At 36.7% G+C, this 72089-nt stretch overlaps 1 protein-coding gene across 1 annotated transcript; it reads left to right on the plus strand.

Annotated features, from left to right (window-relative positions):
* The first annotated feature begins 20634 nt into the window (after positions 1 to 20634).
* On the plus strand, positions 20635 to 37869 carry VCAM1 (vascular cell adhesion molecule 1). Its single transcript, XM_007169523.2, has 9 exons — positions 20635 to 20803; positions 21346 to 21621; positions 23870 to 24190; positions 25764 to 26030; positions 28016 to 28291; positions 30147 to 30467; positions 31347 to 31613; positions 33017 to 33283; positions 36956 to 37869. The coding sequence occupies exons 1-9, from the start codon at positions 20740 to 20742 to the stop codon at positions 37114 to 37116; spliced, it is 2220 nt and encodes a 739-aa protein (XP_007169585.2). The 5' UTR covers positions 20635 to 20739; the 3' UTR covers positions 37117 to 37869.
* The last annotated feature ends 34220 nt before the right edge of the window (positions 37870 to 72089 follow it).

The raw sequence follows: 72089 nt of genomic DNA on the forward strand, positions 1-72089 counted from the left end.
GTAATCAAATGCAAGGTTAGTGAAGGGGGATATTCAAGTTCCCTGTTGGCTGAAGGCAACTCTAGCTGATCTCATTTAACTGTTTCCTGGTGTACTAGAAATAGAACCTCTGTATTAAAATCAGGCAAAATCAAATGCATACAACTTGCTAATGAAGGTCTTAAAGTGAATTTCTAGGAAAATGATTGACTCCTGAAGATCTGTCAAGAAAAGGATAAGAATGCTTTTAATTGGTACCCCTCATATGTGAAACATATGGAAAGCCTGACGCTTGTGAGGAGGGAGACCAGGTTTAAGTCTGCTGGGGAAAGAAAATAGAGTAAAACCATCTTATGATAGAGTCCTCGAAAATATTTTATAAATACTTAATGATAATAATCTGAGTGTTAGAACAATTATATTTTGTAACTGACTTAGTCATTTTGTATGTATTGTTTTAATGTTATTCCACACAAAGCTACTACATTCTTCTGATACTGTCACATGGCAACCCCAGTGACCACACTGCAATACCTCTCTTATCAATGCAAGGTTCTCAGTCCCCAAGAGAGCCTGATACAGCCATTCCAGACATTCTTACACGGACATTTCTATCTTTTACAGGGGCTTTGAACTTCATGCTAAATCAAAGAATCCTCTTGGGAGGAAGAATGCATCCTGGAATTCACCATAGAGACTTACTTCAGGAGCAATGATTGAATCTCAACTTGGGGAGAGGGAGGAGGAGGTTTCTCTTAGAGTTTCCTGGGATGCAGGAGTGTGTGTGTTTGGGGAGTGGAAGAGGTTTTAAAAACTGTAATTCTTTACCTGAGATTTTGATCCCCTACCCAATGGTTTTTATCCAACCATCCACCATCTAACCCTATGATTTTTAGGAAAATTTCCTCTATGACTTTTTGGACAATAGCAATGTCACCAGTCACTTGAGCAGATGTCTTTTACAGAACCTGTAAAAGCATTAGGAAACTGGGTTTAGGGATAGGCCAGATTAGAATTTCTGAAAAAAATTCTCTTAAGTTCCCTCAATTTCCATGGCATTTTTATCTTTCAAAAAGTAGCACAGTGTATTAGTCCACTGGAAAAGCAGTGAGCTAATTTTAGGCCAAAGGCCTGGGTTGTAATTATGCTTTCTGCTGTAAACAACCTCATGTACTTGGGCACATGATGGCTCTTCTGGGCTTTAGTTGGATTAGACAAGTGCCAAGATCTTGTCCAGTTCAAAAGTTGTCAAGCTATTAAACCTAGGGGAAAAAGCAAACTACAATAGGAAGTTAGAATATTATGCCTCAGATTTCCCTCATTTTTAAATTTTTTGGATCAAGTACATAAAATAATGTTAATTTCATCTTGACACTTCTTTCCGTGATTTAATATTCTCCAGAACAAAACTATTGATACATATGGAGGCTCTGTACTAAGAAGTAGGTTAGGCCATAGGAATATGTCTCTGGTCGCTTTTGTTCAATAGCCTAGGAAGAAAAGGGGATTTCCTTGGGGAGGAGTCTTTGGAGAACAGTGGTTTTTATACTTTAGCAGCATCACAATCACACAGATTGCTGGGCCCCACCCCCAGTGTTGCTGATTCAGTATCTGGGGCAAGTTCTGAAATTTTTATTTCTAATAAGTTTTCAGGTGATGCTGTTGCTGCTGGTCTGGAGACCACACTTGGGACCACACTGTTATGGAACATCATTTGCCCAGTGTTGAGGCAGTGTTCTGAATCTCTCCATGTCAATCTCATCCCCGGGTTACACTATGTGATGGGCAGACTTCAAGATGATACTGTGACCTTCTGGTTCACATTCCAGAAGACTGTTTTCCAGTAATAATCACCACACACACACACACACACACACACATACACACACCAGCAACACGGAAAATGGAGAACAGGGCAAATTCACATACGGTCACTCAATTTCCCCATTCTTCCTCTCTTCATAATCCAAAACTGTAGACAGTCTGGTTTACATAATTGGCCAAAAATTATTTTAAAAGATTGGTGTATTTTGGATGGTGTCTCATCAGTTTACCAAAGAATCCAATAGAAGTAGATCACAAATCACAGTTCACATATGCTCTCCCTTTCTCTCTGGAGTAGCTGATATTTATTGAGTATTTTGTTTACCATGAAATGTGTTGTTAACTCTATTTGCATGATCTTATGTAACCCTTGAGACAATCCTATTAGATGGGTGTTATTTTCAATCCTATTTTATAGATGGGGAAACCTTTGCCTAGAGAGGCAAAGTAACTTCCCTTGGGTTGTTCAGAAAGAAAAAGTGGTGGAACCAGGATTTGCAGTTCCATCCTGCCTCCAAATATATAATCCTGGAAAACCACGAAACACTCTCTTTACTGTTTACATTCTGTAAAGTGGGCCTTCCTCCCAGGGATAATGTCAAAATGAATAAGATAACAGACTTGTTAAGGGCCACAGAGGAAGAATATATTATGCCTACAAGATATTATTTTTGAAATATTTTAGATGTTACTCTTTTTTTCTACAATAAATCAAATGCTACATTCTGTAAATTTATTATCATCTCTTTTACTTTCTTCATATGTCTGATCTTTAAAGAATGATTTTTATGTCCTTTTCCTCAAAATAGTCATGCATTCCTTTTCCTTGCTGATATTCAATGAAACTACTCAAAATTATTTTATTTGTAATGTATAACCAACCCTAAAGGCAGATGTTCTGATGTCACCAGAGATTAGTGGAAAGAGCTCACTCAGGATTTGAGTTCCAGCCCCAGCCAAGCTGCTGCTCCCTATGATTCCGGTGGTCACTGTTTGCTGCATTTACATCGGATGGTGTTGGGCTTCATCAGAGGGACTCAAATTTTTCTCCACCACAGTATAGGATGGATGATTTTCGTTTTCACAAACCCAGATTTGGGTGAAACCCATGAATATTTTGCAAGGATGCAAGACAAATAAGATTGCAGCCTTGGGACCTCCCTGGTGGTGCAATGGTTAAGAATCCGCCTGTTAATGCAGGGGACACGGGTTCGATCCCTGGTCCGGGAAGATCCCACATGCCGCGGAGCAACTAGGCCCATGTGCCGCAACTACTGAGCCCGTGCGCTGCAACTACTGAAGCCCGAGTGCCTAGAGCCCGTGCTCTGCAACAAGAGAAGCCACCTCAATGAGAAGCCCACACACCGCAACGAAGAGTAACCCCCGCTCGCTGCAACTAGAGAAAACCCGCATGCAGCAACTGAGACGGAGACCCAACGCAGCCAAAATAAATAAATAACTTAAAAAAAAAAAAAAGATTGCAGTCTTTTTTTTTCCTAATTGCAACAACTATAATAATTAACAGAATGTCTGTTTTCTTACTCACCATGTAGCAGATAAGATAGACTGTGGGTTATGAGCAATTCACAGGAAACTTGCTGTTTAACTCCACCTCTTTACTCCCAATCAGGAAAGCATTTCAGAATGCAAGTGAGTAAGCCTGATGACCGTCATAGGAATTATCTGCAATCTAATCTATTTTTTAAAAATAAATACTTTCCAAAGAGCAGCTCTTACACCTTATCACTGCTCTGTGGTTGAGAACCACAGGACTAGATGATTTTCAGATCTCTTCCAACACAAACATCTCATTTATGGTCTTGAAACTTTTGTCCAATAGACCTTCACAGTGGTCTTTCTGAATTGACTGCTTTGAAGATAAGTTACACAGCACAATTACTTCTAAGTTTTGTCCAGTTTGCTAATCTGAAAAGAAAGGGTGTTATAGCAATTCCCTGAAAAAATTTAAGAACATCCCTGAGAAGAGAATAAAATTGCCAAATCCATTGCTGCTCCTGCAGAATCCTGAGAGGCATGGAAAATGTCAGGTTTGCCAGTGTCATCTGGCTTAAGAAGATTATTGTCATCTGAGACAAACATGGCCTCCATCCCGCTTTGGAGGAAATAACAGAGCCCATAGATTCTTAAGTGCCTGAATCCTTCAAGTGGGAAATCTTTTAGGTCAAAGCTGTCTACTTTCATTTTTACATTCAGCATTTCTCCCTGTATATTTATTTCCCTCTGGGCTTCTTAAAAGCTTACCTAGAACATTTATAGAAAATATTTTTAATCTCCATAAGAACATTGAAATTTTTGCTATAATTTCATTTTTAAAGATTTTAATCACATAGTATTTACCTTATTTATCCTGGCACAAAGTCTTCAAAAACAGGATATTCTCCTTAAGTCCTATTTTAGCTAATGTGGCAAATCACAGGCAAGCTTTTCTAATTTTTTATATGGCAGTCTTGGAATTTCCACAGCTTATGTTCTGAGCCAACAAAAATATACAGAGGGAATTTTTGAATTCAGTTGATTTACTTCACAACATTACTTCTTACAAATATATTTGCTTATCAGGGCAGTGAATTTTAAGCGTGATTTGGAAATGGAAAGTTTGTTCTGTGACATCAGCAGCAAAAAGGATAAAAATAGTTTTCATCTGACAATAACACATCCTAGGAAAAGGTGATGCCTAAGTTATCCATAAGGATTCCCTGTACAGCCACTGCTACAGGAAGACCAAAAAAGGTCTGCAGTTGAGCTGAACTGAGGTTGTTTCAAAAGTAGGCACTGTGCTAGTGCAGAAAGGGCACTAAACATGGAATCAGAAAACTTCACTTCTAGTCCTAGTTTTCCTATTACCTAGCTGTGTGTTTTTGAGGAGATCAGTTAACCTCTCTGACCCTCAGTTTCTTCCTCATTTAATGGAGACAAAAATACTCAACCTGAATACTTAGAATTGTTAAGTGGCTCACTTGAGATAAAACATATTAAAGAATTAACAAAATTATAAAGCACTTTAGGAATGTGAGATATCTTTATAAAATCTTTCTATAATTCAATTAACCTGTGAACATATGATGTTTAAGTTGGATGAGATGGCAAGATTAATTGGGGTATTTCAGCTCATCAGGATATGGTGTTTCTTTCATTAGTACTTGTTTATACCCTCAGAAGTCTATCTATTTATTTGGAGCAGGGTTAGCAAATGTTAATGATTCTGCTACAGGATTTTGTTTGTTTCGATTTATTTATTTATTTATTTATTTTTATTGTGGTATACTTGACTTACAATATTAAATTAGTTTTAGGTGTACAACATAGTGATTCAAAATTTTTATAGATTATACACCTTGTAAAGTTACTATAAAATATTGGCTATATTCCCTGTGCTGTACAATATATCCTTGTAGCTTACATATTTTATTTATTTATTTATTTACTTATTACATTTTTATTTTATATTGGAGTATAGTTGATTAACAATGTTGTGTTAGTTTTAGGTGTACAGCAAAGCGCTTTGGTTATACATATACATGTATCTATTCTTTTTCAAATTCTTTTCCCATTTTAGTTATTACAGAGTACTGAGCACAGTTCCCTGTGCTATACAGTAGGTCCTTGTTGGTTACCTATTTTAAATATAGCAGTGTGTACATGTCAATCCCAAACTCCCAATCTATCCCTTTCCCCCACCCTCCCCCCTGGTAACCATAAGTTTGTTCTTTAAGTCTGCGAGTCTGTTTCTGTTTTGTAAATAAGTTCATTTGTATCATTTCTTTTTAGATTCTGCATATAAGTGATATCATATGATATTTGTCTTTCTCTGTCTGACTTACTTCACTGAGTATGATAATCTCCAGGTCCATCCATGTTGCTATAAATGGCATTATTTCATTCTTTTCAATGGTTGAGTAGTATTCCATTGTATATACGTACCACATCTTCTTTACTCATTCATCTGTTGATGGACATTTAAGTTGCTTCCATGTCCTGGCTATTGTAAACATCGCTGCAATGAACATTGGGGTGCATGTATCCTTTCAAACCATGTTTTTCTCCAGAAATATGCTCAGGAGTGGGATTGCTGGATTATATGGTAGTTCTATTTTTAGGTTTTTAAGGAACCTCCATACTGCTTTCCATAGTGGCTGTACCAATTTTTTGATTCTGCTATAGGATTTAAAGGAAGACTATTGAGTTATTCCTGTAAAGACCTCCTTCTTCCATTCTGCTCTTCTTCCAAAGTTCAGTGAGCTCTTAGAAGGACCAACCCTCCCCTGCTTATCTTAGTCTTACCACTACAAATTGCCTATGAAACCAAATCCAGAAGATGGTGATAATTAGGTCTGATCTCTGACCTTCCTCTAAGAGATCATCAGGATGAATCCCATCTCTCCTTATGTCCTTCTTAAAAAGTCTAAGCTTCTGAACTCATTATCAATAACTCTCTGTACATTCCTTATTCTGTACCAATTCGAGGTCTTCCAAGAGCTTCATTGTGCTCTCTAGAATTTAAGATTAGTTATCTGCAAAATCTCTGATAATCTCTGTCATCATTAAGCCTTTCCTTCATCTTTTTCTTCCAAGAGAAGACTGGCTTGGTTTGATAACACTCTTTCCACTGGAGTCCTAGCAGATGGTAACCCCCACATGCCACTGGGCCTGAGTTTAGATTAAGGATTTTTCTTCTTCTCATTGCCAATTCCCAAACATTACTCCTCTCCACTACTTCCCAAAGCCCATCTTCTTTAACCTCCTGATAACTTCTGGTGACCCTTCTTCATTCATTAATTATTTGGACACCTGGTTCAATCTCTTCCTCTCCACCACTCCTATCTTTATTTTTAATAAGTTGAATACCTTCATAGAACTGGCCTCTGAATTCTTTGACTTCTTTGCTTATAATAATCATTGCTTCTACAGAACCTAGTCATTCCATCTCATAGTCATTCTCTAAAACTTGTCATCACCCAAAATATTCCTAATCGTAATTTTGATATCAAGATTCCCATTTTCTGACCACTACCTCCTTATTTTTTTTTCAATTCACTTAATGTTCTACAGTCCGAATTTAACAGTTCTTTGATTCTTATTGTTACCATATACCATGTCCCAGATTCACCTTCACCTCCTATGCCCCTATTCTCCTCTACTGTCCTTACCTGGCAAACTCCCAACTTTGGTTAATCCAGTATTACACCATACAGAATCTGCACTGCTGAAGCTAAACCTGGCTGCATGGCAAAATCAGTGATTCTTTTAGGTATGTGATTTCTTAAGATATTCATTTCACACCATATTCTATATCGAAGGCCACTAACAACTTTTTTTTTTTAATAGACAAAAGGGGAAATGGGAGGAGAGATTTCTGAAAGAAACTGACCATTCTCTTATTCAAACACTTTGTACTTCCATCTGGGGTTTGCTTTGTTTCCCTGTCTTTTCTAATTTACCTTCCCTCTGCTAGTTTATTTCTCTTCATATTTCTTTGCTTGGTTCTACTAGAATGTAAACTCCATAAAAGCAAGCAGGGATATTATCTGCTTTGTCACCACTGTATTCCTGAGCACCCAGAACAGTGCTTAGCACATAGGAGGCACTCATAAATATTCATTTTGTCACCAGCCTTAGCTGTGGAGGAGAAATAGACATGTTCATGTCCAGGGGCCCAAATAGAAACATTGGGACATACAGAGTAGATACAAGAGCCCAGAGCCTCACCCAACAGCAGGGAGTCTGTTTAAGGCATAAAAAGGCAATAGCATGTTTTTTTAAAAAGACATGCAATTGGATTTCCATGAGGTTTCTGCAAAGAAATATCTGCCTTGCAAGAGGACCTGTGCTGGTTTGCTTAGAGTCATAACACCTGGACAAGCAGATATTTGGCCAATTTATCTATAGTTCTTTTGCTACTCATTTTTAACCCAGAAATCATAATGACAAAAGGGAAGAACTTTGAAAACCATCTATCCTGCCCCCTTCTGTTTTGCAGATGAAAAAACTTGGACCCTGGAAGTAAAGACTCAAGCCCTAGATTACACTTTTATTTATAGAAGCAAAACCCAGGTGTCCTTACTCCTGACTACTTCTTTTTTCTTCATGGTATCCTACAAATGTCAAAATGTCTTCCTAAACTGTTCAGTGCAATGCTGAGCTACAATTCTTAAAATGGGTCTAGGTTACAAAAAAAACTTATGTGTTGTTTATGAATATTGGAACTTTAATTTAGCACATTAATTTAAACAATTATCATGTTTGAAGGGAGATTTCCAAAGGTATTGTGCTTTGGGGGGAAAATGTCTATGATCTAGTCAAATGGCAGAAAAAATTTTTTTATTCTTTTCTATACAAAACTCTGGTCATTGTAAATCATAAGATCATTCCCAAATTAAATAAGCAATTTATTAATAGAGCTAACACATTTTGGTTTAGAGTGATTTTCTCTCATGGCATTTGCTTTTTTTTTCTTTCTCATGTATTTATTTGTCTTTATCTACCACAAGCTCATGAAATGTCCTCTCCAAGTAGGCCCTCACAATGTAAACAGATGTTTCGTAATCATTTTGGAACAGAAGAGGACCTGAATATTTTCATCTCCTCAGTTCCTTAGTGTTGCTCATGTTGCAAATGAAAAATGGAGTGGGAATCATTTGGGGCCGGGAAGTTGGTGGGACTGTCTTATGGGGCTGGTTTCCAAGGAAATCCCACTTAAGGCTGACTGGAGGCAACTCCAAGAATGGATAGGAAGTGTGTTTTGGTGCTCAGGGGCTCTACTAATTTTTCTTCTAAGCTCCAACAAGAGGCAAAGAGAATTCCTCTTTTGGCATTAGAGTCTTAGGTCCCTAAGAGTGAATCTGAGGGGGTAAAGTGTGGGTGAAATGGGTGAAGGGGAATCAAAAGGTACAAACTTCCAATTATGAGTCAAGGGTGAAAACTCTAAAACTCTAATTTTAAACCCTAATTTAAAAAGATACATGCACCCCAGCATTCACAGCAGCACTATTTACAATAGCTAAGACATGGAAGCAAACTAAACGTCCATTGACAGATGAATGGATAAAGAAGATGTGGTACATATATACAATGGAATTCTACTCAGCCGTAAAAAAAGACCAAAATAATGCCATTTGCAGAAACATGGATGGACCTAGAGATTACCATACTAAGTGAAGTCAGTCAGACAGAGAAAGACAAATATCATATATCACTTAACATGCGGAATCTAAAATAATGATACAAATGAACTTATTTACAAAACAGAAATAAACTCACAGACATAGAAAACAAACTTATGGTTACCAAACAGGAAGCTGGGGGAGGGATAAATTAGGAATTTGGAATTAACATATACACACTACTATACATAAAACAGATAAACAACAGGACCCAATATATAGCACAGGGAACTATATTCAGTATCTTGTAATAACCTACAATGAAAAAGAATCTGAAAATAATTATATATATATATATATATATATATATATATACACACATATATTAGGAAACTGTGACTGCCATTGCTAATTGCCTAATTATCATCCATTCTCTTTTCTTATACACAGAATCCTGGTTTATTTGGGGCAACAATGTATTCAGTTAAAGTAGTCAATCTCCCTTGGGAGTGACACATATACACTACTGATACTATGTATAAAGTAGATAACTAATGAGAACCTACTGTATAGCACAGAGAACTCTACTTAATGAACTGTGGTGACCTAAATGGGAAGGAAATCCAAAAACGAGGGCATATATGTATATGTATAGCCGATTCATTTTGCTGTACATTAGAAACTAACACAACATTGTAAAACAACGGTACTCCAATAAAAAATAATTTTTAAAAAATAAAGGGGTTGGTTTTACACTTGCAAATAAGCTAATTTACTTACTTTTGGGGTTAAGTATTATATTTTTGAATCATCATTTCTTGTTTCTGGCTTTGAATTTCTTTCATTTATTTAAAATATATGTATTAAATCTCAAAGTAGCAGCAAAAAAAAAAAAAGTAAAAAAGAAAAAGATGAAAAAAAAATTCACTCTTCCACCTTTTCTATGAAATATAAGTGGAAGTCATTCCTTGGGACTTCTTGGAAAACTCTTTAAAACAGGATAATCTCCAATGGCTTTGTTTGTTTGCCCTTTGTTTTCTCTGGTTTTCTTGCCTGAAATACAGATGTAATGTTTGGAGAAGAAGCAGCCGTTCTATGATCATGAGGGTTAGTGACACGCTATAAATGACAAACCCAGAAACTAGACTCAATCTTGTTTCTCAATGTTTTTCTCAAGTAGCTGAAACAGCCTTGAACTGCATACCCTTAGATCTCACATTTGTTAAGTCACTGTGAAAGATTTCTATTACACAGGGCCTAATGCAGTTACAGACAAGATTTTTTTAATCTATCCAGAGCAATTCTCAAAGTGGGGAGGAATTGACATTGTAGAATCTACAAGTGGTCTTTCACATTCCCTTCTCCATTCTGATATGCCCTCCATAAAAGGAATTGCTCCTCCTCTCACCTTGGTGAGAATGGCTGCCATTAAAAGCCACTGTTACTACCAGGAATGTCACTTGCCTCAGATGTGTTAGAAAAAGATAGGAACTTTAGCTCCAGGGAAGCCCATAACAAATTCACTACTTGGAAGTCTTAAAGAGTTGGAGTTGCTACCAATGTGGTTGGTATTAAACCGGCTGAAAGAAGTATGCCTGAAACTTCTGAGAGTCCATCCAGAGGAGCATCAGAAGATGCTTAGAATTTTGAAATGGACAATGAGGGGATTGGTGAAGTTAGGCTAGAAAGGATGGATAACACTGCCCACAATAAAAAAATCTTAACTTTGAAGGACACCTTAATGGTCATCCAGTTGGATATCTCATATAAAGCAAAACTTGACGTCTATCACATTTTTAGGAGGTGTCACCCAACCTTGCTTGACAACTTGCAGTGAGTAGGAGTTGGTGAATTCCTAAGGGAACCCATTCCATCGTTTAAAAGATTTAATAACTAGAATGTCTTTCTTCACAGTGAACTTAATAGTGTTGTATCTTAATATTAATACATGCCATTTACACAGCACTTTGCTATTTTTTTATTTTACATTTCTTAACCCATATCCTGAATATGATCATTTCAACATGTAATCGGTATTTTAAAAACTATCCATAAGGTAAATAATATTTGCATTTCTCTTCTTTTTTTTCTTTTTTTGTTAGTTTCTGGTGTACAGAAAGATGATTAAGTTATGTGTGTATATATATATATATATATATATATATATATATATATACACATAACTGAATCACTTTTCTATTTCTTTTTCAGATTGTTTTCCATTATAGTTTATTATAAGATATTGAATATAGTTCCCTGTGCTATACAGTAGGACCTTGTTGTTTATCTATTATATATATAGTAGTATGTGTATGTTAATCTCCAGCTTCTAATTTATCCCTCCCTCCCTTTCCCCTTTGGTAACCATAAGTTTGTTTTCCTGTTTTTTGTTTTGTTTAATTAATTAATTTATTTTTTATATAGCAGGTTCTTATTAGTTATCTATTTTATACATATTAGTGTATACATGTCAATCCCAATCGCCCAATTCATCCCCCCCCCCACTTTCCCCCCTTTGTGTCCATACGTTTGTTCTCTACATCTGTGTCTCTATTTCTGCCTTGCAAACCAGTTCATCTATACCATTTTTCTAGATTCCACATATATGCGTTAATATACAATATGTGTTTTCCTCTTTCTGACTAACTTCACTCTGTATGACAGTCTCTAGGTCCATCCACGTCTCTACATATGACCTAATTTCATTCCTTTTTATGGCTGAGTAATATTCCATTATATATATGTACCACATCTTCTTTATCCATTCGTCTGTTGATGGGCATTTAGGTTGCTTCCATGACCTGGCTATTGTAAATAGTGCTGCAATGAATATTGGGGGCATGTGTCTTTTTGAATTATGGTTTTCTCTGGGTATATGCCCAGTAGCGGGATTGCTGGGTCATATGGTAATTCTATTTTTAGTTTTTTAAGGAACCTCCATACTGTTCTCCATAATGGCTGTATCAATTTACATTCCCACCAACAGTGCAAGAGGGTTCCCTTTTCTCCACACCCTCTCCAGCATTTGTTGTTTGTAGATTTTCTGATGATGCCCATTCTAACTAGTGTGAGGTGATACCTCATTGTAGTTTTCATTTGCATTTCTCTAATAATTAGTGATGTTAAGCAGCTTTTCATGTGCCTCTTGGCCATCTGTATGTATGTCTTCTTTGGAGAGATGTCTATTTAGGTCTTCTGCCCATTTTTTGATTGGGCTGTTTGTTTTTTTAATATTGAGCTACATGACCTGTTTATATATTTTGGAGATTAATCCTTTGTCTGCTGATTCATTTGCAAATATTTTCTCCCATTCTGAGGGTTGTCTTTTCTTGTTGTTTGTAGTTTCCTTTGCTTTACAAAAGCTTTCAAGTTTCATTAGGTCCCATTTGTTTATTTTTGTTTTTATTTCCATTACTCTAGGAGGTGGGTCAAAAAAGGTCTTGCTGTGGTTTATGTCAAAGAGTGTTCTTCCTATGTTTTCCTTGAAGAGTTTTTTATTGTCGGGTATTACATTTAAGTCTTTAATGCATTTTGAGTTTATTTTTGTGTATGGTGTTAGGGAGTGTTCTAATTTCATTCTTTTACATGTAGCTGTCCAGTTTTCCCAGCACCACTTATTGAAGAGGCTGTCTTTCCCCCATTATATATCCTTGCCTCCTTTGTCATGATTAGTTGACCATAGGTGCATGGGTTTATCTCTGGGGTTTCTATCCTGTTCCATTGATCTATATTCTGTTTCTGTACCAGTACCATATTGTCTTGATTACTGTAGCTTTGTAGTATAATCTGAAGTCAAGGAGTCTGATTCCTCCAGCTCCATTTTTCCCCTCAAGACTTCTTTGGCTATTTGGGGTCTTTTGTGTCTCCATACAAATTTTAAGATTTTTTTGTTCTAGTTCTGTAAAAAATGCCACTGGTAATTTGATAGGGATTGCATTGGATCTGTAGATTGCTTTGGGTAGTATAGTCATTTTCACAATATTGTTTCTTCCAAGCCAAGAACATGGTATATCTCTCCAACTGTTTGGGTCATCTTTGGTTTCTTGTATCAGCATCTTACAGTTTTCTGAGTACAGGTCTTTCACCTCCTTAGGTAGGTTTATTCCTAGGTATTTTATTCTTTTTGTTGCAATGGTGAATGAGATTGTTTCCTTAATTTCTCTTTCTGATCTTTCATTGTTAGTGTATGGGAATGCAAGAGATTTCTGTGCATTAATTTTGTATCCTGCAACTTTACCAAATTTATTGGTTAGCTCTGGTAGTTTTTTGGTGGCATCTTTAGGATTTTCGATGTATAGTATCATGTCATCTGCAAACAGTGACAGTTTTACTTCTTCTTTTCCAGTTTGTATTCCTGTTATTTTTTTTTTTTTTCTTCTCTGATTGCCATGGCTAGGACTTCCAAAACTATGTTGAATAATAGTGGCAAGAGTGGACATCCTTGTCTTGTTCCTGATCTTAGAGGAAATGCTTTCTGTTTTTCACCATTGAGAAAGTTATTTGCTGTGGCTTTGTCATATATGGCGTTAATTTTGTTGAGGTAGTTTCCCTCTATGCCCACTTTCTGAGAGTTTTTATCCTAAATGGGTGTTGAATTTTGTCAAAACATTTTACTGTGTCTATTGAGATGATCATATGGTTTTTATTCCTTAATTTGTTAATATGGTGTATCACATTGATTGATTTGCATATATTGAAGAATCCTTGCATCCCTGGGTTAAATCCCACTTAATCATGGTGTATTATCCTTTTAATGCATTGTTGGATTCTGTTTGCTAGTATTTTGTTGAGGATTTTTGCATCTGTATTCATCAGTGATATTGGTCTGTAATTTTCTTTTTTATAGTATCTCTGTCTGGTTTTGGTATCAGGGTGATGGTGGCCTCATAGAATGAATTTGGGAGTGTTCCTTCCTCTGCAATTTTTTGGAAGAGTTTGAGAAGGATGGGTGTTAGCTCTTCTCTAAATGTTTGATAGAATTCACCTGTGAAGCCATCTGGTCCTGGACTTGTGTTTGTTGGAAGATTTTTAATCACAGTTTCACTTTCATTACTTGTGATTGGTCTGTTTATATTTTCTATTTCTTCCTGGTTCAGTGTTGGAAGGTTATACCTTTCTAAGAATTTGTCCATTTCTTCCAGATTGTCCATTTTATTGGCATAGAGTTGCTTGTAGTAGTCTCCTAGGATGCTTTGTATTTCTACGGTGTCTGTTGTAACTTCTCCTTTTTCATTTCTAATTTCATTGATATGAGTCCTCTCCCTCTTTTCCTTGATGAGTCTGGCTAATGGTTTATCAATTTTGTTTATCTTCTCAAAGAACCAGCTTTTAGTTTTATTGATCTTTGCTATTGTTTTCTTTGTTTCTATTTCATTTATTTCTGCTCTGATCTTTGTGATTTCTTTCCTTCTGCTAACTTTGGGTTTTGTTTGTTCTTCTTTCTCTAGTTCCTTTAAGTGTAAAGTAGATTGTTTACTTGAGAGTTTTCTTGTTTCTTGAGGTAGGATTGTATTGCTATGAACTTCCCTCTCAGAATGGCTTTTGCTGCATCTAAGGTTTTGGATCATCATGTTTTTGTTGTAATTTTCCTCTAGTTATTTTTTGATTTCCTCAGTGTTTTCCTGGTTATTTAGTAACGTATTGTTTAGCCTCCATGTGTTTGTGTTTTTTACATTTTCCCCCCCGTAACTGATTTCTAATCTCATAGCATTTTGGTCGGAAAAGATGTTTGATGTGATTTCAATTTTCTTAAATTTAGCGAGGCTTGATTTGTGACCTAAGATGTGATCTATCCTGGAGAATGTTCCATGTTCACTTGAGAAGAAAGTGTAATCTGCTGTTTTCGGATGGAATGTCCTATATATATCAATTAAATCTATCTGGTCTATTGTGTCATTTAAAGCTTGTGTTTCCTTATTAATTTTCTGTCTGGATGATCTGTCTATTGGTGTAAGTGAGGTGTTAAAGTCCCCCACTATTTTTTTTTTTTAATTTTATTTATTTATTTATTTATGGCTGTCTTGGGTCTTCGTTTCTGTGTGAGGGCTTTCTCCAGTTGTGGCAAGTGGGGACCACTCTTCATCGCAGTGCACAGGCCTCTCACTATCGCGGCCTCTCTTGTTGCGGAGCACAGGCTCCAGACACGCAGGCTCAGTAATTGTGGCTCACGGGCCCAGCTGCTCTGCGGCATGTGGGATCTTCCCAGACCAGGGCTCGAACCCGTGTCCCCTGCATTGGCAGGCGGATTCTTAACCACTGCGCCACCAGGGAAGCCCCCCTACTATTATTGTATTACTGTTGATTTCCTCTTTTATAGCTGTTAACAATTGCCTTATTTATTGAGGTTCTCCTATTTTGGGTGCATATATATTTATAATTGTTAGATCTTCTTGGATTGATTCCTTTATCATTATGTAGTGTCCTTCCTTGTCTCTTGTAACATTCTTTATTTTAATGTCTATTTTATCTGATATGGGTATTGTTACTTCAGCTGTCTTTTGATTTCCATTTGCATGGAATATCTTTTTCCATCCCCTCGCTTTCAGTCTGTATGTGTCCCTAGGTCTGAAATGGGTCTCTTGTACACAGCATATATATGGGTCTTGTTTTTGTCTCCATTCATTGAGCTTGTGTCTTTTGGTTGGAGCATTTAATCCATTCACGTTTAAGATAATTATTGATATGTATGTTCCTATTAGCATTTTCTTAATCGTTTTGGGTTTGTTTTTGTAGGTCCTTTTCTTGTCTTGTGTTTCCCACTTAGAGAAGTTCCATTAGCATTTGTTGTAGAGCTGGTTTGGTGGTGCTGAATTCTCTTAGCTTTTGCTTGTATTTAGCTGTTGATTTCTCTGTTGAATCTGAATGAGATCCTTGCTGGGTAGAGTAATCTTGGTTGTAGGTTCTTCCCTTTCATCACTTTAAATATATAGTGCCATCCCTTCTGGCTTGTAGAATTTCTGCTGAGAAATCAGCTCTTAACCTTATGGGAGTTCCCTTGTATGTTATTTGTCGTTTTTCCCTTGTTGCTTTCAATAATTTTTCTTTTTCTTTAATATTTGTCAGTTTGATTACTATGTGTCTTGGTGTGTTTCTCCTTGGGTTTATCCTGCCCGGGACTCTCTGCACTTACTGGACTTGGGTGGCTCTTTCCTTTCCCATGTTAGGGAAGTTTTTGACTATAATCTCTTCAAATATTTTCTCAGGTCCTTTCTCTCTCTCTCCTCCTTCTGGGACCCCTCTAATGCGAATGTTATTGTGTTTAATGTTGTCTCAGAGGTCTCTTAGGCTGTCTTCATTTCTTTTCATTCTTTTTTCTTTATTTTGTTCCAAGTCTGTGAATTCCACCATCCTGTCTTCCAGGTCACTTATCTTTTCTTCTGCCTCAGTTATTCTGTTATTGATTCCTTCTAGTGTATTTTTTCATTTCAGTTATTGTGTTGTTCATCTCTGTTTGTTTGTTCTTTAATTCTTCTAGGTGTTTGTTCTTTAATTCTTCTAGGTTTTTTAAAAACTTTTCTTGCGTCTTCTTGATCTTTGCCTCCATTCTTTTTCTGAGGTCCTGGATCATCTTCACTATCATTATTGTGAATTCTTTTTCTGAAAGGTTGCCTATCTCCACTTCATTTGGTTGTTTTTCTGGGGTTTTATCTTGTTCCTTCATCTGGTACATAGTCCTCTGCCTTTTCATTTTGTCTATCTTTCTGTGAATGTGGTTTTAATTCCCCAGGCTGCAGAATTGTAGTTCTTTTTGCTTCTGCTGTCTGCCCTCTGGTGGATGAGGCTATCTAAGAGGCTTGTGCAAGCTTCCTGATGGGAGGGACTGGTGGTGGGTAGAGCTGGGTGTTGCTCTGGTGGGCAGAGCTCAGTAAATCTTTAATCTGATTGTCTGCTGATGGGTGGGGCTGTGTTCCCTCCCTGTTGGTTGTTTGGCCTGATGCAACCCAGCACTGGAGCCTACCTGGCTCTTTGGTGGGGCTAATGGCGGACTCTGGGAGGCCTCATGCCAAGGAATACTTCCCCGAACTTCTGCTGCCAGTGTTTTTGTCCCCTTGGTGAGCCACAGCCACCCTCCACCTCTGCAGGAGACCTTCCAACACTAGCTGGTAGGTCTTGTTCAGTCTCATATGGGGTCACTGCTCCTTCTCCTGGGTCCTGATGCACACACTACTTTGTGTGTGCCCTCCAAGAGTGGAGATTCTGTTTCCCCCAGTCCTGTAGAATTCTTGCAATCAACTCCCTCTAGCCTTCAAAGTCTGATTCTCTAGGAATTCCTCCTCCTGCTGTTGCCAGACCCCCAGGTTGGGAAGCCTTACATGGGGCTCAGAACCTTCACTCCAGTGGGTGGACTCTGTGGTATGTGTTCTCCAGCTTGTGAGTCACCTGCCCAGCAGTTATGGGATTTGATTTTATTGTGATTGAGCCCCTCCTACTGTCTCATTGTGGCTTCTCCTTTGTCTTTGGATGTGGGGTATGCTTTTTGGTGAGTTCCAGTGTCTTCCTGTCGATGATTGTTCAGCAGTTAGTTGTGGTTCCAGTTCTCTTGCAAGAGGAAGTGAGCGCACGTCCTTCTACTCCACCATCTTGAACCAATGAGCACTTTGTTATTTTTATTTAAAGAGATTTCAGATGATCACTTTGATTTGATAGTCATAAAAATCATGTGAATCACTTGAAATGATACTATTATCCCTATTTGAGCATATGTAAACAAGTGTAGAGTGGTTACCTATACTTGCGCAAAGTTGTGCAATTCCTAGGTGGAGTAGTGGATTTGAATTCAGGACTAATGGGATCTGAGTCAAGCTCTCTTTCGAATTGTTATTTATTCATTCAATATTGATTTACTGAACCCCTATTATTTACTGGTCACTATGTTAAGTGCTGAGGTGGTGAACAGGACACACATACTCCTGGCCTTCCTACAGCTAAAAATCTAGTAACTACCTACCAATAAGCCCTACATTTAGCCTCTGATATAACACAGAGCAGCAGGTATATTCCTTCCTTCACACATCAGTCATTATTTATCAAATGACTTCATAGGTGTCTCTTATCCAAACTAAACATCCTATTCTTTCAACAGCTCCTACCAGGCCAGGGATTTTAAAGCCATCTACCAGCCTTATCACTTTCTTCTGGACACCCTCTATTTTGTCAGTCTCTCTCATTAAGGACTAGAACCTTGAATCAGACACCTCTGCTCCCAATATGGTCTTGGAGACTATGGCATCAGGTGATGAGAAGGTTGAATGCTATGAGTGCACCTTGAGCTTATCAACATCTATGTTGGTTTCTCATGACAATGTTGCCTTGTGTTCACTTTGTGATTCACTAAAACCATTAGAGCATCTTCCTATGGATTACCATCAAGTCAAAACTCTTCCATATTTTACTCAAGACTTTGATGTTTTATATTTCAATGCTGGACTTTAATGCATTCCCATTAAATTTCACTTCATTATCTGGACCATTATTACATCTTTTGAGATCATCCTTATCTTGATTCTGTCATCTCTAAGGTTAACTGTCTTTCTCAATCTTTCATTATGAATAAATTAGGTAATCATCTCTCCTATGTTACTGATAAAAATGTTGAACTGAACAATTTCAAAGAAAAAACACAGTAACACTCTATCCAAATAGTTTAGTCCCAATCTGTTAACCTTATACTTGAAATTCTATTCACTCGTTCATTCCACAAATTTTAAGAATATTTTATTCTGGGCTAGATGCTATGATGGAAAATGAAAACCCCTGAGTTTGTAAGTTAGGAATGATTGACATGTTAACAGGTAAATGCAGCATAACAAGTGCTTCACTGCTAGTATGCTCTAGTGAAGAGGTCACAGAAGAGAATGCAGTCAACTCAACCTGGGAGGAGCTGGTAGGACCTCAAATGGCATCCAACTCAAGTATGTCATGAGGGACTTCTGCCGAAACCACTATGAACTAATTCAATAGATTAGATATTTCTCCAATGTTCCAAGCTTGGAATCATATCCAAGCTTGAAACTGAAGTTATTTGCTATGACTTGTTCTCAGTGATCCCAATTTGGATCCTATGGTTCACTTGTGTTTTTACACCCCAGAGAAGTACAATAAAACTCCATAATTCCCTTTTGATTTCTTCTGAGTTAAGCAGTCAACTTATATGGTTCTGATAATCTTCTTCCATGACATGAACATTGTAAAAGGCCTCTAGATTACTTGTTCATCAGCTAATTTTGCCTGAAGTCCCTTTTCTGATCCTTAGCTCTTTGGCAGATGAAGTCACACTTATATACCATCACAGCCAGTAGCTTCTTCCACTTTTTTTCTCTCCTTATTCTTGAGTGGGAGCCTCATCAGCATCCAAGAGGAGGTCCAGAACCTCTCCAACTGTGTAGGAACAGTTATCAGTTCCAAACCTCAGTTATGGCCTTCCTCAGTCACATAGCACAGGGCTGTTTATTGTACACATCCCTGGGAGTCCGTGAGCTTTGGTATTTTTTTTTTTTTTTTTTTTGTAGAATCCAACATTTTTCTCCTGCAGTATTTACATATTATTGTTAGCATTTTGGAAGTTTCTCTTCCAAATTTTAATTTATAATATTTATGATTGCACTTTTTTGGTACCCACCAAGTGTAAAACCATGCATTAGATATTGGGAAGGCAGAGGTAGATACAATGCTGAACAAGAACTGGTCTGGGACCATGATACGAACTGATGATCCAGTGCGGGAGGAAGACCTGCACAAGTCTAATACAAGGAAGTGGCTATTCCGGTTTCTTTTTGATGGGCAAGCATTTTGCAAAGACTTAAGTATGTGTGTGCAAGGCAAAACCAGTCATTTAAAAATACCTTTTAAAAAGTCATTTCACTGGCGAGGAAAAAGAGCATAAAATTGTTGTCGTCACCTCCCATAAAAGATAAACAAATTATTTTTCATGTTTTAACTGTGTTTGTGGTTAAGTCTCACAGTCTAAGAGATTTACCACTTCAGATGAATTCCATACATTTACATTTAAGTCTGCAAAAGACTTCCCAATTATCCAGCAACTGAACCAAAGAATTGGTAACTTTTCTAAAACAGAAGAGGAAAATTCTTTCTCTTGTTCTGGTAGTGTCCCTTTATTCTCTACTCAAGAAAATCATTTCAGAAGCTGGATGTTTGTTGTCAAAAAAACTATGTTGTGAATAAAAAGTATAAAACTAAGAAACTATGCTGTCTCTCTTTTAAAAAATAACTCATCAAAAGAAAGAATCTTTTCCTTTTTTTTGCAAGAGAAAATTTAGTCCCTGTTTTAGAATTGCAAATATATCTTCCTAATGGAGAAAAATCAGTTCACATGACAGTGCTTGTTTAGCCACTTCAAAAACTAGAGTGTAATTTACTATTTTTCTCTCTCCCTGTTCCCCATTGGAGTCAGAAAGCCTCATTCTGCCACAAGCATTACTTTATATATTTCATGCAAAGATATCCTTTTGGAATGAAAAATCAGGAAAAGTTTTAATTTTATAGCCTTGGAAGTGTTTTCTTTTTCTAGGGCAGAGATAGTAGTTTCAGTACTGAGAGCAACGGAAGGGGTTAATACTGGACTTGGCTGGGTGTCAGTTAAACTTTTTTTCTGGCTCTGCTCCGGGTTTCCCCTTGAAGGGATTTCCCTCCGCCTCTGTGTCTCTGCAACAAGACTCTTTATAAAGAGCAGACTTTCTATTTCATTCCTCACTGAACCTCACTGGCTTTAGGAGCTCAAGACTTCCCAGGCACTTTCAGTGGGGACAGAAAGAAGGGTTTTGGAACCATTATTTTCTCATAACAACAGCAACTTAAAATGCCTAGGAAGATGGTTGTGATCTTTGGAGCCTCAAATATACTTTGGATGGTGTTTGCAGTTTGTAAGTTCTTCTCCTTGATTTGTTCCAAATGCTAGCATTCCATTTTAGCCCTGATTTTGGCTTCAGTCAGTTTTGTTATGGTCGTAAAGAAAGGCACTAGGATTTTTAAAGAGTGGGAAAACTTAATTTAACCTAACTTTTAATGTGCTATTGAGTATTGTTAGACACCATTATATTGTCATAGTTAGAGCTGCAAAGTTGATGTTTTTTGGATACCTTTTTCCAATGTCAAATGAGTAATTGGATTCTATCTCTAGGAAGGTCTGTCTCTTTGGTTTCCTGCACTTGATAATGAGAGCAAACTTAGCTAGTGACAAAACAACTCTGATAAATGGGCATCAAGGTCAGAGTGAGAGTTCTCCTAAGCAAAGATGATTTCAACACCTTCTTTTGAAAGTGACTCCAATGTTGCCTTGCATTAGTTGGAAGCAGTTTAGGAAAGAGATCAGCCAGATTGTATTTTGGGTGTTATACTAGAACAGAGAAGAAGGACTAGAATACTCAACAAACCAGTGTTTGTTTTTTCCTTTTTGCCTTCACAGCTCAAGCTTTTAAAATCGACATCTTCCCTGAATCCAAAATTATTGCTCAGATTGGTGACTCCATCTCACTGACTTGCAGCACAACAGGCTGCAAGTCACCATCGTTCTCCTGGAGAACTCAGATAGACAGTCCGCTGAACGGGAAGGTGAGAAATGAGGGGACCAAATCCACGCTGACCATGGATCCTGTTAGTCTGGGGAATGAACACTATTACCTGTGCACAGTGATTTGTGAGTCTCAGAAACTGGAAAAAGGAATCCCAGTGGAGATCTACTGTGAGTACTTAAAAGAATATTTGATTTTCTCTCCATTTTGCTTTAAAATAAGTTTTTAAAAGAAAAGAAAGAAAAAAGTATATTCATGTCCAGATTCTTGGCTAGAGGACCTAGTGTACCGAGAAAGCTAGAGACAGCTGAACCTAGCACTAGACCAGAGGCCTAAATCCTAGCTTCTATTTCCAACTCTGCCACAAACATGGTGACCATGGGTTAGACTCAACTTCTCTGGGCTTCAGTTTTCTTAACCATAAAGTGAAGATCTCTAAGGTTCTGTTTATTTTATTTAAAAAAATTTCCATTCAATTATATGCTTATATGTTTACTTGTCCATGTGTCTAAATGATTTATGAATTCCATACTTCAGGGGTTTCCCATTTATTTATTCTTATGCAATTTGGTGCTTAAAATTAATTTAAAGATTAAGAAGGTGATCTATAATTTAGTAATGGACTTCTGTACAAAATTTTCCCCTTTAGCTAGAAGAAAAATATCTGCAAACATTTCACTCGTTTGACTTTGGCAGAGATAAATTTAGGATGTTTTGTTTTTGTTTTTGTTTGGTGCCATTAAGTCTTAATGCCCAATCGCTCAACCTCAAAGATATTTGTATAATGAACTAGATTTGCCTTGTGAATGTGAATGAATACCCCTCGTTTACCAGCCTACCAAAATGTATCCCAATCCATTCTCAATCCAGCAAAGAAAGTTAGCAAAAGGAGTGAAACAATAACCTGAAATAAATCACTTGCATTCTGGTTACTGCTCTTTCCAAAATACTGGAATCCTTGATAGTCATCTCTTCAGGAAGACCTCATTTCATTATCTTTTCTACTTATGTTGCTTCTCTTCTGCTGTAGTGGAGCCAACTTTGTCCAGTAACCTTAACTGATTCTTCAAGAAGCCAGTATGTTGCTAGTGCTTCCCAAGAAACCGTGCCTGGCCGGCTGCTTTCAATTATGCTGGTTGTACATGCAGAGTTTATGTCTGTGCAGCCTCCTGAGCTCCTTGAAAGGCCCCCTTATGTAAATACAGGGGAAAGTAGTGAGTTCTTGTATTACCTGACAGCAAACTATGTGGATTATAAGTGCATTTCTTTCAGAATATGAGGGACAGGACTATTGGTGGAAAAATGAAAAATACTGTTTCTTCACATAGCAAAACATTTCCAGTTCCTTTGCCTTTCCTCTCAAGTATCAAATAGTTGAAGATTTAAAAAGAGAAATGAAGGCCCTTCTGGCTTTAATTATCGTGGCTGAAGTTTTCTGTTTTTTTTTCAAGAATGTCTGTCTTTCATTATGTTTAACAGTCCTGTCTCCATTCCACATTTGATTGTAATATTCTTTAGAGTTGGAAACTTTATTCTTATTTCACAGTCTTGAATCGAGCCAATGTGTTACCATCCTGGCGGTTTGCAATGAAAAGTAGCCTTGCAAGGAAAGCAATAGCTGACTGAACTAGTGTGTCCCTTGACACTAAAAAGTTCAAGTGGAGTATTAGTTAGACTTTGAGTTAGGCATTTTGGGAGGCAAATATGCCTTCCAGAATTTAAAGACTGCACAGGTGTACCTTTCTGGTGGATGAATGCCTGTCAGAGGCACCATTTTTCAGAAGCCAATTATTTAGAGTTGTTCTTTTCATTTCTTAGCATATCTTGCCCAATAACTATTCTTTGCAATGACATTCTAAGTCTCAGGTTCCTTATCCATAAAATTAAATATATCTGCCCTCACTAAAATAAGAGAATGTGATATAACATAAAAGAAATCTTCAATAGCAGTACAGAATAATAAAAATCCTGAGTTTAAATCCCAGCTTTACCATTACTAGCTGTGTGACCTTAGGAAAGTTATGCACATGTGCTAAGTTTATGTTTTCATATCTATGAATTGTGGTGTCTATTTCTTAGGGTTGTTGTGAGGATAAAATAAAGTCATTGGTGTTAAATGAATAGCACAGTGATGGGCACACATAAGTATTCAATAAACATGAATTTCTTCTCCCTCCTTTTACTCTGATAACATGCAACACTTAGTACATGCAGCGTCAGAACTGAACTCTCTAACAGGAGATTCCAGTTCTTGAACCTACCCCAAACCATGAAAGGCTATTTAAACAATTAATTCTGCTGTATTAAGACTGTATTCGCAAACATATTAGATTTAGTTTACATTGATTTAAATCAGTAAGGGACCTCATACAACATGAACAAAAAGTCCATTTGCATGTATTTGTTTGAACTTTGCAGCTTTCCCTAAGGACCCAGAGATTCATTTGAGTGGCCCCCTGGAGGTTGGGAAGCCAGTCACAGTCACGTGTTTGGTCCCTGATGTTTACCCATTTGAAAGGCTGGAGATAGAATTACTGAAGGGCAACCGTTCCGTGAAGACACAGAACTTTCTGGAGGTTTCAGAAATGAAGTCCCAGGAAACGAAGAGTTTGGAAGTAACCTTCACTCCTATTGATGAGGATATTGGGAAAGCTCTTGTTTGTCAAGCTACATTACACATTAATGAAATTGATTCTCAACCCCAAGTAAGGGAGACTACAAAAAAACTGCAAGTCTACAGTAAGTACTTGTGTAAAGTCTATGGGAATTTAGTCTTGGATCTATACAGCAGTAAACTTAGCAGCTAAAGTCAAGAAGAAACGTGTTTGTAGTTTTTACACCATTTTGATTCATTGAGAGCATAATTTTTGTCAATAGCATGATTTAATAAAAAGCGCACCAAATTTGTGTTGAGAAGAGTTGAGCTTAAGTTCTGGCTCCACTAACTGTGTGAATTTGGGCCACTTAATTTCACAGTCTATCAAAGAGGACTACTAATACCACCTGATTGGGTAGTAGGAAATAGGCTCAAGTGATAAAATGTTTTTTAATCATGTTTCATAAACTCTTATACCATGCCTTGAAATATCAAGATATAGAGATTTTACAAGGTGGGCACTTATTCTGTGTGTGAGTGAATATATGTATGCTCACCTGGACACATATGTGTGGGGCGAGAGAGAGGAGATGAGGTTTGATTGTCTCCATGCTCCCTGAGACGGCTGGGGGAGCTGAGACAGTATTGAAATCCCAAAATTGGTAGGAGTGGACTCACTGTGCTTTGTTCTAGACTAAAATGCTCTGGTCTGCTTTGACACCATACTTAAAAGAAGTACTGCCTTCTATAACATGTTTAGCTGAAAGAGAATGAGATGGAAAGGTTTTATCAATGTTTTGAGAAGAACAGTCAAAATAGATATTTTTCCTAGAGAATATAAAACTTGGAAATGAGAGCTATAACTAAGTATTTGAAAGACAGTCATGTAGAAGTGGGATTTGATATATTCTTTAGCAGTAGAGGCCTGAACTATGACCGGTGTATAAAAGTTAGTTACAAAGAGGAAGAGTTCAGCTCAATAAAGGGAAAATGTTCTAATAATTAGAGCTGTCCAAAAATCAAATGGACTATATTTACTATAAGGCAGTGGATTTCCTTGCACCATAAGTGTTGAAGCTGACTTGAATGAACCTTTGGCAAGGAAGCTGAGCCGGAACTTCTACCTTACCTGGGAGATTGAACCACATTATTCTAAGGGTTTTCTTAATTTCTGAGTATCCATGGCCATCTGAAAACACCAAACATCAAAAAAAGTAACTCCATCAAATTAGTCAGAAACTGGATTGACTAATTTTTATGACTCAGCAATTCTTTTTTTTAATTAATTAATTAATTTTTTAATTTTTGGCTGTGTTGGGTCTTCATTTCTGTGCGAGGGCTTTCTCTAGTTGCAGCAAGCGGGGGCCACTCTTCATCGCGGTGCGCGGGCCTCTCACTCTCGCAGCCTCTCTTGTTGTAGAGCACAGGCTGCAGACGCGCAGGTTCAGTAGTTGTGGCTCACGGCCCTAGTTGCTCCGCGGCATGTGGGATCTTCCCAGACCAGGGCTCGAACCCGTGTCCCCTGCATTGGCAGGCAGATTCTCAACCACTGCGCCACCAGGGAAGTCCAACTCAGCAATTCTTTACACTAGTTTGGCAGAGAAAGTTTGTCAAATTTGTGAAAGCATGGAAATAAAGTGTATGAGAGAAATACAGTAGCCCTATTGGATCAAGATGATGCTTAGCAATGACTACTATTGTGCCCTGCCTTCTCAGTCTCACCCAAGGACACAATTATATCTGTGAATCCCTCCACAAGCCTGCAAGAAGGTGACTCCGTGACGATGACATGTACCAGTGAAGGTCTACCAGCTCCACAGATTTTCTGGAGCAAGAAATTAGACAATGGGAATCTACAGCTCCTTTCTGAGAATGCAACTCTCACTTTAATTGCTATGAGGATGGAAGATTCTGGAATTTATGTGTGTGAAGGAGTTAACCTGGTTGGGAAAGACAGAAAAGAGGTGAAATTAATTGTTCAAGGTAAGCAGAATGTGAAAAAAGGACTGATAAAGCAGCCGTCATTCGGATTTAAGCAATAGTGAAATAGCTTCAATGCCAAAATTACTTTGTTAACTTTTATTGATGATCCATCTGATCGTCATACACTTTAATACAATTATATATTCATCTTACTCATGCTTCTTGGAAATCTTTCCTGCCAGAACTTCCATGCCCCTGCTTTTCTGGTTCCTTTCCATTTCTCATCATTCTTTCACTGCCTCATCCCTTGGCTTTCTCTCTTCCTTCTGCCCCTTGAATATTAGTATTCTCAGATTCCTACATCTGGTCCTCCTCCCTTCTAACTCTGGACTCCCAAGATTTGAACTATGTATTATATGCTGTTTACTCTGAAATTCATGTTCCTATTCCATATCACCAAAATCTGTCAGTTCTACCTCAATATGATCCCTAGAATCTGACCTCTTTTCTTCAACCCTCTTGTCATTGCCTTAGTTTATCATCTCTCACTTGGACTCTTGAAAGATGTTCTTATCAATAAATAACATCCACTGACCACCAGCTATATTCCAGGCACTTTACATATGTTTCCTCTAATCTTCAAGAAATAACTAGTGAGTACGTATTTTATATCCATTTTACAGATGAGAGAATAGTGTCTCCCAGAGAATAATAATGACCCTTATTGCTTGTACATCTAATATTTGCCAGGAATTCTCTTTCCACTTTATAAATGTTATGTCTTTTTTCTTTACCACAACCTTATGAGGCGATTAAAAACACAGGCACAGAATAGTTGACAATTTGCCTAGAGTCACATAGCTCATTAGTGGCATTTAACAGAGACCCATTTAAACCCCAAACTCCATGGTTTTTCAACTATAGCTAATTGTCTTTAAATGGTCACCCTGCTATCATTCTGTCCCCCAACATAATCCTATGCACTGCTACCAGAGTTATCTACCTTAAACAAGAAAGGTACACATTTTATATGACTTCAACCAAACCCTAATTGCATATAAATTAAAATTCACATTTCTTAAAATAGTCACATAAAACTCTTCACAATCTAGTCAGAAACAACTAGCAGGGATGGCACTGGCAGCCAAAGAGCTTTTCTGGATATCTGAGACTTAGGAGTTTGCCCTGGCATCTCAGTTTTCAGCCCCTGAGTCAATAGTAAAGTATGTTTATATTGTATCAAACAAATTTAAGAGGTGGCCTGCATACCACTTTAATGCTTAGATTTTGACTTCACTTTCAGTGTGATTCTGTGTGACTTTCAATGGTGCAGCTTTATTCTGTTGATACAGAAGCTCTAAGTGCTGGTCTGTTACGGGTATTGCTTCTAATCAGAGGACATATTTGTATAGCTTTTTTTCAGTACTTTTCTTAGATTTTGTTTTATCCCCACATGAGGATGATTGGATTTAGTTGTTCAAGCAATTGAAAAGCTGGGATCTTGAATCAGACCCACCTGGCTTCAAGTCCTAATTTTGCCACTTGTAAGCTGGGTGAGGTTATTTATCATTTTTCCTCCAGAAGAAAGAGGAGGAGGAAGAAGAGGAGGAGAGGGAGACAATTAATAGTACCAGTTCATGAAGTTGTGAGGATTAAATAAGATAATATATGTAAAGTGGTTTACACAATGCTTGACACACTGGAACCTCTTATATTTTTGAGCTGTTGTTCCACCATTACAGGGATTTGATAAACTACATTTGAGTGGAGAATGAATTTTTTTGGTTGAAAAGATGCCTATCTCTGTCTTGACAAATTTTTATCCTTATTCATTCTGTTGAATGAATGAATCAACAGCGTCTTGTGCATTTGTTCTTAAAAGATGTGGTTTCATTTCTGAAGGTCCCAAGGTGGAAAGGAGTAATTTATTCCTGGCATAGATGTTAGCTGAAAAGAGGCCAGGAAAAAAAAAGACCATATATTGAGCTGTGGTGAAAGAAGAAAAGAATCTTATCTTCTTTTCGTCTTGTTATTTTATCCCCCAGAGAAAATGTTTACTGTAGAGATCTCTCCTGGATCCCAGATTGCTGCTCAGATTGGCGACTCAGTTGTGTTGACCTGTGATGTCATGGGTTGCGAGTCCCCATCTTTCTCTTGGAGAACGCAGATAGACAGCCCTCTGAACGGGAAGGTGAGGAGCGAGGGGTCCAAGTCCACGTTGACCCTGAGCCCTGTGAGATTTGAGAATGAACATTTTTATCTGTGCACCGTGACATGTGGGCATAAGAAACTGGAAAAAGGAATCCATGTGGAGCTCTACTGTAAGTGGTTTTCAGAATTGTTTACTGTTTTGTTGTTGTTGTTCCCAGTTCCACTTGAAGAAACAGAATGCAAATCTGTGATACACGACAAGATCCTTGTGTTTAGAAGGGGAATTTAGCATTGTGAATGGTTCCTAAATCTCTGAACCAGAATTTTTGATGTAACTTAATTGGCCTAAATCTTAAGTAGACATTACATATGAACCCAGCATCCACAATGCTTAGGTTGTGTCTTGTCGATACTCTCTCATCATGGACTTGAACACACTGCATTCTCCCTGCTTCCCAACCCCCTCTGGGTGTATGTGGGGTGTACAGAGGTGGTTGTGTGCAAGGAGTGGAGTCAGTATCCACTCAGGTAACAGGGTGGGATGACTGCTGCTCAATTATTTGAATTGGGGGTGAGGCCCAAGCATACTGTTTTGAAGGCACATTTGAAAGCCGATTGGCAGGATGGGAGAAATGAGGCAATGGGGAGCAAGAGAAAGCCAGGGAGTTAGATTGGTCACTGGGGATGGTCAGTGGCAGATAAAAAGTAGAACCAGGAGACTGCACTAGATTTGAATATTTATTTACACCCCATATGTACACTATACTTTTTCTTGCTGTTCTTGTCACCTTAACAAAAATCCTTTACAGCCTCAAATCTCTATGAATTGACATTGCTGGGGTTCCTCGGTTTATAATGAACGAGGGAGAAAATATGCAAAGTGATCCTAAAGTTACACTTTTGAGAAGGTTATTCTGCCTTGTTTTGATTCAGTGGAATTCAAGAGAACAATTGTAGAGATTTTCCTCCAGAAATCCTGCCCAAACTTGTGTTACCCCTCAGGAGTTTGTTCAGCATGAGTTAGTGTATGTCCTTAAAGGGATTTGAATCTCTCAGAGGAAGGGTAAATTTATTGTGTTATCATATTACCGAGAGTCCAGGACCTGCTGATGTAGGCACATTCCCAGCAGTGAAGCCTTCCCATCGTACAGAAACATTAGAGAATGTATCACTTTAACAACATTTTGCTTAAGGAGAAAAAAAGTTTAGCATGGCTCTTGCTCTTGATAACCACTCTGATCTCACTTCTATTGATTTGCATAAGATGTGTTATAAATGTTATTCAGAATCTAAATCTCATAGTTTTTTCTTAACTACAAGTATGATCCAAGGAACATTTAAGACTTTCTGCCTAAACTTGGCCGTTGCAAATGAAAATGTCTAAACTGAGAAGTGCCCTTGGGTCTTATTTGAGATGAGAGGCTGCATGGCTCTGTGAAACCAAGCCTGGGCTCTGAGCTCAAGGAAATAGAGATTCTGATCTCAGCTCAGTAACTTACTGGATATGATGCCAAATGGCAGACTCTTAGCCTCTATGTTTCCCTAGCTGTAAAATACATTCTCTATAAGTTTGTCTAGCTGTAAAATAAGTTAATACCCATTAGATTATGCCGTTTTGAAGACTGAGATAATGAATGTTAAGGGACTAGCACATAGTAAATATCCAATACATCCTGGAAAATATTTAAGATGTTTAAAATATATAGTTACTAAATAGGATGGTGGAAGCTGCCATGTCCATTGAAAAGACCAGTCCATAGCTGTCAGCAAGATTGCATCACTAGAGAAGAATAAGAAGTATATTTATTACCTGATGATTTGATGTGCTAGGTATTTATTGTTTCCAGCGTTATTTATATTTAATGTCATAAATATTTATACTTAATGTTGTTATTTATATATTAGTGATCATCCTATCCCAGGTGAATTAAAATCTGCATTTTGAGACTTTTGCATTTAATAGAGATTAGTTCTGTTTTTCCTTGACTGTCACATGTAAACATCATTTTTGCTTGACATTTGCAGCCTTCCTTAGAGATCCAGAAATTGAGATGAGTGGTCTGTTAGTGAGTGGAAACCCAGTCACTGTAAGCTGTAAGGTTCCTGATGTGTATCCTTTTGACCGGCTGGAAATTGAATTACTTAAAGGGGAGAGTATTATGAAGAATAAAATCTTTTTGGAAGATGTAAGTAAGAAATCCCTAGAGACCAAGAGTTTGGAAATGACCTTCATCCCCACCACTGAAGATACTGGAAAAGTTCTTGTTTGTCTGGCTAAGTTACCTATTGATGAAATGGAATTTGAACCCAAACAAAGGCAGAGTACACAGATGCTATATGTTAATGGTAAGTACATGCATGATGTATCCACAATTTAATATGAATTTTTTTAAATCATGGTTGCCAGGCAAGAATTAACATGAGGTTGATAGTTAAAACCATTGTGGAAAAAAATAATTGAAAAGGAACAACAAAATAATGATTATTATAACAAACCACCCCCAGTGCTTAAAACAACTGTTTATTGGCTTATGATTCTAAGCTGGCAATTTGGGAAGAGGTCAGATGGGCAGTTTGTTCAATGTGGTACTAGATGAACTCATTCATGCCTTGTCAGTCAGTTGGCAGGTCAGTGGGGGATGGTCCTAGGTGGCCTCACTCACATGTCTGGGCCTTCTCTGGTGTTTCTTGGCCTTTCTTTCTCCATGTGGTGTCTCTCAAGGAAGGTAGCCTAGGTTTAGTCACCAGAGTGCAGTATTTCAAGAGGGTGATCATGAAAGGGGCCTCTTGGGGCCTGGGCTTGGAAGTCCTACTGTGTTACTTCTTCCAGGATATATTGGTCAAGGTTAGTGACAAGGACAGCCTAGATTTAAGAGGTAGAAAAATAGAGTCCACCTTTTCACAGGTGATTCACATAGTTCATGGTCATGTTTAATGTACCATAAATGTCAATATATACTATCATTGATCATCCATTCTTTGATAGTAAGAGAGTTTCTATAGAATTTATTTCCATTGGAAAATATCCAGGATGTGTCCATATTCTACTCTCTATCGTTCTGTATCTGCTAAAGTAAATGGGGACAGAAACCTCTTTTGGAAAGTTATCAAGATTTATAAACTGTTCTAATCCTTGAATCCATAGCCCAGTTTCGCAACATTATCAAAACTCTTTGGAACTCGGCGTATAAAGAGTCAAGCTAACAAGTGTCCCTACTTTTTCAGTTGCTCCCGGGGATACAACCATCTTGGTCAGCCCCTCCTCCATCCTGGAGGAAGGTAGATCTGTGAATATGACATGCTCTAGCGATGGCCTTCCAGCTCCGAAAATCCTGTGGAGCAGGCTGCTAAGTAATGGGGATCTACAGCCTCTTTCTGAGAACACCACTCTTACCTTAACGTCTACAAAAATGGAAGATTCTGGTATTTATGTCTGTGAAGGCATTAACCAGGTTGGAATAAGCAGAAAAGAAGTCGAATTAATTATCCAAGGTGAGCTAAGTGATTCAGTGAGTTATGATTGCTTGTCTTATTTTGGTTGTGTTACTGGTTTTGAACAAAGTCCTTTTTGAAACAAACAAAATTTTTACTAAAACAGAATGCATTGAGCGTTTTGAAGAGCTCATGGTGTTTCCTCTGCATGGAAAGCTCCTGGAATAGCACTTCCGCATGAGCCATTCCAAGTCACTTATTCTAAAATTCTTTCAACTGCAGGTGGAATCCAGGAACTGTGCCAAGAGTTCCAGTTACACTTACAAGGCGTTGATTATGGCATTGAAATAAGGATAGGAAGATGTATATATGTATTTTGAAATTACTTAGGACTAAAGCTACCTTATCTAGCTGGATTAAACTCTGAGTGGTAATCTCACAAGATGCCTGCTAGTATGTTCTTAGAAGCCTAAGAAGGCACTTAAACATTTTATAAACTCTGAGATTGAGTAGCAGTGACCATGCCCTCTGGTTTATCAGTTTAATGGCATAGAATCACTAGGGTGGATGAAGTTAGCAGATCCAGACCCATTCTTGCCAGGATGGAGAGGCAAGACTGAGAACAAAACAATCCCTAGTTGACAGGATGAAGCTGTAGGCAGTTTTGGGCAAAATCATGAAGTGATTTGGATTTCCCTCATACCTTCCCTTTGGGGGTTCAAGGTTCTCTTCTTCACTAGAGCTGTCAGTTCCTCTCTTACCCCTTGGTATTGTTTCCACTAAGATATTAGTGACTTTCTTGTTACATCATTACAATAATAATTTGTATTTTAAAGGAAGAACCTTGGCAGAGCAATGCACTACCTTAAAGAAAGCCCTTAGGATGTAGCTCTGGTTGGGGAAAGAGTATCAAATCAAGTCACAAAACAGATGAACTTAATGGGAATCTCACTTATAAAATGGTGATGTGGTACCTCCCTCCACGGGTTGCGTATTAACAGAGATGTTGTACGTCAAGTACTTAGCCCAGGATAATTGGTGGTGTTAAGGATTGTAAGCACAGCTTAATTTCTTGATCTGGGATTGTCCAGCTCAGAACTCAGAAGCCTGTAAAGGCCTTTATACTTAAAGAAATATTTGCACAGCAGTGTGACAAAAAAAAAAAGTTCTTTTTCACATTTAAAATCTACAGCTGTTTTTAAAACACTTATTCGTTGGCTAGGCTGGGTAAAAAATTATATTAAGGGACATGAAAGAAGCATAAGAGTTGTCTTCTTTTATTAAAAATGTGATCATTTACAACAATCCAGTAAATGCTTGACTTCTTTAATTATCCCTCTAAATATTTACTGCAAACAGTAAGCACAAATACCATCTTGACAGCTATTGTTACTGTCATTAAATTAATATGGGATTGGTTTATATTTCATTCAGTCAGAGGTATCTTTAAATTCTTTCCACAGTTGCTCCAAAAGATATACGACTTACAGCTTTTCCTTCTGAGAGTGTCAAGGAAGGAGACACTGTCATTATCTCCTGTACATGTGGAAATGTTCCCCAAACTTTGATAATCCTGAAGAAAAAAGCAGAGTCAGGCTACATAGTGCTGAAGTCTACAGATGGTGCATATACCATCCACAGGGCCCAGCTGGAGGATGCAGGAGTATACGAATGTGAATCTAAAAATGAAGTTGGCTTGCAATTAAGAAGCCTAACACTTGATGTTAAAGGTTTGTTTTTTGGTTTTTTTAAATTATTTTTTATAATCGGTCAGAGGCTTGGTGAATTGTAACGAATTTCAAGGATTAGGTGAATGAGTGGGCAAAATGGAACTGAATTCCATGATGATTATGGTTATTTCTTAGTGTTTCCTAAAATAATCACGCACAGCTGCTCTATCCTATGGAGTTCAGCCAGGAAGTTGACATTAATCAATCATTGGTCAGTGTAGAATTCCCGTTTGCTTTTTTAAACGTTGACAATTCATCATTGGTCTCTGAGGTCCTGCATTTCCAAAGTGTTTAAATGTATTTTCAAAACCTTTCCCTGGGGGTTATAAGGAAACTAGAGAAGTAGAATTGGCACATGGAAAAAGAAAGGTTCTATCCAGACCCTTTTCCTTCCTACCAGAAGAGAGTGCCACTCTCTGAACACGCAGTAACTACATATTTTCTGGATTGACTCTCTTCAGGATAATAATTGAGTATGGTGATCTTAATGCTGGACAACATAAAGGAAACTCTAGACTACAGAACTGTCTCCTTAGAAAATCCAAGCTCCTTGTCCATTTTACCCTATTCTGATGGAGAGAGGGAGGGAGGGGGCAGTGGCCCCAGCAGAGAAACTTCAGAAGCCTCTTAACCTCCTAACTCCTCGTGTGAACACACAGTAGGATCTGTTGATCTTATCAGTGGAAGCAGAATAAGTCAGCCTTTACTACTCTGTCTCCCACTCCTTGAGTGCTAATGAGCTCCCACTGTGTGTTGGAAGCCAAAATTGAAGTGAACATTCTTGAAATCAAATGCCAATTCTTAAGAGCCTCTGGCACTGGGCTCTCAGAGTTAGCAACTACTCATCAGTGTAAAGAAAATTTAAACGTGGGTCAGAAAATGCGTAAAAATTTTACTCATCTGACCAAATCTCTCAAGATTACAAGACCTTACCGTATGTTTTCTTGTCTTCATGGTACCTCCTCAGAACACGACAATATCAATACATCCATGTAGAAATGTTAAAGAAGGGGAAAATATCACGATTACATGTAAAACTTTTAGTCATCCACCTGCAGTGATTATCCTGAAAAGAGTTGATCTGGCCAATGAAGTTACTATGTGTTCAAAGAATGGAACATTTATCTTGTATCGTGTTACTCAACGTGACACAAGGGTGTATGTAATCAGTGCTTCCAATGAGGTTGGGGATGTTTCTGGATGGATTGAGAGCTTGGTTATGAGTAGGTTGAAATTCATTTATTCCTATTTAATCCTCAATGCCTCCAGAACACCTTTAATTAAGCCTAGTCCCAGGAACTTGGACTCCTAACATTTTTATATTTCTTTTTGTAGTTAACGATTCTCTTTTAAAGACATACCAAAGCTTCTTCTCCAGTTTTTATCTCTCATACATTGCTGTCTTTTCTAATTACTTTATTAAGTTAGTAACTTACATATTTGCCATTTTTCACTCATTATTTAAATGAACCAATTAAAGCACATTAGGCACTCAGCTAGAACCCCCAAACTAAATATGGTTTAAAATAACTACAAATGAATGGAAACAAAAATTTGACATTTTTCCTGGGAATTTTCAACTAGTCATCTTTTGTAGTTAGCTGAGTTTTAAAATTAATTTTGGTTTTTTTTTTTTTTTTACAAATACATTTGCTTGAATGTATTCCAGTGATAGAAATGGTTGGGAGTCTTTAGGATTTTCAGTGTTGATACAGCTAATAGAAAATTGTATTTGAAGGTTGCCCTGGTAACCAACTCAGCAGCGAATCTGTATTTTACTGCAGATATCTGAGGGGAAAACCAAAGGCAAAAGATAGTATTTATTAAATTGAAAAGAAAACAATAGGAGCAGAGATACCATTGCTCAGCAGGTTATCAATATTGATGCCTAACCATAATTATGATAATGGAAATTCTATTAAAATATTACCCTTGTACTCTGACTAGCTCTACTCTAGCGAGGGAAAGTAGAAAAATAAGGCAATTTTCATTATGTTTATGGTGAAGTGTTTTTGACCTCAATAATTCAAAAAAATGGACTTCCCGTCATCTGACTCCAGTGATTCTTTTTAAATTTTATTTATTTATTTATTTATGGCTGCGTTGGGTCTTCGTTTCTGTGCGAGGGCTTTCTCCAGTTGCGACAAGAGGGGACCACTCTTCATGGCAGTGCGCGGGCCTCTCACTATCGCGGCCTCTCTTGTTGCGGAGCACGGGCTCCAGACGCGCAGGCTCAGTAGTTGTGGCTCACGGGCCTAGTTGCTCCGCGGCATGTGGGATCTTCCCAGACCAGGGCTCGAACCCATGTCCCCTGCATTGGCAGGCAGATTCTCAACCACTGCGCCATCAGGGAAGCCCCACTACAATGATTCTTTTCTTCTTGGTTATCTCCAGTGATTAGAAACTCCTAGAAGTAAAGCAATGATTATCAAGGTCAAATCACTCATTTCTTCCAAGACTGAGACAATATATACGTCACTTGAAGAAACAATATTTGTGAGGTCATACAGTGCTGTGCAAAAGTAAATATAAATAGAGATGAAACTTCAGTAAATACCATGCTATCTTCTATAGATGTTCTTATAAGGTTAAGATATTAAATAGTATTGTAGCTGTCAGATGATTTTTGTAAGTAGAAAGAGTACTAATTTTAAAGTTTTTGTATACTATTACCTTATGTACCCAATTTACAACAAAATGACAAAATGACAGGATGTAGAAAGAAAAATATATATTACTATTCAAAAGATATTTATTGGGTGCAAGCTACTCCAAGCAAGGAGCCAGGTACTGGCTATTCAGTGGTGGATCAAAAAGAAACTAGATACATGTGCTTACATAATTCACAGTCTGAAGGAGGAAGCCAAAATTAATAGATAATCAAACAAACAAATGTTTAACTATAAGCTGTGATTAGAGCTATGGAGGGAAAGTGTAGTGGGTTATAAAACTATATTAGGAAAAAAAGTATATTAGGGTTTCTTATTTAGGCTGGAGGAGATGCAGGTCAGAGAATGTCTCTCTGAGTAAGTCACATTTAAGCTAAAACATAATGCTATCCAAAAAACTTCATATTATCAAGAAGTGATATAAATGCTGAAGAGGAATAATATATATTAAGATGCCCTACTTCAGAAATACAAAATATAAAGTTTTCTATATATCTCTAAAAAAGCCATCGATAAGAATTCTTTCCCTTACTATCTTATATGTGGTGTTTGACTATAATGGTTACACTCTAGGTGTTACAAGGCTTTTCTTGGAGAACTGTTTAGTTATTTTAATTCATAATGATCAGAGTCCTAGTTCTTTAGTATATGTTTCTATTTCCCAAAGCAAACCCTCTTCTCCTATTCTTGCTCTTCTAAATGAGCCCTAAAAAGTTGCGCCCTTCCTTCCATTCTGCTATTGAACCTGAATCTATTTGAATCCAAGTTTGTGGAAATCAACAACTGTCATCTTTAGACTCATCATGACCATAGCAACTGCTAACTGATTATTTGAAAAATTCAAAGAAATATGCATTTTGGGTCCTGTTGGTTCTTATCACTACTTTGATTCACTTCTCTTTAGAGAACGAGTTGTACTGTTAGAATAAAACATGTAACTATTATTATTAAACAATTTCTTTTTATACTAGACATTAATTGCATCCATTTTGTTATTTTCCAGGAAGAGAAAGTAACAAGCACTATTTTTCTCCTGAACTTCTCGTGCTCTATTGTGCATCCTCCTTAATAATACCTGCCATTGGAATGATTATTTACTTTGCTAGAAAAGCCAACATGAAAGGGTCATACAGTCTTGTAGAGGCACAGAAATCAAAAGTGTAGCTAATGTTTGAAATGTTCAACCAGAGACACTATTTATCAGTTCAAATCCTCAGTACTGCTCATCATTCCACGAGGAAAACAACAAGCTAGGAGTCCAGACTTCCTTGAATGTAGTGAACTCTTGGAAAGAAATGGCTGCCTATGCCCCTTGTTGTGAGCAAGAAGCCAAAGGAAAATTTCTGCCTAAAAAATAGGCACTACCTTTGCGATGTGATGACTGGAGTAGTTTCTTGATGTGTATATGCAATAACATGATTTGTATATATGTAAAATAAAACTATGCCATAACAAGATTGCTTGGAATATCAGCACACTATAGTCACATTTCTATAATTATTAAAATGTTGCTTGGATTGACTGTTATAACTTAATGCATCTTAATATTGATTGGCAGCTGAACTATGTCATCTTTTTAATATTTTATTTCCTTTAACAAAATTTTATTCCTATAAAGTTCATAAACTACAGTTCCATGTTTTGTAAAGATGTTAGGGTTTTATATTGTTATAGGCAAACGATAAACCAAGAGGGCACTGGGTTGACTTTCAGGTACTAAACAACTTCAACCTATGGTATAATGGTTGATTGGATTTCTCTGGATGGTACTGATATGGTACGGAGACGTTTTATGATGTTGTTTGTTCATCAGACTCTTGTGTAACTTTCCCAATGTGGTCTAAAAATGCAACTTCTTTTGATTTTCTTTTGTAAATGTTTAGGTTTTTTTGTATAGTAAAGTGATAATTTCTGGAATTGAAAGAGTTGTGTGTTTATTTATTATAAATTGCCTCCTTTATTCGTGTTGCAGCTCTTTGTGAAATGTCAATTTCCAAGACCAAAGAGTTCAAACCCATAGAAATAATAAGCAGATACTTGAAGTATGGTCCTCAGATTACTTTTATCAGAATCATCATGGGAACTTGGCAAACATTCACATTTCTTGGGGCCATCCTAACCTATTGAACTGAAATATCTGGTTTTGTGACCTTGGAATCTGCAATTAAAAATTTGTTTTAATATAGTATACACAGAAAGAGTGAATGCAGATGAACATGCACATATTAGAGGGCAGCAAGTGAACACCTGTATGTACCACTAAGGCCAAGAGATAGAGCATTACTATTCTTCAGAGCCTCTTAGATGCTACTCACTGATTGCAGCTCTCTTACTGAGGCATAAGTGACATCTTGAATTATACATTAACCATTCCCTTTCTTTGGAGATTTTATACCTATATAGGAAATCCTAAGTAGAACATTATTTTGTTTGCCAGCTTTTGAATTTTACATAAAAATAATCAAACGGTATATTTGTCTATGACTTTATTCACACAAAATTATGTTTTTGAATAATTCATCCGTATTGTATTTAGCTTTGTATATTCATTATAAGATTTTGCTACAGCTTATTTATACATTCTACTGTTGATGGATATTTGGGCTGTTTCCATTTTTACAATACTGATCAAAGCATCTATAAACACTGTTTTACATGTTCCTGACTAACATGTGTAAGAGTTAACTTAGGGTGCAATAATTCCTATACATTATATACAGTCTAATGAAATTGCTAGGTTGTAGGAAATGTACACTTTCAGGTTTATAAAGAAAGCCAAACTATTTTCTGAAGTGATTGAAATAATTTATACTCCCACCAGCAGTGAATAAGAGTTCACATTACTAAATGGCTTACCAAAATTTGGCATTGTCTGACTTAAAAATTTGCCTTTCTTCTGGGTATAAAATGATTTCCCATAATGGTTTAAATTTGCATTTTCCTGATTACTAGTGAGGTTGAACACCTTTTCATACATTTAACAACTCTTTGTGTTTAGGATCATTTGAGCTGGAGATACATATGTGTATACATATATATTCTGGATACCTGTCCTTTGTTGGTTTCCCCTATGTATTCTTCTGGGAATTTTACAGTTTTAGGTCTTATGTTAAGTCTTAATCTACTTTGAGTTGATTTTTGTGTATGGTGTAAGATAATCCTATCTGTTCTTTACTCCATATTTCCTTTTTTTTCTGCCTTCTTTTGGATTGATTGTTATATTTTTAGTAATTACACTTTACCCTTTTTATTGGCTTATTAGTTATTACTCTATTTTTTTGTTTTTAGTAGTTGCTTTAGGATTTATAGTACATCTTTAACTATTACACCACTTCACATATGAGAACTTTATAATAGTATATTTTCTTGTCTCCCCCTTACAGCTTTCGTGCTAAGATGTTTTTATTTTACAGGTGTAATAAACCCCACAACACATTGCTGTTGTTTTTCACTTTAAAAAGTCAATTATCTTTTAAAGATATTTGAAAATTAAGAAAAATTTTTATGTTTAACCACGTATTTACTGTTTCTAGTACTCATCATTCTTTTCTGTAGATTCAGATTTTCCTCTGCCATCATTTTCCTTCTGTTTAGAAACTTCCTTTAACATTTCTCATAGTACATACATGTTTGCTGGTAATGAATTCTTTGCTGAGAAAGTCTCGGTGTTTTTTTTTTTTGAGTTTTCATTTTGAAAGATAGTTTTAAAAAATGAATAGATAATTTAATTAACAAATTTATACATTCAAATGGTTATGCTATTTTATAAACATACAATAATTATGTTCCATTAAATTACGATGTGCTCAGAGACAGGTATCATCCTGTTGCCTCACATGAGATTTCAGGACAGTAGTTTCCTCCAATGTAGAAGTTAATCAGAAAAATTGTCAGAGAACTTTATTGGTATAGAATTCTAGGTTGACAGGGTTTTGTTTTTGTTTTTGCTTGTGTTCTTTAGAAATGTTTCATCTTCTTCTAAATCTGCTTATCTTTGTTCTTTTAATGTAACATCTTTTTTATCTCTTGTTGTTTCTAGGATATTTTTAACACTGGCTGTAAGAAATTTGATTATGATGTGCCTTCATATAGTTTTCTTTATGATGTGTGTGTGTGTGTGTGTGTGTGTGTGTGTGTGTGTGTGGTTTGTTAAGATTCTTAGATATGTGATTTTATAGTTTTCATTAAATTTGGAAAAATTTCAACCATTATTTCTTCAAAAAATTTTTTTCTGTACCATCCACCTCTTCCCTTTTGTAAACTCCAATACAGATACAAAAGGGTGCTTGGCATTGCCCCATAGCTCACTGATGCTCTGCTTATTTGTTCTAGTCTTTTTTCTATTTGTGTTTCATTCTGAATAGTTTCAATTGCTATGTTTTCAAGTTTACTAATCTTTTCTTCTACATTGTTTAATCTGTTATTACTCAATGTGTGTTTTTAAAAAAAATCCCAGTAGTAGTTTTCATGGCTAGTGGTTCTACTTGGGCCTTTACTCACCATGCTCAAGTTTTCTTCACCTTCTTGAATGTGTTAGATATCATTATAATAACTTCTAATGTTCTTGTTGCTAATTCTATCATATGTGTCATTTCTGGGTCTGTTTCTATTGATTGACCCATCTCCTTAATATGAGTCATACATTCCTGCTTTTTTATGACCTTTAATTTTTTATTAGATGTAAGACATTGTGAATTTTACCTTGCTTGGTGCTGGATATTTTCATATTCTTATAAATATTCCTGAGCTTTTCTTCTAGGTCATAGCTAAGTTACTTGGAGAAATGTTGACCCTTTTGAGGTTTTTATTTTTTAAGTGTTGTTTTGTGAGACTGGAGCCACCTTTAATCCAGGGCTAATTTTCTTTTATTACTGAATCAATACTCTCTTGAGTATTCTACCTGATATCCCATGATTTATGAGTTTTTCCCACTCTTGTTGAAGGGAGCACAAACTATGCTTTGTCCTGTGGAAACCCAAGAATTGTTCCCCTTGCTCTTATTGGGTGGTTCTTTCCCCAGATGTGGGTAGTTTTCTTTCAAAGGAAACTGTCATAGCCCAGCTTGAGGAAGACTTGGAGATTTTCTGAAGATTTCCAGAGCTCTCTCTGTGTAGCTCTCTCCTCTCTGGAACTCTGTCCTGCACACTTTACCAACCCTAGCCTCTCTCAACTTCTAAACCATTCTCAGTTTCAGGAAGTCACCAGGCTCTGCCTGGGTTCCCTCTCTCTTCAAGTTATAGCCTGGAAACTCTCTCCAGGCAGTAAATCTGGGCAATCAGAAGACTTACCTCATTTGTTTCCACTCTCCCCGATATCACTGTCCTTTGCAACCTCCTATCTAATGACTGAAAAACATTGTTTCATATATATTCTCTGGCTTTGTCACTGTTTCAGTTGTAATGGTAAATCCAACCCCTTACCTTGGCTAGAAGTAGAAGTCTGAACTCACTTTTAATCAAAGACTACTGCTAGAAACACTCTCTAGAAACTATTTCTCTATTTGTTGCAGGAATGTTTTTATATTTTATATTTTACACTTCTCTGCTCCACATTATAAGGATCCATATAAGAGATTAATTTTAGAATACAATGCAGGAAACAACATTTACCTGAAGAAACTAGTTTTCTTCTAAATCATGATTAAGGAGATTAATATAAAAGACCTGTTTTCTTAATTCTTTGATCAACCAGGAGATTCTTAGTCAAATTTATATATAAACTATAGCATATGTGTGGTATTTTATGGACCATTTTGTTTGTTTGAGTGCTATTTTCCCCTTGGTTACATCTGTACCAGTTTGCATTTTCTTCTGGCTCTTGTGCCTTTTCCTTACATTCATATTTTATTATTTTATTAAACACTTTCCATAAGTTACCTCAAATATTTAATGGAAAGGCCAGAATACAAAGAAGTAAACCAAAAATTAAAATAGTTTGTGTATACGTGGTACCTTGAAAGCATAAGCATGAACAAAGTAGTCTAGATGAATTCTTTATATTAACTCTCTCTATTGGAGAACAAGACCCACAGAGTTGGTGAACAGGATAAAAGTGGTTGGAAAAGAAGACAAGAAATCTTTGGCGCTTAAGTGCTGTCCACTGAGGAGGGTTCTAGATCAAATGTCATTGTGTAGACCAGCGATTTGGGGTACTAGGAAGAAATGGATGCCTCAGGTTGTGGTTTGGAGAGTGGTAAGTATACTGAAAAAGAGAAATAGGAGATGAAAGCCTTGGGTTTTTCACAATGTTGCTAAGAAAGAACTCTGATCTTTTGTGTTTTAAGACACATGTTGTGCTACTTGTGTGTCTGATGATCTAATCAGAGCCTGTGGGTATGTAAATGTGTCTATCTTAACATATAAGCTTCCAAGAGGGCCAGTAACATTCTATCACTTTGAGTCTCTTTAAATAGGTCCGTTGATGGGAGGGATATAATGTTTCACTAAAATGATTTTTCTGAGTAAAAATAATGTAGATAATCTTATAGTGAGTAGGAAGACATGCCCTAAATCATGAAGGTGGTATATAAAGAACTGAAGTTTGGAAAAGCTGAACTTGGGGGTTTTTCTCTTTAGTGTTGTGTATGGACCACTAGTATATACAGCACACTTCTCTGTTGGATTGTTTAATTTTTGGTCAATACATAATATTCATTTATTTTTATTTACTGTTATTATTATTTACTGTTATGGTGATAACTTTCAACCTCTCTTTGCTGAGTGGGTTCTGAGACAAGAGTGTTATAACTTGCTTAGAATAAGAGCTAAGAGCAATAGAACAATATCAAGGCATTATTCATATTAGGTTGAACTATATGAGGTTGTCAGTCAAAACCTGTCCAATATCAGCAATTCACATGGTTTAACTTGTGTATCAGTGTTAGGTTTATATGTTGTGTAACACACCACCCCAAAATTCTGTGGCTTAAAATGACAACCATTTTATTATGTTTAATGATTCCTGGGCTGACTAGGGTCGGCTGCATGGGTTTGTGTTCTTCTTCTTCATGGGTTTGGGTCAGTTGTCTAGGGGTTTGAGTAGCCTGGAATGTTCAATGTGATCCACCCACATGGCCAATAATTACTGCTGGCTGTCAACTGGGAGCTCAGCTGTGGCTGTCAAAGACAACCTTGGCTCTTTGCTTTGTAGTATGGGTTCCTCACAACATGTCCTGGGTTTGGAAGTCCAAGACTATTATTTCCACTGCATTCTCTTTGTCAAAGCCAATTCACAAGGCCAGCCCAGATTCTGAGGGTTGGGGGTAGGAGGTAGCTCCACGTCTTGATGTGTGTGGGAATTTATAGAGTGAAGAGGAAATATTGGGGACCATCTTTGGAGATCAGTTACCATCAAAAAACATTTCTCTGATGAATGTAAGAAAGACCAGTCAGGTGAGTTTTACTCAAATAAGGACACAAAGTGATGTGAGCAGTGTAACAGTGGATGCTATTAATTCCTTAGTGTGTGCCAATAAAAATTACAATGTTCAAGACAATACTGTGACATGAAAATGTTCAAAAATTTTGATGCGTAATCTAAAAGGAGTAATAAGATGTGTGCCCAAATAGTCATAATACAAGTAAAGATTGATGCATAGGTAAAGATAAAACCGAGAGGAGAAAAACACTGACTCTGGCCAGGAGAGATAGAAGGACTCAGGCATGGCTCCATGAAGGAGGTGCTATTCAAGCTGCATCTTGAAACAATGGATAAGATGTAGACAAGTCACTATAAGGAAGGGCAGAGACATTCAAAGTGAAGGGGAAAGAGTGAGCATGGGTATGGAGGGAGCAAAGACCTTTGACTTCTATGTAAAGAAGAGGCAACCAGCCCATTTGGCAGAAACATGGGAAAACGTAAACAAGTACAGTAAGAACTGAAGTTGGAAAAGTGAGTTGTAGCAAATTGTGGGAGGCCTTAAATGCTGACTTGGAAGTTTGGGCTTTGTTCAGGAGTAAGAGCCATTGAAAGGAGCCAACAGGATCAGGGCAGTGCTCTAGGAGGTTGACACCTCATGTTCATCTGGTATTTTCTATCTATACCTTTGTCCCCTGACTATTCCCAGAGACTCCCCTCCCAGCTTTCTGCCTTTAGTGGTAACTTCCTTTCCATTATTTAGTGCCAGGGCTGCCACAGTAGTGAGAAATGGGAGAACCATTTTTCTTATGTTATATGTGGATAAAACAGAATATTATTTAGCTACTAAAATAACATTTTCAAAAAATATTTATTGGCATGGGGAAATGCCTATGTTCCAGTAAAGAAATAATAAAATAATAGATTAATAAAAACAGAATAAGAATTGTATGTAAAATGTGAAAACATCATAAAAATCTGAATATTGTGTGTCTATATGCATATACACATAGAGAGAGGAAAGGAGATCACAGTGTTACATTGACAGTGGTATTACGGGTATTTTTATTTTACTTATACCAAATAAAATATTTGGTATGAATATTTTTCCAAATTAGAATGACTAAATTTTTTTAGTCATTCTAATGACTAAATTAGAATGACTAATTCTAATTAGTTTTCCAAATTAGAAAGTATTAGAGTTATAGTCAAAAAAGTTATCTTCTAGTGTGTTAACCACTGCAAGTAAGTCTTCAAAGGGCAGCCAAGTAAAAATAGCATCCCACCTGAACTTGAGACTTGGAATTCTCAAAGACCTATAAATATTTAGGGCTCTGCAATCCAGACATAGAGTGAGACAGCTGCTTTGGCTCTCTGAGTATTTGAGTGTTTGCTCTGAAGAGAATAAAAAGGAGAGGAAAGTACTTGAACAACCTTTCACCACTAAACCACCTCTGGAATTTCTAAATAAGGCCTTGGAGGGAGGGAAGGTGACATAAAGAGCCTGCACACCATCACTCCACACTCTCACAGGGCTTGGGGAAGGACGCAGCCAGAATTGCTTGGCCACATTGAAGTGAAATATTGAGGTTTAAACCTCAATATTTCACCAGCTATCCAGCCGACCTCAGGTGCCTCATACAAATTTTGTTACTTTATGCCCCAAGAATCATTTGTTCACTCTTTTCCAGTCTTGCATAATTTTCTACTGTGGGAATCTGATAATACTTAAGCAGATAAAGAAAGATGTAAGGAAATCCTGGGAAAGGAGAAAAACTGCCACTTTATTATTTTAAATTACTGTGTTTGAGCAACTGAATTTACTAATTCATTTTATTTCTTCAGAAATTTTCAACCAGGTAGCTCTGCAATTTTGTTTACATCTTTGATATAAAAAAAAGTATTCTACTTTACATCTCTTCCAGTTTCACCCTTGCTAAGCAAAGTCTGCTTTTTGGCCCTTCTTTCTGCCATGCAAAGGGGACATGGGCTCCTCTAGGATTTATCTGAGTAGCACTAGTCTTAATTTTTCAAACTGTCTGAACAAAGTAAAGAAACTTTAGGAGTCTTTTAAAAAGAGTTTTTATAGCTTTATCAGGAAGAGAAAAGAGAAACATGACTAATAGTAATAACAGAGAAATTCTAGGGGACTGGATCTTTCTTTTTCCTATTTCCTTTTGAAGAAGTATATCCTCAGGATCTTAGGATAATGATAGCATAAACCAACTTGTTTCTTTTTCGTCAACAAATGAGGTCAACATTAATGACATGCATAGGGGAATAAGGACCTTGAAAGTTTTCTTTCAGCTGTGGTCCCATTGCTTCCAGGGTTAGGGTGACTCTGTTTTTCAGGCTGATCAAAGCTGGGGAACAAATCCATGTGTGATGTGTCTGGCACATTTTTAAGGAGACCTTGTAAAAAGAACTGATAAATAATTTTATCAAGAATTTACTGCATGCTTATCCTGGATTAAGTGCTTTGCATGAATTATTTAATACTCACATTAATCCAGCTACGTAATGTTATCTGACCAATAGAAAAACTAAACTAGAATACTTAAGTAATTTTCCTAAGTTCAGTAATCGATGGAGCTATGGTTGACCACGGTTTGTCTGATTCCAGAATCGGCACTGTTATTCTCTATACTGTTACTTTTAGTTCATACACATGAAATAGACTTCTATAGGCTTAGTCATCTTTGAAGGACAGATGGCAAGTAATCTTAAAAAAGAAATATATCTTAGGTCTTCAGTTTGTTATGGGAAGGAAGAAGGGCTGATAATATTGTTCAGATAAGTTTTTGTGGTATGTTTTCTGAAGAGCATAAGAACCCCAGATTCCTTATGCTAAATATCCAAGATTGTTCACTGGACACTTATCTCCTTTCTGTTGCATTTAAAAGAAACATATAGGTTACTATGTTTAAGCGGCCATCTGCCATCATGAGCAAACTCTTGAGGAAATCGCTTTGGACTTAAAGTATAGCACATGTTTGATCATTATGTGTATTTATACTTTTTGAATTTGGAAACTTTGAAAGAAAGAGGTTAAAAGTCAGCAAGAAGGAAAATGGGGAAAAAATGGAATAATTTTAAAAGGCAAAATGAGTGCTTTATAGTGTTCTGTACTAGTGCGAGTAAGAAAGAATTAGAGCTGTCCCAAAAGACGCAGCCTGACACCAAACTGGGGCTATCACACCAAACAAACAAAAAGGCAATAAGATACAGAGAGTAAAGAAAATCTAATTAATGTGTGTTTAGCTGAAACTGATCATTTTGGAAAAGAGAAGGTTAGCCCAAATTTTTGTGTGATAGGCCCAATAATGAACCTCCCCCCCAAAAAAAGTGTTCATGCCCTAATCCCTGGGAACTATGAATATGGTACTCTATATGGTAAAAAGGCATTTTGCAGATAGGATTAAATCTTGAGGTGGGGAGATTATCCTGGATTTCTGAAGTGAGTCCAATGTAATCAGAAAGGTCCTTATAAGAGGGAGACAGGAGGGACAGAGTCACTATATTAAAATTTTAAAATTAATTCCATCTTAGTTTCTTTCCTAAATTCTTAAAATGGATATTAAATTCTTTTCTCCCCTTTGATTTTTTAATGTTTCTTTTCTTTAATAATGAAGTCATTTAAGAATATATATATGTTTTTCTCTGACTACAGTGTTTTCTAGGTTCTATAGGTTTTGGTAGAATGTCTCTTTTTTACTCCTCTAAATAAGTTGGTTATCTTTTCACTTTTGATTTCTGTTTGATCCAAAAATTATCTAGAAGAATCAGTCTTAATTTCCAAGAAATTCCAAATTTTTGTTCATGCCACCATTATTATTAAATATTGTCTTAGAAGTTCTAGATAATGCAAAACAAGAACATAAAATAACTAGTCTCAAAAAGATGAGATCAAGTTATCTGCTTTTGCTGATGGTATGAACACCCAATAAATCTGAGTAGCAACCACAACAGTAACAAGCAGTAATGGTAAAATAGGTGGATACAAGATAAATATTCAAATATCAATAACTTTATTTTAATAATAAGGGCCTAGAAATAGAAATGAGAAAAATTTTTCTCAATATTGACAAACACTACAAAATAATTAGGGATAAATTTGTCAATATAGTTTATAAAGAAAACTATAAAGTCTTATTGAAAGACATAAAGTATTGAAAAGTATACAATAAGCTCAAAGACAATTTATTTGGAAGTAGCTATGCTCACCACTATACCACCAACACTGCCCGACAAACAATTTGTTTGGAAATAGTTTTTGCAATGCTAAGTTTGAGCAGAGAATAAATAACAATAATACACAAAAAGTTTATAAACTGATAAAAAGAGACAAGCACCCAAACAGGAAAATGGGCAAAGAGTATGAAAATTCACATGAAGAACAAATTCACAGAAGTGAAAATCGAAAAGATCAAAAAACATATGAAAATATGTGCAAACTTAATAGTAAAGATATTGCTAAATGTGTAATAATGGACTCATCAAAGATTAAAATCCAACACAAAATACTTATTGCTAAAAGAGATGTGAGAAAAGCAATGCTCCCATACATGGCTGGGAGAAATGCAGATAAAGTCTTTGGGAAAAGGAATCTAGCAACAACTATTTTTTTAATACAAATAACTTCGCTATTGGGACTCTCTATTATAGATATAAAAGCATCCATTCACAAGTAGGCATATATGCTGGAATATTTGTTGCAGGAGTATTCACGGTGGAAAAAAGCTAAGAAAAATTAATGTGTCCTCATTCATCCATTCAGAAAGTATGTCTTCACTGGACTGTTAGGTGCTTTGCTCTTCACTAGACACTATGAAGTATAATAAAGGGCTCCCACCTTCAGAAAACTCTGGTTGTAGCGGAGGAGCCCAGACATACAGACACAGTTACATAATAGAACAGGATATTTCAGACCCTAAGCAAAGGCTAGGAGAGCCAGCGGGGTAGGGGTTCGGGGGGGGGGGGGGGCGTGGTGGAGGAGAGAAAAGGGAGGGTGTGTTCTGGGGATGGGGAATGATTCCATTAGAGAGGAGAATCACATCCCAATTACAAAGAAAAGGAAATCCGCTAATTCTTGACTAATCCTGATGAATGGAAGTAGATTGCCAAACAGCATAGAAAGGGGAGCTTGACATGAACCCTGTTAAGATTCTAAAGCTTTTAAAAATAAAAATGAAGCAGTATAATCAGAACTTGAAAGGGGAAAGAAAGTTAAGCCAAACTAAATTAGTTTTTATTTTTCATGAAGCCTCTAAATAAGAGGAATGCAATAGATGTGATGAAATCAAAATTTTGGCAAGAGTTTGATAAAGTTTTTTTAATTGTTTGGAGAGGATGTGGAACAGTTAGAATAACTGGTTAAATGGCTACACAATGTGTACTAGGCGTACTATTGATCAGTACCTAGAGGAAGTCTCATATGTGGAGGAATCTCATCTGTGATAAGCACACGGATGTGTTTCAATCAGTTGTGTGTGAAGAGGAATTAGTTACTAACGCTAAGAAGTAAATCAACATGGATTCAAAGTTTTCCATCTGATAATATCTCCCTCACTGGCATTCAGATGGTTTCAGTGAATGGGAGATGAGTGGGAGTTAAAATTAGCAGAAGAGAATTGTGCAGAACTCTCCAACACTCATAACATATCTGGACTTACCCACGGCAATATGTTGTATATCTGTACATTGCTGCAGAGAAATTAGTAAAAGCTGCTGCCCTTGTGGGAAGAAGCATGGCACTCTGACCCCAGCTCCATGTTCGGATCTGAGATGAGGCTGAAGCTGAAGCAGGAAGTAACTAATACACTGATTCCAGAACAAGGATTTAAAAAGATCCCAATCATCATCATGGGGAAAGTTATGTAAAAGTTAATAGTAAATAACATAAAGCCCTATTCTAGCCCAAACTGGTCAGAACATAATTGGGACATTAAAAAAAAATTATTTCCACCATTTATTGTAAAAGGGGCAGTAATAAAAATGAAGCTAATTTCGAGGAAATCAGTCAAGCTGGAGACAATGACTAAAGAAACTGGGATATTTAGATTAGAAACAGGAGACTTAGGGATATGAAATCTGCCATCAAATATTTGAAGCACTCTTCAAAGGAATGAGCAAAATTAGAGAAAGAACATAGGGTTCTTAACTCAGTTAGCGGTTGTACTGTTATAGACTTTAGGATTCCTTTTAAACCTAACATTCTAGGAAATCTACAACATGATTTTATAATAAACCAGGAAGGCTAGGTTCAGAATGCCCAGGGTCCACCCCTCTGATATCAAAGCCAAAGAATAGAATAGAGCCCAAGTTGCTGGGGTCAGTGCCAACAAGTCTTCCTGTAGTGGTAAGTCTAAGAAGGGCATCCAGAGGACAAGAAAAAGGGTTAGTTAACAAACAGGAAAGTTGGACAAATGTCATGGTGATAAGAATACAGAACTCAAAGGAAATGATGGCAGAGGCAACTAGAGAAGCCAAAAAATCAGGATGCCATAATCAGAGGGACTGAAATGGATGAGGAAAGTAAAGTAATGGAGCTGGTGGTTAAGGTGAGATGACAGAATGACAAAGCAAGAGTCAGGTTAGGACAAAAATTACTTTAGGTCAAATCTTGTGACTACCATGCTAAGGATGATCTGTGAATGGCACAGAGTAAACACTCAGTAAATATGAGGTATTTTTATTTGCAATTTTACCCTGATCAGCTGAATTGGAATCAAGTATTTAAAATGACCAGGACATGCTAAATCAGGACCAGATCGTGGTGGGCCTTGAACATCAACCCTAAGTGTATGGATGTTATCCTGCAGGCAAAAGGAAACACAAAGTTATTTGAACTGAGATGTGCTTTAGGAACCTTATTCACTCAGCCCTGTGAAGGGTAGACGTGTATTATGAGAGAGGAGGGAGAGCCATTAGGTAAGAATTCTTGCAAAAATATAAAGGAGGTAATGATGGCCTAAACTGGGGGGTGGTGGGTCGGGAGTGGGGGATATAAGACAGCCTAGAGGAGAGATCTAAGGTCCCATTGCCTAATTAAATTACAGAGCTGGCTGTGTATAGAGTCAACATAATCAACAAAAAGATACCATAATGTAGCTACCCTAATCCAGGATATGACAGAGCAGGTTGAGAATAATCAAACCCATTAAACACTATTCACTCCAGCTGATCTCAAACCAAGGAAACCTCTTTAATTACTATGAACTTTCAAGCACTTGAGATGCCAAAGTGATTTCAGGGGAGTCCAGAGAATGATGCTTGATAACAGTGATTGGAGGAGTAAATGAGAGGTAAGGAAGTGGAGATGGCTAGTATGCTTTAACCTTTTAGAAAGTTTGTTTGTGAAAATGTCTTTTAAAGAGCTCAGAACCAACACCACCAAGTGTGTTTTCATTTCTCTTGGGTTAAAAAACTAAGAGTGCAATTTCTGGGTCATAGGATTGGTGTACATTTAACTTTATAAGAAACTGTCAAACTGTTTTTAAAGTGGTCATACCATTTCATACAGCCACCACCAAAGTAGGAGAGCTCCTCTTGCTCCACATCCTTGTCAACACTTAGTATTGTTGGTCTTTTAAATTTTAACCATTCTGGTAGATAGGGAGTGGCATATCATGGTGGTTTTTATTTGTAGTTCATTGAAGACTAGTGATGTCAAAAGAGGCTTTTATATGTCTCGTGACCGCGTTCATATATAATCTCCTTTATGAACTGTTTTTTTTTTTTCAAATCTTCTGTCCATTTTAAAAACCAGGTTGTTTGGTGATGATGATGGTGGTGATGATGATGATGATGTAGTATGGGAGTTCTTTATATGACCTAGATACAAGTCCTTTGTCAGATACACATATTGCAAATATTTTCTCCTAGTCTGTGGCTTACATTTTTGTTTTATTATCAGTGTTTCATTGAGAACAGAAGTTCTTAATATTTACAAACTACACTATATACCTTTTACATTATGGTTAGTGCTTTTGGAGTTCTAGGAAATCTCTAGGTACTGGAAAATCATGATATTTTCCTAATTTTTTTCCTAGAAGCTTTATAGTTTTAGTTTTTTAGTTTAGTCCCATCATCCATTTCAAATTAATATTTATGTATCACATGATGTGGCAGTTGAGATTCATTTTTTTTTCTACACAAATATCCTGTGTTACAGCATCATTTGTTGAAAGACTCCTTTTTCCATTGAATTATCTTGATGCTTTGTAAAAAATCATTTAACTTTAAAAAAATGTTTATGTTTAGTCTCTTTATACTGTCCTATTGGTCTATTTCTCTCTACTTCTGTCAATACCTTACTACTTTGATTATTGTAGCTTTTTAATAAGTTGATACGTTTTGGAGTCAGTTTGTGTAACAGCTGCAATTTTATTCAACTTTTTAAAGATTATATTCTAGGTCCTTTAAATTCTTGCATAAATTTTACATTTAGCATATGTCTTTACAAAAACCAAAAAAGATTGCTTAGAATTTAAATGGGATTGCCTTGGATCTATATATCAATTTGGAGGGGGGACTAACATTTAACAATATTGAGTCTTCCAATTCATGTATCCATAGACAGAAAAATGTTTAGCAAATCAAATCTAGCAACATGTAGAAACAAATCTATTTATCTGTTTCTCCATTTAGTTCTGTCAATTTTTGCTTCATGTATTTTGAGACTGTTATTAGGAACATAAGCATTTAGGATCATTACATCTTTTGATGAATTGAACATTTTATCATCAAATAACTTCATCCCTGATGATTTTTCCTGTCTTGAAGACTCCTTTCTTTGATGTTAATAGCCGACTGGTATGACTATATCATACTTAATGTTTTTATTGCATATTTTTCTACCCTTTTATTTTCAAACTGTGTCTTTATATTTAAAGTGCATCCTTTCTAAACTGTATAACTGGGTCATGCTTCTTTACGTAGTCTTCAATCTCTGCTTTTTAATTATATTAGTTCATTACAATTGATGTAATTATTGATATGGTTGCGTTTAAATCTATCATCTCACTCTTTGTTTTCTATTTGTCTGCTTTGTTTTGTGAGGTTTTTTTCCCCTATCTATCTTCCCTTCAGTTGAGTATTGTTTAGAATTTCATTCTATCTCTTCTATTTATGTTTTTAACTACCTCTTTATATTATTATATTTAGTGCTTTCTCCAGGGATTATAATATGCACACTTAACTTGTTACAATCTATCTAGAATTAATATTATACTATTAGATATACAATGTAAGACCCTTAAAACAGCACAGTTTCACTTATATCCCTTGCTCTGGCTTGTGCTATTATTATCATACATTTTATACTGTATGTTCAAAACCCAAAATGCATTGTTATTGTTTTTGCTTTTAGTCAATTTACTTTTAAAGAAATTAAGAAGAGAAAGAAAGACCTTTATATTTACCCACATATTTACAATATTTTGTTCTTTCCCTTCCTTCCTTTCAATCAAGATTTCCATTTTTATATTGTTTCCTTTCAGGATGAAAAGCTTTGACATTTCTTGCAAGGCAGAGGTGCTGACAACATTTTTAATCTGTTTTCGATTATTTAAAATGTCTTTATTTGCTTTCTTTTTTATACAATTTAAAATTTTTTATTGTGATAAAATGTATATAACATAAAACTTGACATTTTAACCATCTTAAGTGTACAGTTCAATGATATTAATTGCATTCCTAATGTGCAACTATCAATGCCATCTATTTCCAAAACTTTTTCATCACCCCAAAAAACTCTGTAGCCAATGATTATGCAATAACTTCTACTCTTCTAGCCCCAGGTAACCTCTAATCTACTTTCTATACCTACGAATTTGCCTATTATAGATAGTTTTCAAGGTTCATCCATGTTGAGGCATATATCAGAATTTCATTCCTTTTTACAGCTGAACAATATCCCACTGTATGTATATAATTACACTTTGTTTATCCATTCATCTGCTGATAGACACTTGGGTTGTTTCCACCTTTTGGTTATTATGAGTAATGCTACAATTAGTTTTGGTGTACAATTATCTGTCTGAGTCCCTGTTTTCAATTCTTTGAGGTAAGAATGGAATTGCTGGATAACAGCCTATGTTTAGCTTTCTGAGGAAAGGTTAAGCTATTTTTCAAAGCAGCTGCACCATTTTGCATTCCCACTAGCAATGTACGAGGGGTTCAGTGTCTCTACATTCTCATCATGTGTTATTTCCCTTTAAAAAAAAATTATAACTGTCTTAGTAGGTGTGATGTGCTATCTCACCATGGTTTTCATTTGCATTTCCCTAATGACTAATGATGTTGAACATCTTCTCATGTGTTTATTAGTCACTTGTATATCTTTTTTGACTATGTCTTTTCAAGTTCTTTGCTCATTTAATAATTGCATTGTCTTTTTTGGTTGCATTGTAGGAGGTTTTGTATATTCTGGATATTAAACCCCATCACATATATGATGTGAAAGTATTTTCTCCCACTATATAGGTTGTCTTTTCACTTTCTTGACCATGACCTTTGATACACAAAAGTTTTTTTTACTTTGATTAAGTGCAATTTATCTATTTTGTTGTTGTTGTAAATAAGAAAAAAAGTTCATGAAGGTTTGCTTCTATATTTTCTTCTAAGAGTTTTATAGTTTTACTTCTTATACTTAGTCATTGATACATTTTCAGTTAATTTTTGTGTGTGGTGTGAGGCAGGGGTTCAAATACATTCTTTTACATATGGTAATTCAGTTGTCTCAGCACCATTTGGGTTTTTTTTTTGTTTGTTTTTCTGGGTTTTTTTTAACATCTTTTTTGGAGTATAATTGCTTTATGATGGTGTGTTACTTTCTGCTTTATAACAAAGTGAATCAGCTATGCATATACATATATCCCCATATCTCCTCCCTCTTGCATCTCTCTCCCATTCTCCCTATCCCACCCCTCTAGGTTGTCACAAAGCACTGAGCTGATCTCCCTGTGCTATGTGGCTGCTTCCCACTAGCTATCTATTTTACACTTGGTAGTGTATATATGTCAATGTTACTTTCTCACTTCGTCCCAGCTTCCCCTTCCCCTTCCTGTGTCCTCAAGTCCATTCTCTACGTCTGAGTCTTTATTCCTGTCCTGCCACTAGGTTCATCAGAACCATTTTTTTTTTAGATTCCACATATATGTGTTGGCATATGGTATTTGTTTTTCTCTTTCTGACTTACTTCACTCTGTATGACAGACTCTAGGTCCATCCACCTCACTACAAATAACTCAATTTCCTTTCTTTTTATGGCTGTGTAATATTCCATTGTATATATGTGCCACATCTTCTTTATCCATTCATCTGTCGATGGACACTTAGGTTGCTTCCATGTCCTGCCTATTGTAAATAGAGCTGCAATGAACATCGTGGTACATGATTCTTTTTGAATTATGGTTTTCTCAGGGTATAGGCCCAGTAGTGGGATTGCTGGGTCATATGGTAGTTCTAGTTTTAGTTTTTTAAGGAACCTCCATACTGTTCTCCATAGTGGCTGTATCAATTTACATTCCCACCAACAGTGCAAGAGGGTTCCCTTTTCTCCACACCCTCTCCAGCATTTATTGTTTGTGGATTTTTTTGATGATGGCCCTTCTGACTGTTGTGAGGTGTTACCTCATTGTACTTTTGATTTGCATTTCTCTAATGATTAGTGATGTTGAGCACTCTTTCATGTGTTTGTTGGCAATCTGTATATCTTCTTTGGAGAAATGTCTATTTAGGTCTTCTGCCCATTTTTGGATGGGGTTGTTTCTTTTTTTGATATTGAGCTGAATGAGCTGCTTGTAAATTTTGCAGATTAATCCTTTGTCAGTTGCTTCATTTGCAAATATTTTCTCCCATTCTGAGGGTTGTCTTTCCGTCTTGTTTATGGTTTCCTCTTCTGTGCAAAAGCTTTTAAGTTTCATTAGGTCCCATTTGTTTATTTTTCTTTTTATTTTCATTTCTCTAGGAGGTGGGTCAAAAAGGATCTTGCTGTGATTTATGTCATAGACAGTTCTGCCTATGTTTTCCTCTAAGAGTTTTATAGTGTCTGGCCTTACATGTAGGTCTTTAATCCATTTTGAGTTTACTTTTTTGTATGGTGTTAGGGAGTGTTCTAATTTCATTCTTTTACATGTAGCTGTCTAGTTTTCCCAGCACGACTTATTGAAGAGGGTGTCTTTTCTCCATTGTATATCCTTGCCTCCTTTGTCACAGATTAGTTGACCATAGGTGCATGGGTTTATCCCTGGGCTTTCTATCCTGTTCCATTGATCTATATGTCTGTTTTTGGGCCAGTACCATGTTGCCTTGATTACTGTAGCTTTGTAGTCTGAAGTCAGGGAGTCTGATTCCTCCAGCTCCGTTTTTTTTCCCTCAAGACTGCTTTGGCTATTTGGGGTCTTTTGTGTCTCCATACAAATTTTAAGATTTTTTGTTCTAGTTCTGTAAAAACTGCCATTAATAATTTGATATGGATTGCACTGAATCTGTAGATTGCTTTGGGTAGTATAGTCATCTTCACAATATTGATTCCTCCAATCTGAGAACATGGTATATTTCTCCATCTGTTTGTCTCATCATTCATTTCTTTCATCAGTGTCTTATAGTTTTCTGCATACAGGTCTTTTGTCTCCCTAGGTAGGTTTAATCCTAGGTATTTTATTCTTTATGTTGCAGTAGTAAATGGGAGTGTTTCCTTAATTTCTCTTTCAGATTTTTCATTATTAGTGTATAGGAATGCAAGAGATTTCTGTGCATTAATTTTGTATCCTGCAACTTTACCAGATTCATTGATTAGCTCTAGTAGTTTTCTGGTGTCATCTTTAGGATTCTCTATGTATAGTATCATGTCATCTGCAAGCAGTGACAGCTTACTTCTTTTCTGATTTGGATTCCTTTTATTTCTTTTTCTTCTCTGATTGCTGTGGCTAAAACTTCCAAAACTATGTTGAACAATAGTGGTGAGAGTGGGCAACCTTTTCTTGTTACTGATCTTAGTGGAAATGGTTTCAGTTTTTCACCATTGAGAACGATGTTGGCTGTAGGTTTGTCGTATATGGCCTATATTATGTTGAGGTAAGTTCCCTCTATGCCTACTTTCTCGAGGGTTTTTATCATAAATCGGTGTTGAATTTTGTCAAAAGCTCTTTCTGCATCTATTGAGATGATCATATGGTTTTTCTCCTTCAATTTGTTAATATGGTGTATTACATTGACTGATTTGCGTATATTGAAGAATCCTTGCATTCCTGAGATAAACCCCACTTGATCATGGTGTATGATCCTTTTAATGTGCTGTTGGATCTGTTTGCTAGTATTTTGTTGAGGATTTCTGCATCTATGTTCATCAGTGATATTGGCCTGTAGTTTTCGTTCTTTGTGACATCTTTGCCTGGTTTGGTATCAGGGTGATGGTAGCCTCATAGAATGAGTTTGGGAGTGTTCCTCCCTCTGCTATATTTTGGAAGAGTTTGAGAAGGATGAGTGTTAGGTCTTCTGTAAAAGTTTGGTAGAATTCGCCTGTGAAGCCATCTGATCCTGGACTTTTGTTTGTTGGAAGATTTTTAATCGCAGTTTCGATTTCATTACTTGTGATTGGTCTGTTTATATTTTCTATTTCTTCCTGGTTCAGTCTTGGAAGGTTATACCTTTCTAAGAATTTGTCCATATCTTCCAGGTTGTCCATTTTATTGGCATATAGTTGCTTGTAGTAATTTCTCATGATCCTTTGTATTTCTGCAGTGTCAGTTGTTACTTCTCCTTTTTCATTTCTAATTCTATTGATTTGAGTCTTCTCCCTTTTTTTCTTGATGAGTCTGGCTAATGGTTTATCAACTTTGTTTATCTTCTCAAAGAACCAGCTTTTAGTTTTATTGATCTTTGCTATTGTTTCCTTCATTTCTTTTTCATTTATTTCTGACCTGCTCTTTATGATTCCTTTCTTTCTACTAACTTTGGGATTTTTTTGTTCTTCTTTCTCTAATTGCTATAGGTGTAAGGTTAGGTTGTTTATGTGAGATGTTTCTTGTTTCTTGAGGTAGGATTGTATTGCCATAAACTTCTCTCTTAGAACTGCTTTTGCTGCATCCCATAGGTTTTGGGTCGTCATGTTTTCATTGTCATTTATTTCTAGGTATATTTTGATTTCCTCTTTGATTTCTTCAGTGGTCTCTTGGTTATTAAGTAGTGTATTGTTTAGCCTCCATGTGTTTGTATGTTTTACAGATTTTTTTCTGTAATTGATATCTAGTCTTATAGCATTGTGGTTGGAAAAGATACTTGATACCATTTCAATTTTCTTAAATTTACTGAGGCTTGACTTGTGACCTAAGTTATGATCTATCCTGGAGAATATTCCATGAGCACTTGAGAAGAAAGATTTTGTTGCGTTTGGATGGAATGTCCTATAAATATCAATTAAGTCCATCTTGTTTAATGTATCATTTAAAGCTTGTGTTTCCTTATTTATTTTCATTTTGGATGCTCTGTCCATTGGTGAAGATGGGTTGTTAAAGTCCCCTACTATGATTATGTTACTGTCGATTTCCCATTTTATGGCTGTGAGCATTTGCCTTATGTATTCAGGTGCTCCTGTGTTGGGTGCATAAATATTTACAATTGTTATATCATCTTCTTGGATTGATCCCTTGATCATTATGTAGTGTCCTTCTTTGTCTCTTGTAATAGTCTTTATTTTAAAGTCTATTTTGTCTGATATGAGTATTGCTACTCCAGCTTTCTTCCAATTTCCATTTGCATGGAATATCTTTTTCCATCCTCTCACTTTCAGTCTGTATGTGTCCCTTGGTCTGAAGTGGGTCTCTTGTAGACAGCATATATATGGGTCTTGTTTTTGTATCCATTCAGCCAGTTTATGTCTTTTGGTTGGAGCATTTAATCCATTTACATTTAAGGTAGTTATCGATATGTGTGTTCCTATTACCATGTTCTTAATTGTTTTGGGTTTGTTGTTGTAGGTCTTTTCCTTCTCTTGTGTTTCCTGCCTAGCGAAGTTCCTTTAGCATTTGTTGTAAAGTTGGTTTTGTGGTGCTGAATTCTCTCAGCTTTTGATTGTCTGTAAAGATTTTAATTTTCTGTCGAATCTCAATGAGATCCTTGTTGGGTAGAGTAATCTTGGTTGTAGATTTTTCCTTTTCATCACTTAAAATATGTTCTGCCACTCTCTTCTGGCTTGCAGAGTTTCTGCTGAAAGATCAGCTGTTAACCTTCTGGGGATTCCCTTGTATATTATTTGTTGTTTTTCCCTTGTTGCTTTTAATATTTTTTCTTTGTATTTAATTTTTGATAGTTTGATTAATATATGTCTTGGCATGTTTCTCTTTGGCTTTATCCTGTATGGGACTCTCTGTGCTTTCTGGACTTGATTAACTATTTCCTTTCCCATACTAGGGAAGTTTTCAACTGTAATCTCTTCAAATATTTTCTCAGTCCCTTTCTTTTTCTCTTCTTCTTCTCGGACCCATATAATTCGAATGTTGGTGCATTTAATGTTGTCCCAGAGGTCTCCGAGACTGTCCTCAATTCTTTTTATTCTTTTTTCTTTATTCTGCTCTGCAGTAGTTATTTCCACTATTTTATCTTCCAAGTCACTTATCCGTTCTTCTGCCTCAGTTATTCTGCTATTGATCTCTTGTGGAGAATTTTAAATTTCATTTATTGTGTTGTTCATCATTGTTTGTTTGCTCTTTAGTTCTTCTAGGTCCTTGTTAAACGTTTCTTGTATTTTCTCCCTTCTATTTCCAAGATTTTGGATCATGTTTACTATCATTACTCTGAATTCTTTTTCAGGTAGACTGCCTACTTCCTCCTCATTTGTTTGGTCTGGTGGGTTTTAACCTTGCTCCTTCATCTGCTGTGTATTTCTCTGTCCTCTCATTTTGCTTAACTTACTGTGTTTGTGGTCTCCTTTTCTCAGGTGCAGGTTCGTAGTTCCCATTGTTTTTGGTGTCTGCCCCAAGTGGCTAAGGTTGGTTCAGTGGGTTGTGTAGGCTTCCTGGTGGAGGGGACTGGTGCCTGTGTTCTGGTGGATGAGGCTGGATCTTGTCTTTCTGGTGGGCAGGACCGCATCTGTTGGTGTGTTTTGGTGTGTCTGTGACCTTATTATGATTTTAGGCAGCCTCTCTGCTAATGGGTGGGGTTGTGTTCCTGTGTTGCTAGTTGTTTGGCATAGGGTGTCCAGCACTGTAGCCTCCTGGTCATTGAGTGGAGCTGGGTCTTAGCATTGAGATGGAGATCTCTGGGAGAGCTTTTGCTGTTTGATATTACATGGAGCAGGGAGGTCTCTGGTGGACCACTGTCCTGAACTCACCTCTCCCACCTCAAAGGTACAGGCCTGACACCTGGCCAGAGCACCAAGACACTGTCAGCCACATGGCTCAGAAGAAAAGGGGAAAAAAAAGAAAGAAAGAAAAAAATAAAATCAAATAAAATAGTTGTTAAAATAAAAAATAAAATATAATTATTAATAATAAAAAAATAGAAAAGTAATAAAAAAAGAAAAAAACAAACAAAAAAACCCAGACAGACAGAACCCTAGGACAAATGGTAAAAGCAGAGCTATACAGACAAAATCACACAAAGAAGCATACACATACACACTCAAAAAAAGAGAAAAAGGAAAAAAAATTATATATCGCTGCTCCCAAAGTCCACCTCCTCAATTTGGGATGATTCGTTGTCTATACAGCTATTCCCCAGATGCAGGGTACATCAAGTTGATTGTGGAGCTTTAATCCGCTGCTCCTGAGGCTGCTGGGAGAAATTTCCCTTTCTCTTCTTTGTTCGCACAGCTCCTGGGGTTCAGCTTTGGATTTGGCCCCTCCTCTGTTTGTAGGTTGCCTGAGGGCATCTGTTCTTTGCTCAGACAGGACAGGGTTAAAGTAGCAGCTGATTGTGGGGCTCTGGCTCACTCAGGCCGGGGGGTACAGAATGCGGGGCGAGCCTGAGGCGGCAGAGGCCAGTATGACGTTGCAACAGCCTGAGGCGCACCGTGCGTTCTCCTGGGGAATCTGTCCCTGAATCACGGGACCCTGGCAGTGGCGGGCTGCACAGGCTCCCGGGAGGGGAGGTGTGGATAGTGACCTGTGCTTGCACACAGGCTTCTTGGTGGCTGCAGCAGCAGCCTTAGCCTTTCATGCCCCTCTCTGGTGTTCATGCTGATAGCCGCGGCTTGTGCCTGTCTCTGGAGCTCGTTTAGGCAGTGTTCTGAATCCCCTCTCCTTGCACACCCCTAAACAATGGTCTCTTCCCTCTTCGGCAGCTCCAGACCTTTTCCCGGACTCCCTCCCAGCTAGCTGTGGTGCACTAGCCCCTTCAGGCTGTGTTCACGCCGCCAACCCCAGTCCTCTCCGTGGGATCTGACCGAAGCCCGAGACTCAGCTCCCAGTCCCACCCGTCCTGGCAGGTGAGCAGCCAAGCCTCTCGGGCTGGTGAGTGCTGGTCGGCGCCGATCCTCCGTGTGGGAATCTCTCCGCTTTGCCCTCAGCACCCCTGTGGCTGCGCTCTCCTCCGTGGCTCCAAAGCTTCTCCCCTCTGCCACCCACAGTCTCCGCCTGCGAAGGGGCTTCCTAGTGTGTGGAAACCTTTCCTCCTTCACGGCTCCCTCCCACTGGTGCAGGTCCCGTCCCTATTCTTTTATCTCTGTTTTTTCTTTTTTCTTTTGCCCTACCCAGGTACCTGGGGAGTTTCTTCCCTTTTGGGAAGTCTGAGGTCTTCTGCCAGCGTTCAGTAGGTGTTCTGTAGGAGTTGTTCCACATGTAGATGTATTTCTGAGGTATTTGTGGGGAGGAAGGTGATCTCCACGTCTTACTCTTCTGTCATCTTGAAGGTCTCCCTCCCAACACCATTTGTTGAAGAGACTATTGTTTCTCTATTGAACAGACCTGGCACCCTTGTCAAAAACCAATTGACCATAAATGTATTGGTGTATTTATGGACTCTCAATTCTATTCTATTTGTCTATAAGTGTATCCTTATGCCAGTATCATTCTGTTACAATTACTGTAGCTTTGTAGTAAGTTTTGAAATTGGAAAATGTGAAGCATCTGACTTTTTTCTTTTTTTCAAGATTATTTTGGCTCTTCAGGGCCCCTTGCAATTCTATATGAATTTGGCAATCAACTTTTACATTTCTGTAAAAGAAACCTGTTGGAATTTTGATAGGAATTATGTTGAATCTATTGCTTTCATTTTTGTTATTTGGAATAGCTTCCTGAATATAGAATTCTTAATTGACAATTTATTTTTTTTTCCTTTAGCATTTTAAAGATGTTATTCAATTGACTTCTATCCTTCAAGGTCTGCATCAATTTTCTTACTGTTATTTATTTATATTTAATATGCATTTATTCTCCTGGCTACTTTTAAGTTTGTTTTTGTTTTTAACTTTTAGTTTTCAGCAATTCGGCTTTGACATGCTTAGATGCAGTTTTCTTTTTTTTTATTCTGCTTGAGGTTTGCAGACATTATTGGATATGTGGGTTACTCTGAGAAAATCTGGAAAATGTTCAGCTTATATTTCTTCATGTTTTGTCTACCCCACATCCTCTCTCCAGTCCTTCTGTATTTCCTATTACACATATATTTTACTACTTGTTACTTCCAACAAGTCCTTTAGTACCTGTTCTCTTTTTGTTTCAATTTTGTTTTCTCGGTGTGCATCAGCTTACATGACTTCTATTGTCCTTTATTCAAATTCACTGATCTTTCTTCTATTGTATTCAATCTATTATTAATACTTTCCAAAATTTCTGATTTTAGGTGTGTTTCTTATCTTTAGGATTTCCATTATGCTCTTTATGCAGTTTCTAAATCCCTTCTGAAATTCCCCATTTCTTCATCCACTATGTCCATCTTTTCCTGTAGACTCTAATATATTTATTATAGTTATTTTGAACAGTTTTTCTTCTAATTTCAACATCTGGTTCATTTCTATTGAGTTTTATCTTTCTTGATTTTTTTGGTATGTCTATTAATTTTGCTTGTTTATTGGACACTGTGAATAATACAGTGTAAACATTCTGGATTCTATTATCTTCCTCTAAAGAGTGTTTTGTTTGTTCTAACAGGCAGTTAATTGTTTGAACTCATAGAAGATTTATTGTACACTTTTTTGGAGAGAATCTATTTCAGTTTTGCCTTTAGTTTTCAGTGAATCCCTTTGTCTGGAAGTGTAGTCTTATTCCTAAGACATGGCCCTTCTGGGGTTTCAATAGAGAGCTCAAAATGGTTACCAAGATCTTGTAATTTGGTGGAATTTGACCACCAAATGTTGCTTAGAAGGGCAACAATTAAAATATCTCTTCAGCTGTCTCAGCCTTCTTGCTATTATTAGAGTATTGCCTATGTTTGTACAGTCAGAATTTAGCCAATGTTTTGAGTTGACTTTATAAGTAGATTTTGAGGCTCCCCTCTCTATGACTCCCTTATTTCTGGCATTTCCCCTCAATTCTTTTATTTTTCTTTTCATTTTCTTTTTTCAGCTTTATTGAAGTATGACTGTCAAATAAAAATTGTATATATTTAAGGTGTACAATGTGATGTCTTAATGTACATATGCATTGTAAAATGATTACCACAATCAAGCTCATTAACATATTCATCACCTCATATAGTTACCTTTTTTGTGTGTGTGTGAGTGTGTGTGTGGTGAGAATACTTAAGATCTATTCTCTTAACAGATTTCAAGCATACAATATATTAACCATAGACACCATAATTTACATTAGGTCTCCAGAACTTATTTATATTATGTTTGTTCCCTTTGACCAACATCTCCCCACTTCCCCCACCTCTATGCCCTGATAACCACCTTCTACTGTTACTTTGACTATTTTAAACTCCATATATAAGTAAGATCATGAAATATTTGTCTTTCTGTGTGTGGCTTATTTCACCTAGCATAATGTCCTTCAGGCTCATCTGTGTTGTCACAAATGGCAAGATTTCCTTCTTTTTAAAGGCTGAATAATATTCTGCTGTATGCATATACCAAAGTTACTCTATCTATTCATCCATTGACAGACAATTAAGTTGTTTCCATATCTTTTATGGAAAGATAATAGATATGTTTCCATATCTATTATGAATAATGTTGCAATGAACATGGGAGTGCATATATCTCTTTAGTCTTTTTATTTTCTTTGGATATATACTCAGAATTGGGATTTCTGAGTCACATGGTAGTTCTATTTTTAATTTTTTGAGGGACCTCTATACAATTTCTATATGATTGTAGCAATTTACTTTCCCACCAACAATGCATAAGGGTTCCCTTTTCTTCACATCCTTGCTAGCACTTGTTATCTTTTGACTTTTTGCTAATAGCCATCCTGACAGGTGTGGAGTGATAACCTCATTTGATTTATGCTTCCCTGATCACCTTTTATGTATTTTTTGGCCATTTGTATGTCTTCTATTGAAAAATATCTATTCAAGTCCTTTGTTCATTTTTAATTGGGTTATTTATTTTGCTCTTGAGTTGTATGAGTTCTCTGTATAATTTAGATATTAACTCCTTATCAGATATATGTTTTGCAAATATTTTCTGCCATTTCTGTCTTTTCATTTTGTTCTTTTTGTGCACAGAAACTTTTCAGTTTAATGTAGTTCTACTTATTTATTCTTGTTTTTTTTACCTGTGCTTTGGTGTAATATCAAAAAAGTTATAGCCAAGACTAATGACATGGAATTTTCCCCCTGTGTTTCCTTCTTGGAATTTTATGGTTTCTAGTCTTATGTTTAAGTCTTTAATCCAATTTTGAGTTGATTTTTTGTATATGGTCTAAGAAAAGGATTCAGTTTCATTCTTTTGCATGTGGAGCTCCAGTCTTCCCAGCACCATTTGTTGAAGAGACTATTATTTCCCCATTGTGTATTCTTGGCACCTTTGTCAAAGATTAGTTGGCCCTATAGGCATGCAACTATTTCTGGGCTTTCTACTCTGTGCTATTGGTCTATGTGTCTGTTTTCTGTCAGTGTCATACTGTTTTGATTACTTTACCTTTGTAATATAGTTGGAAATCAGAGAGTGTGATGTCTCCAGCTTTATTCTTCTTGCTCAAGATTGCTTTAGTTATTCTGGGTCTTTTGTGGTTCTGTAGTTTCTCTTCAACTCTATTTGCTCTGGCAGTCCCAATTTCCTGCTATAACTCTTTAGGCCAATAAAATTGCAACTTTCTGCTTGAGTTCTATCACCCTACATTTTATGGACTAGGGAATGACCCCAGGAAGAAAGCCATACAGGTATATATATCACTCAATTTGGTTCCCTTCTTTTAAGGGTCAAATCCTCAACTTCTGACTGTTTTTGGTTACTTGACAATACCTTCATTATGTTGTTTCTTATAGTTTGTCCAGAGTGTATAAGTGTTATTTGCAAAAATGTTTATCTTATACAAGCTACTCTGCCATTAACAGAACCAAAACTCCATCCAAAGAGTTTTTGTTTTTTGTTTTTTACATTAATGGAGGCTCTTCTTAAATAGATGTGGGTCACTGATGAGTATATCAAACCAGGACTTTTTTGGGACATCTGCCTCTAATTGTTAAGAATTAAGGCTCTGGAGTAAACCAGGCCTAATTTGGAATCTTGACTCTCCCTCTTGCTAATGTTAGACAAATTACTTAGTATTTCTCAGCTTACTTTTCTTATTATAAAATGAAAATGATAACATTACCTATTCAAAGAGTGGTTCAGAAAATCAGTAAATCATTTAGCCAATGTATCAATGTGTTATTTATAATCCCCCTCCTTCTTTTCATCAACAGTCCAAGTGCTCAAGTAGTTTCTCAAATTTTCAGACGTCTGCCCCACAAAAGATGGAAAAAAACCCCACCTCTTTTCTCTGAATATTAAATTTTTGACAGATTTTTCATTATTTGAAAATTTTAAACTTTAGCATTGTTTGTTATTAGACATAGAGAATCTTTACTCTCTACTGAGATATTCCAATCATCAGCATGCACACATGCTTTAGTATCTTTCAGTATTAAAAAGGAATGTATACATATATGTATATATTTTAAAATCCTCCCTGCCAGCACTTCCCCATACAATAATGTCTCCATTTCTCTGCTTTCTTCACAGCAAAATTCCCTGAAAGAGTAGTCTATTTCTGCTATCTCTACTTCCTCGCCTCCTATTGTCTTTTAACTCACTCCATTGAGGCCTTGGTATCCACCTCCCACATAGCGCTCTCCTTGCGGTCAACAGTGACCTCCAAGCTGCCAAATACAAAGGTCAATTCTTGTCCTACTTGGCTTTTTGGCACCTCCCTTCTTTTAGAAACACTCTCTCCCCTTAAAATTCCAGATACCACACTATTAGTTTTCCTCCTGCCTCACTGGACACTCCCTCTCCATGTCTTTGATGGCTCCTCATTATCTATCCAACTTCTAATTATTGAAGTGGTCCAGTACTACTCCATCCTTAGCTTCTCTTGATACCCTTACTTCCTAAGTAATCTCAATTACTATGGCTTTAAATCCCATCTATAGTCTAATGACCCTCTAATTTATAACTATTATATCTATTGTCCAAACCTCTTTCCTTAGCTCCAGACTCTAGTAAACAACTACCTAGTTGCTATGTTCACTTGGATATTTAACAACCACCTCAAATTTGACATATCCAAAACATAGTAATTTCCTGACTGACTCCCAATCTTCCTCCTCCCTGATACCCCTAAACCTGCTTCTCCCTTAGCTCACAACTTAGTGAAATTCCATCATCAACCTTGGAAATCATCACTGACCTTTCTCCATAACACGTATGATAAATCTGGTCCATTAGCACATTCTGTTGGCTCTTTTCTCCATATCTTCAATCTGATCATTCATTACCACCTTCATCTCTATCACTCTAGTCCAAGCCACTGTCATCTCCCACCTGAACTACTGCAATAATACCTTCTTAGATAGTTGCCCTGTTTCCGCATTTATTTCCCTGAAAAATCTATTTCCCTCACAGCAGTCAAAACTCAGAGTAAACTGGTTCATATCACACTCTCTCTTAAAGCCTTCCAATTGCTTCCAGTGCATTTGGAATAAAATCCTAATTATGCTGTTAAGGCTCCAAATGATCTGGCTCCTCATTGGCTTCCTCATCTCTAACTCTCCTGATTCCTCTACTTCAGCCATTCACGCTCTCCTTAAACTGTGTCAAGCTTGTTTCCACCTTGGCTCTTCATACATCCTCTTCCCTCTACCTGGAACACTCTTCTTTTGGATTATGCCATAGTTTGTTTTCTCACTTCCTTCTAAACTCTGTCTAAATTGGACCTCTTCTGAGTGGCCTTTCCAGCACTCTCTATATAAAGTAGGTCTTCACACAACCATGTATTGTTACTCTAACCCTTGCTCATTCTTCTTCATAGCACTTACTGCTCCCTGAAATGATATATTTATTGTTTACTTATGTGCTCCCTCACTAGAACATCAGCTCCTTGAGAACAGGAGTGTTGCCTAATTGGTGTATCTCTGGGACCTAGAATAAGTGCTCAATAAATATGTGTTGATTGTGTGACTATATTATATATAATTTCCCCATTTTTGGTCTAATTATCTACTGACCAATTATGATGAGAAAACAATACAAAAGAGTTTTCAACTATCTCTACTTTTGCCGTATAGGGTTTTGTTGCATTTTACATTCTCAGTTGCTCAACAGTATTGGGAAACATCTTGGAGCACCAACCCATTTACCCTAAGGAATAACTGTGTGAATTCTCTTTTGCTTTCTGTAGAGAATGCTAATGTCAAGTAGAATTTCCACAAACTTCTTATTTGGCCCTTTGCCCTTCAGATGAAAGGGCATAGGGATTTTTTTGCTTCCTCAGTTCACGTTGAACTTCTTGTTTTTAGAAATGCTGAATGCATCCTGAAGTCTGCCCACTGAGCATTACTAGGTTAAATGCCTAACTAGTGGATTTATTACAGGACTTCTGGATTTTATTAAATAGGGCTTATTCAGTCCATTCAGTGTGAAAAGTCCCCATAGGAATCTGTAATTAATTTATCTAAATCTGAATCATTATATGGTCCCTTCTTAAGGGATATAGTTAACTTAATTTACATAGTTTCAAATTTAATTTATAATTTAAAAATTTTCTGAGGTTGTGAATTACTTTTTGCTTATGTACTTGTTAATATACACCTCAATGTTAATTATTAACATTATAAAAGTAAGCACTAGATTTTGTAATAGTAGTGTGCTATTGTTCTAAATATAAAGGTCTAACTCACTATAGCTTTTGGGGTAATAATATCCTTTTCTAAGTAAACTATGAAGTAGTATGGATGGATACTTTTTTTTTCAATGTGGTTAATTGGACTTACAAAGTATCACTCCAAGGCTTTTCAAAGGGCCTACAGGTGAAATTTATGTTGTTTACTCAAGAGTATATAAGATTTCACATCATAGTGCCTGTGTTGAAAACATTCTGGCTTTAGAGTCAGAAAGCCCTTAGATCAGCTCCTACCTTCACCATTTTCTCTCTGTCATTGATATTTTGCCTATGTCTAACGTATTAACTTTGTTCACAGTTTTTAAATACAAGGGGTTATTTTTCTGGTGATAAGAGTATTACGTGGCCATTGTGGAAAATTTTGGAAAAAAATAACAAAGGATGAAGAATGTATTAAATCTTCAACCCTTAAACAACTAGAATTAGCCACTGCTTATTCAATTGTCAATCCATACATTTTTATGTTGATGTTAAAATAATTTTATATCCTGAATTTTCACTAAGCATTATATCATATGCCTTTAGCTATATTAGTAAAGAGAAGATCTGCAAACATTTTTAAAGGTTACATAATATTCTACGGCATGTATGCACTGTAATATACCTGTATTGTCCCTTAATCTTTGATGTTTAGGTTGTTTATAAATTTTAGATATTCTAATTAATATCAAAATAAAATTTTATGCATAAATTTTAATCAATAGTCCTTATCACTTATATAGAAGAGATCTAATACACTAGAAGTACTAAGGGAAGGTATCTTGATACATATTGCCAAATTGTTTTTCAGAGTAGCCCTACTAAGTTATAATTCTACCAAGATTAGATGAGAGGGTTCATCTCATCATACTGTTACCAGGTTTCTCATTAAAAAAATTTTTTTTGTAAATGTTCTGAACACCAATGATGTCTCATTGTTACTTTACTTTGATTTATATATTGTAGAGATACACATATTATTACTCTATTTTTTAGTTTTCTTTATAAATGGTATTGTTCTTTTGCCCATCTAGCTATTACAAACTTTTTAAAGATGGATTTTATAAAAGCTCTTTTTATCAAGGGTATTAACCCTTTTACATTTTTTCTACAAATGTATTTCCTGACAATCTTTAGAATGTGTACAGTATTACTCTCTTTTATAAAATAGAACACTATATATCAGTGGGTGTACTTGTTACTGGAAGAATAAAATCAGTCTTTACTTCTCTCAAATGGAAAATTCTTAATTAAGAATCTAACTGAGTTATTATAAACCAGATTAACTTTAAACTGGTTAGCTAAGGGTACAGCCATTAAAGGGGACATTGCTCTTCAGTGAATTCCTTTCTTATCCCACACAGGTACAAAGGAGCCCAATTTGAAAGAGTTTGAGAATGAGGGGGTTTCAGACTGAAAGAAAGCAATTAACTCCATCCTGAAAAATAATGTGAAATACGAACTCCAAAGTGAAATATACACATCACAAATTTTGACTCAGTTATGACTATATTTCTATTTCTCCTGAATGGTTCACACAGTACAGTCTCTGAGAATTAGTATTTTACTTTGAATATGTGTGTGCATGTGTGTTTGGCTGAATATTTACTATACATTCATCAGAATAAACAGATGTCTGAGTCACATAGGCCAGAAAAACCTTGAAGGGGCTAAATTTGGAGTGCCCGCATATTCTCATTCCACCTGGCTTGTTGTGTGGGGCTCTGTGTGTCAGCAGCTATCACTGATTGTCTACTAAGGCATCCTGGGAATATCTCAATTAAAAGACCATCGTTTTGCTCACAGTTTATGTTTTCCCTAAAAAAAAAAAAAAAAAAAATCCCTGGTGAAGGTTAGAAGAAGAGAGAGCTGAAATGTGAACCTAAGGGGCACTGGGTCTTGCCCATGGATGGTGTTCCTCTTGGTTTTTGTTTACCCTAAACCTTAAGGAAAGTCATACTTAGCATACAGCATTATGCTTTCCCCCTAAGTTCACCACATCGGTAAAATCTCTGCCCCTTGTTGTGGTGCCGGGGAGGATAAGGAGCTGAGGTAGAAAAGGGAAATGCAGCCTACTCCACATTAGTCCTTCTGTGGCTCATGTGTGGAGAGCAAACAGCATCTTGCTGAAGTTTGTCTATGGCCTCCGGAAGTGATCTTTAGCAACATGAATGTGATCCAAGCAGGAGAACAGACATTAAGATACTCTGCTGACTAGATATTTCTCTAGGAAAACCTTCATTAAGGAAAATCTCCTCTTCCCCTACATATGTTGGTGAGAGGTCATCCTTTAGAGGTGGGGGAGGAGTGCAAGGCTGATGGAGACACTTGGGGTATGTCTGTGCATAGGAAAAGCCTTTATATGTGTGCAGAACTCTTAAGAAACTGTTAACAGAGTGAGAATTAAGTCGAGGAGAAGGAAAGGAAGTCACTTTCACTTTTCCATACATATCTTCTGTATTGCTTGTATTTTTTTCTTTTTTTTTTTACAATAAACAATTACTACTTTGGCAATTCAGAAGTACATAGTAAATTTAAAAATATATTTCCCTCAGCTTGTGGTCTTCTTCTTAAACTTGCTTTTAATTTACAGAAGTCTTTTATGTGGTATCTTTATTTTTCTTTGTGGTTTCTTGCACTGCATTGCATAAGCTTTCCTTATCCACGGATCAGATTATTAGTGTATGCTTATGTTTATATGGCCAGCTCTCTGCCTATGGAGAGTAAAAACTGCCATAAAATACCATCTGGGGTCTGTCAAGCAATGCATTTGAAAGCACTATTAGCAAAGCAAGAGAAAATGAGAAGGATTTTAAGAAATGGACATTTGTGATGATAATTGATGGGTTTTGGTTGTGCTTCAATGACCAGAGGGCCCCAGAGTCCTGTGAGAAGCCAGTGCTCCTCAGTGGGAGGTATTATTTTAAGGGCAGCTTCAGAAAGTCCTTTGTCACACAAATCAGGATCCTCCTTGGGAAAAGTTCTGTCACTTGCCCAAGTTCCACTTAGGAAATTGGAACTTAGGGCACTCAGTCTACTGGTAACTGTTCATTATCTAGAGCAGAACTCAGAAGTCAGCATTAGAACATGAGAAAAACAATTTTGTTCTAACTATACATTCTGCAGAAGGACCTCCTGTTTCTCCCATCATATGTCTCGTTGCAAAATTTATGAGGCTTCCCACATCTGCGAGCAAACATTTTCCTGCTACTGTTATAATCTTTCTTATCCTGCTTCTCTTGCCTCTGTCTTCCTTTTCCATAGTTTCCGTTCCACTTTGTTTTGTTTTGTTTAAATTTGGTGTTCTTATTTCCTCTCATCTCCAACCCTCTATTTGTAAGTCATTCTTCCCTTTCTGATTTTCTCTCCATGCTTTATTTTTATTCTGATTCTTACCTACTGAGTCTTCATCACCATCATCCTCACTCTTTTTATAAATTCACTTCTCAAATATTCAAATTTTATTGTCAGTGTTTATATTATTGGGCTATGGCTAAAATCAAATATTCTTGGTTATTGTTGGACTGTAGGTTTGGCTATGGCAGGCACTTTTCACCATCAAATGAAAGCACTTGGAGTCATCTGTTAACTAGAAAGCAATTTCAGGACCCATTCCCATAAACAGAGCTGAATTTCCTCCATTCATCATCTGAAAGGTCTGATGTTTATTTATATTTATGAAAATGTCTCATTTGAGAACTAGACCTAATCCTCCCATGGAAACTGACAGCCCTAGCTGATGATAAATTTTGTTCTGCCTGATAATACACAAAGTAGTATCATATCTGATATTTATTGAGTAGATATAGTTTGTGCCTAAATGAACAGATCAAGACATCGCTAATTAATTGAAACAGTTCTTGGTTTAAAGAAGCAAAGTTCTTTCTTTAGCGATTTCATTATTTGGCTAGTTTTCCCATGTAAGCTACTCCAGTCTGTGTGCATGTACATCCAAGTGAACCCAGCTCCTACCCTCTTTGCCTTATATACTTCAAGACCTTCCATAAATTGTCTCTAATGGGTTTCTGATCCTCATCACCTGGTGTTCCTTTTACTCTAGAGACAGCAGTGATGGGTTTTATAAGGAAAGAGTCCCTCTATTTCCATCCATCCTCCCTACCTCAAGGTACCATTTTGTCTTATTTTATCCATGAAACCCAAATAAAACTCTGCCTTCTCGCTCCTCTCTTTAAAACCAATCTTAGCACCTTGATGTAACAAAAGGTCACACAGGCTATCCACTCAGAAAAACCCTGTGGCAGGATAATTGAGATATCAATCCAACTTTTATTTTACCCTTGTTTTCCTCTTTTCCTTCCCTCCATTTAATCTGATAACAGACTCTATACTTATTTGCCCCAGAGTAGGTTTTTGATTGGCATTTTCTTTCCTATTTCCTAAACCAGATCTCAAACCAGAGACCCCATAGTTAAATTTGGTCCACAGATATGTTTTACTAGGTTCATATGGAATTTTTAAAAACTTGAGACAACATTTAATAATTTGACACATTTCACAGAGAAATTTGAATTT

Source organism: Balaenoptera acutorostrata, chromosome 1 (assembly GCF_949987535.1).
Source record: "Balaenoptera acutorostrata chromosome 1, mBalAcu1.1, whole genome shotgun sequence".
In the NCBI taxonomy this organism is placed as follows: domain Eukaryota; kingdom Metazoa; phylum Chordata; class Mammalia; order Artiodactyla; family Balaenopteridae; genus Balaenoptera; species Balaenoptera acutorostrata.

Excerpts from the sequence above, each read along its gene's own strand:
- VCAM1 (XM_007169523.2), top strand. The coding sequence starts at position 20,740 with ATGCCTAGGAAGATGGTTGTGATCTTTGGAGCCTCAAATATACTTTGG. Across the intron at positions 20,804-21,345 it reads TTGGATGGTGTTTGCAGTTT|CTCAAGCTTTTAAAATCGAC; the intron begins GTAAGTTCTTCT and ends TTGCCTTCACAG. Across the intron at positions 24,191-25,763 it reads AAAAAAACTGCAAGTCTACA|TCTCACCCAAGGACACAATT; the intron begins GTAAGTACTTGT and ends CTGCCTTCTCAG.